Source organism: Thalassophryne amazonica, chromosome 2 (genome assembly GCF_902500255.1).
Source record: "Thalassophryne amazonica chromosome 2, fThaAma1.1, whole genome shotgun sequence".
Taxonomy (NCBI): Eukaryota; Metazoa; Chordata; class Actinopteri; order Batrachoidiformes; family Batrachoididae; genus Thalassophryne; species Thalassophryne amazonica.
This window is the reverse complement of record NC_047104.1, coordinates 81,960,909-82,029,532: the sequence shown is the minus strand read 5'-3', so window position 1 is coordinate 82,029,532 and position 68,624 is coordinate 81,960,909. Positions and strand designations below refer to the sequence as shown.

General features: G+C 40.6%; 1 protein-coding gene and 1 long non-coding RNA gene across 3 annotated transcripts; one reads left to right on the top strand and one right to left on the bottom strand.

Moving 5' to 3' along the window:
• Positions 1 to 13,413: 13,413 nt before the first annotated feature.
• On the top strand, positions 13,414 to 53,130 carry kifbp (kinesin family binding protein). 2 transcript variants are annotated; one of them, XM_034188529.1, is made up of 13 exons: positions 13,414 to 13,830; positions 19,916 to 20,014; positions 21,425 to 21,504; positions 24,322 to 24,380; positions 26,640 to 26,764; positions 27,582 to 27,675; positions 34,007 to 34,119; positions 46,821 to 46,970; positions 48,112 to 48,186; positions 50,074 to 50,236; positions 51,800 to 51,974; positions 52,302 to 52,487; positions 52,725 to 53,130. In XM_034188529.1, exons 1-13 carry the CDS (start codon positions 13,435 to 13,437, stop codon positions 52,861 to 52,863), a joined length of 1,854 nt encoding a protein of 617 aa, XP_034044420.1. In that variant the 5' UTR covers positions 13,414 to 13,434; the 3' UTR covers positions 52,864 to 53,130. The 2 variants fall into 2 exon arrangements, with proteins under 2 accessions (XP_034044420.1, XP_034044412.1); XM_034188521.1 differs by having other exon boundaries at positions 13,419 to 13,830; positions 48,112 to 48,130; positions 50,156 to 50,236.
• Positions 48,371 to 56,508, bottom strand: LOC117526459. Its single transcript, XR_004565294.1, has 2 exons — positions 56,440 to 56,508; positions 48,371 to 48,526 (listed from the first exon to the last, which is right to left on the bottom strand). It is a non-coding gene; the product is annotated as an uncharacterized LOC117526459 (long non-coding RNA).
• Positions 56,509 to 68,624: the final 12,116 nt, after the last annotated feature.

The window sequence follows — 68,624 nt, the reverse complement described above, 5'->3', positions numbered from 1 at the left end:
CAAATGACTCCAGAGCATGCTACTCACGCTTCAGGCTTACAACCTCAAGGTGGTGCTTGATTTGATAACCTCGTGGAATGCAAAGGTACTTAAAACTGTGCATGTTTGCAATTAACTTTATGCTATGCTATACTAATTTTATCATTTCAGGTGCTAAAATGTCCTGTTAAGCACAAAAATATGTGAAAAACTGTAACATTTCAGAATGACCTTGACCTTAATCAATGACCTTGACCTCTAAGCACCAAAATAACCGTATAAATCGATTCTGCGTATTGGAAAACATAGGAAAGGAAAGGACATCTTATTTGCTGAAATAAGCAGAAAATTGACTGACTTATGAGAAATTTCAAATTTCCCGCTCACCCAAATTTTGCCCTGAAAGTGGTCACCTATAAGATTCAAAAAGTGTCAATTACAGAAATATAAGGAAATATGCCACAGAATGAACAGTGGTTTTTGAAGGTCACTGGCACCCTGTATGAGGAACTGCACTCACTTTTTCTATCTACCGGTCTGGAATTGAATTTATTACAGGTGCTATCGAAATAAATATAAAACTAGTTAAGCTATCAAATTTACAATTTATGATGATTTATTTTATTGATTTTAAGCCTGATTTATGGAGCTGCAACTCTGTGTCATGCAATGATGTGCATGACAGTTTTAAAGTTCTCCGTCTCTGGATTATGCTTTATTCTGGACTCATTTGACCCTCAACAAGCTTTTCTTTCTACAATCATCACCTCCAAATCAAAGGTAAACTGTACAATTTCATCTTTTACCGACTTTGTGCTGTAAATGTGATGCGGACTTTTCTGTTCCATTTATCAGCATGCGCACTATAAAAACTGTTATAATATGATGGCAGGTGAAGGATTAAAAGCAGAAAAGTGCGTTTGATTTAACAGGTGCACGTCAGGGCAGCCAACGCTATTTTTGCCCCAAGATGGCAGCATGAGTCACGTGACCACACTCTTAGGGCGCTCCAATGAGAGCGGCACGCTGAGCAGGGTGTCACGTGACCACACTCTTAGAAGGAGAGAGCATATCTCACCCATATTGGCCTCTCTTCATTGGCTTCCTGTTAATTCTAGAATAGAATTTAAAATTCTTCTTCTTACTTATAAGGTTTTGAATAATCAGGTCCCATCTTATCTTAGGGACCTCGTAGTACCATATCACCCCAATAGAGCGCTTCGCTCTCAGACTGCAGGCTTACTTGTAGTTCCTAGGGTTTGTAAGAGTAGAATGGGAGGCAGAGCCTTCAGCTTTCAGGCTCCTCTCCTGTGGAACCAGCTCCCAATTCAGATCAGGGAGACAGACACCCTCTCTACTTTTAAGATTAGGCTTAAAACTTTCCTTTTTGCTAAAGCTTATAGTTAGGGCTGGATCAGGTGACCCTGAACCATCCCTTAGTTATGCTGCTATAGACGTAGACTGCTGGGGGGTTCCCATGATGCACTGTTTCTTTCTCTTTTTGCTCTGTATGCACCACTCTGAATTTAATCATTAGTGATTGATCTCTGCTCCCCTCCACAGCATGTCTTTTTCCTGGTTCTCTCCCTCAGCCCCAACCAGTCCCAGCAGAAGACTGCCCCTCCCTGAGCCTGGTTCTGCTGGAGGTTTCTTCCTGTTAAAAGGGAGTTTTTCCTTCCCACTGTAGCCAAGTGCTTGCTCACAGGGGGTCGTTTTGGCCGTTGGGGTTTTACATAATTATTGTATGGCCTTGCCTTACAATATAAAGTGCCTTGGGGCAACTGTTTGTTGTGATTTGGCGCTATATAAAAAAATTGATTGATTGATTGATTAGGGCACTCCAATGAGAGCGGCACGCTGACTCGCCAAGCTTGAGGAGGTGTTAAGTAAAATGGGTGCTCCTGGTCTTTGGGTTGGTGATTTCAATGCTCGTGACCCTCTGTGGGGAAGTCAGGACAGGGATTTTAACGGTACAGTAATAGAGGAATTTTTAGATCATGGAAACCTGGTAGTGTTGAATGACAACAGCCCTACACATATTGATATAAATACAGGTAAGACTTCTTGCTTAGATTTAACCTTTGCTACTCCAGCTCTAGCTAGGATAGCAGAGTGGAAGGTGTTAGAAGAAGATACACTTGGTAGTGATCACTTTCCGGTTTTAAGTACATTTGATAAGTCTTTAGTAGTGAACCCGTTTGATAGAGCGGCTCGGTTTGATTTTTCTCGAGCTGACTGGGGAAAGTTTAGAGAAGATATAGTTAAAGGGTTGGGTTTTAATAGTAACGGGTCAGTAGAGGAAATGTGCGAGTCTTTAACAACAATGATTGTGAGGGTTGCATCTGAGGCTATTCCTTGTAGGAGAAGTCCTCGTAATCAAGTTATTGTGCCTTGGTGGAACAAAGCTTGTGACAAGGTGGTTAAAAATAGGAAGCAGGCATTTAAGAATTTAAGGAAGAATCCTACTCTGGAAAATGTTGTTGAGTTTAAGAGGTGTAGGGCTCTGGCTTGGAAGACAATAAAAGTGGGAAAAAAAGAAATGCTGGAGGGCATTTTGTAATACAATAAACTCTAATACCCCAGTGAAGCAGGTCTGGGCTAGAATCCATAAGATGTCAGGTAAGGTAAACAATTCTTCAATTCCAGTTTTAAAAGATGGATGTAGAGAAGCTATTTGTTGTAAGGATAAGGCTGGAATGTGTGTTAAAGCATTCCAAGATGTTCATAATTCAGAATTATTAAGTGAAGAAAGCTTGAGACTGAGAGAAGAGTTTTTGTGTGTAGAAGGTTGGAAATTGAAAGGTAGTGTAGATACAAATGACTGTGCTTTTACGTTGTATTTTTCCCTTGAAGAACTAAAAGAGGCAGTACAATCTGGTGCAGACACGTCACCAGGACAGGATAGGATTAGTTACAAACTGTTGCAACACCTTGACGATGAAGTCTTAATGGAGATTCTAGTCCTCTTTAATTATATCTGGGATGCTGGAACTTTGCCAAAAGCTTGGAAACAAGCTATTGTGCTCCCAATTTTGAAGCCAGGAAAGGACCCTTCATTGTCATACAGACCCATAGCACTTACTGCGGTGTTGTGTAAGGTGATGGAGAGAATGGTCACAAACAGACTTGTTTATTATTTAGAAGTTGGTGGTTTCTTTGTTGATTATCAAAATGGCTTTAGAATTGGAAGAAATACTATGGACTCAGTTGCAGTGTTAGACTAAGATATAAGATGAGCTATAATCAATAAGGAAGCAGTAGTTGCAGTGTTTCTTGATATTGTGAAAGCTTCTGATAGTATGTGGAGAGAGGGATTGTTGATTAAATTACATAATGCAGGCATTTGTGGTAGGATGTTCATATGGATCAAAGATTTCTTAAGTGACAGAACTATACAAGTAAGAGTTGAAGGGGAATTTTCTGAAATAGTAAGTATTTTTAATGGTACTCCGCAAGGATCAGTTATTAGTCCAGTTGTATTCAGTGTTATGATTACTGACATTTTTTCTGATAACGATGTAGGATTCGGGAGGTCTTTGTTTGCTGATGATGGCGCCATCTGGAGGAGGGGTAGAAACATTGCGTTTTTAATGAAACAAACTCAAATTGCCTTAAACCAAATAGTGCGGTGGGCAAATAAATGGGGCTTTAAGATTTCTATATCAAAAAGTAGTTATATGATTTTTGGACTTAAAAAGAAAATCCCAGACATAACCCTTATCATGTATGGCTGTCCTTTAGAGAGGGTGAAAGTTTTTAATTTTTTTAGGTATGTGGATGGACGAAAAACTAACGTGGTGTACACATATAGGAAAAACTGTTGTGAAATGTGAAAAGATTAATAATGTACTTCGTAGTCTGTCTGGTAGTGATGGGGGGCAGAAAGGTCAACGTTGCACATGATTTATAGAGCAATGATAAGGTCATTACTAGATGATGGTTGTTTTGTTTTTGGTGCTGCGGTTAAATCCAGTCTTCTCAAGCTTGATAGGATCCAAGCAAAAGCCCTAAGAATCTGTAGCAGTGCCTTTAGAACTACTCCTATCCCAGCACTGTTAGTCGAAATGGGAGAGACCCCTTTGAGTATTAGGAGAGAGAAGTTGGGTCTTCATTACTGGGCCAGGCTGTCAGGACTTGCGCATAACTCATCCGCGAAGTGTTTATTGGAAGAGAGTTATGAATTTACTAAAAAGAAGGATAAATCTAATTTCCTTTTTGATGTCCGGCAGGTCACTAAAAGGGCTGTCCAGGGAAATAAGGTGATAGGGCCAGTGTGGTCTCCTATTCCTTTTTGGGTTTTGCCTGTACCAGATGTTGAGTTGGACCTTCTGGGGCTGAATAAGACTGTAGTCAGCAATCTAGTAAATCGGTTTATATCTCAGAATACAGTTAGTATGTGTCACATTTTTACAGGCTCTTCTGTATGTCCGACGGAACTGTCAGCCATATGGTGGGTGTTAGAGTGGATACAAAGTAAAAGACCTTCTGAGTGTCGTATTTATTCTGATTCTGCAGCTGCATTGCAAGCTTTGATGGGTGGAGCCTTAGGAGGAGCTCATCCTGACCTCGTGCTAGAGATTCTGTCTTGCCTCCATCGCGTTGAATCAGCTGGCTGTTGTGTAACCTTCACTTGGATTCCTGGGCACTCTGGCATTATAGGTAATGAGATCGCAGATTCATTGGCCAAAGAGTCCCTTCTGAAGAATAAAGTTGATGTTAATATCCCTTTGGGAAAGGTTGATTGTTTTAGTATTTTTAAAGAGTTGAGTGATCAGAAGTGGCAAAAGCAGTGGGAGAGTGAGTCGGTAGGGAGGCACTATTTTATGTGTCAGCCTTCGATTAAAAATAAGAGACTCCTCATCCTGTCGTAAGGATCAAGTCAAATTGATTAGATTGAGACTGGGGCATTGTGGGTTGGTAGCATATTTAAAAGTAATTGGAAAACATCCAGATGGGTTGTGTCAGTGTGGTCAGTTGGAAAGTGTTCATCATGTTTTAATGTGCTGTCCTATGTATTCTAGTGATAGGCAGAAATTGTTTAAAGATTTGTCAGACTGTGGATTCACTGTGTTGGGTTTGCACCCTGTTTTTAAAGAAATGAGAGGCACAGACACTGTAAAGAAACCAGTCAGAGAGAGACAAATATATATATTTTATACTCTGCGCAGAGGAGGAGAACAAGAAGCAGCTTGTAAGTGCTCAGCTCCAAAGCTCTCCCAAAATCCCCTCCTCTGGCCCAGCCTTTTATTTAGTTCATCAACATGAGAAAAAACAAACAAGGACAGTCGGGAGAGGTTACACATGAGTCATGTCTGCAAGAGGGAGATATCGGGACAAGGTGACTGCTGGAACCTTCCATTCCTGCGACATGAGCCTTACGGCTCCCACTGCAGGATAAGGCACTTATGTAAAACGAAAAATAGTTTGCTCACTCATGAAGAATGCAGACAACAAGTCTTTCTTTCTAAAACCTCCTCTTCTCACTAAGAGGAAAAATAATATAAGCATAAACTATAAAAAAAATAAATGATAATAATATAAGCATAAACTAAAGAAAATAAATGATAATATGAGCATGAACTATATAAAATCCTTGACATAATCCTTCCTGTTTATCGTTTATTTACATAAGTTTGTCATGTCCAAAACACACTTCAATAGAAAATTTGTCCACTTTAACCACTTGTCTTATTACATTTTCAGCTAAAGCTTCATAGGCTAAGAGTGTGTTAACTCATCACGTCAACAGTTCAAGCTTGAACTGGAGTTGTGAGCTTTTCAATATCATCATAATTCTCAACATAGTCATTATAGTTTTCTCCACTAAGGTCTGACTGTTTCAATGCTTGATATTTTGGCATAATTTGTTGGAAAGCCAGATTACACTGTACAAATGTATTTGACACCATTTTGCCAACCATTGTTTTGATACAAGGGATCACACAACACATGCAAAGTCCAATCAGAATTAGGACTATAATAACTGGTGTCACCATTTTCAATAGTAACTGCCACCATGGTCCTGAAGTCAACCAGGACCAGGGATTCCACCGGCTCACGGCTAGGGTGTCTTTATGCATTGCATCACGGAGTTTATTCAGCTCTTCCAATGCGTCCTGCACATCCACTGAATGAATGGAGTCTGGGATGAAAGTACAGCATGTTGTGTTCAGCAGAACACAAACTCCTCCCTGTGAACCAGTAAGCAAGTCTAAAACCATGCGATTTTGCATCACCATGGTACGTAAAGCATCTATTTCAGTATTTTGAGCTGCTACTATTTTCTCAGTTACATTCATGAACAGACCCAATCGATAATTCAGAGTTTCAATCATTAATGAATTTTTTACCACTCCTATCCAGGGGAACAATGAATGTGCTATTTTATCTCCTACAGACCACAATTTTTGGTGGACCTTTGGTACATCCGAGCCCCACATGTGATCATGTGGTAACACATCTGGGTATATCGATCTCCTCCGTCTGGTGCTGCCATTCTTCTCTGTGGAGGTCCTTGGCACTACCACATATGTATGGTCAGTCACCTGGGTAGGTGCACACACACCACCCCAATTTGGTGGGAGACTCATGTACAGTCTGGAACCACAAAGCCAATAGATGTCATCATACACCGGAGTACCATTTACAGGTGGTAGCAAAAACTTACTAACATAAGCATATGATTCATCCGTTCCCCATGGACAGGAGCCTGTATAATTACATCCTCGTCCAATGTGATGAAGATAAGTACCATCCACATAATATGTTTTGGTTAGGCTTAAATTATTTGATAAAACATACGTTTGGGTACACAGACGTTTCTTAATTTTACCTACAGTTTTATTCCCTGTCCCGTAAAAGCAAATCGGGAATGGCCATTGTGATGACAATTTAACATGTGATGATATTTTTGCATTTCCCTTCAGTCTAGTCAATGGAGCAGCACTTGGGCACGCTTGTACGTCTTCTGTTGAAATCCCTATCATATAAGTGGTTGCACTGAGGCAAGTGGTGTTACGTCTTGTCAGATTTGCTGAGAATTGTTGCCCCTGAAATACAGTTTGATTATGCATCCGTATGATAAGACATTCTGTCACCCTAGCAGGGTACGGTTTAGCCGTCAGAGCTGGGTGTGTTGAGGATATAGGCATTTGCGAACAAACATAACAATCAGTAACATGTAATTCCATAGCCAATAAATTAACATATCTGTACCACATATTAGTATGGTATATATGAGGGTGTCCATCTGTCTCATTCACATTATGAATAAACCTCTTCTGATGTTGCTTCCGTTGTTCTCTGGCTCGGTCCACAGTGAGCTGCAATTCTTGGGTCAACCACCAGGCCAGGAATCAGAGGAGCACAAAACACACTAAGATCACAACGCAACCGGCTGCCCTACCAACAGTCCGGCAGCGGCGGCGCTGAGCACGCCGCTCTGGGGTCTGCTGTAGTTCAGTCATGATTGCTAGGATACAGTGTTGTTAACCAACCTCACCTAATAGTGCAAGGATCTCCCTGCTTCGCTGGCGTTGAGACAATCTATTGCTAATTAAATAGACTCCCTTTGTAGCCAGACTTCCCCTTACACTGTGGAGGCAGCCAACACACGCTGTATCTTACAGTGACTTAGATGTATCCACGTTGATCTCTCCGCTATCTTTACTGCAGTTGGTGTTGTTAACAGCACTTGGTATGGACCTTCCCAACGAGGACTGGACCAGTTCTTCCTCTTAATCACTCTGATGAACACCCAGTCTCCTGGCTGGACTACTGGAAGGCCGTCCTGTGGGAGATCAAAATTATTCGGCTGTAAATGTGTTTGAGTTATCTCTTTCTGTGTTAATGTCTTTTTCATAAAATCTGCTAATGTTTGTTCCTCATCTGCTGTTTTAGTATCCATGTCAAAAATTGGTAGACGATATGGTCGTCCATAAAGTATCTCAAATGGTGTTAAACCTGATGGTGTTGGTGTTACTCTCATATACAATTTTACTAGGTCCAAACATTCAATCCAGGTTTGTTTTGTCTCTTCCATACATTTCCTTAGTCTTATTTTTATTGTGCCATTTGTCCTTTCCACTAATCCTGCACTTTGTGGGTGGTAAGCACAATGATGTTTTAACTTAATTTTCATGTGTTCTGCTACTCTTTGTACAACTTAATTTACAAAATGTGTTCCATTATCACTGTACAATGTCTCTGGTATTCCATAATACGGAATAATTGTTTTACACAATGCTTTTGCTACTGTTAAAGCATCTGCTTTTTGTGATGGAACAATTTCTACCCATTTTGAACAGGCATCAATTAATACTAGACAGTATTGATAAGGTCCACATCGATTTAGTTCAATAAAGTCCATATGAACAATTTGAAAAGGATACTGTGGTTTTGGGAATTGCCCTCTCCGGGGTCTTATATTTCCCTGTGGGTTGTGTTTCAATCAGGTAACACAGGGTTTAAAAATTTTTTGAGTATAAATTAAATCCATAGGTAGTAAAGTATTGGTCTACCATATATACCATCCCCCCTGTCGACACATGCGTTAACCCATGCGTCGCAATTGCAGCTGCTTTGAATAAGCTTTTGGGTAGGATGGGTTTGTTATGTACACAATAAAGTCCTTTGGGGTTTGGGGTTGCCCCATTTTTCAACCACAAATGTCGTTCCTGCGCTGGTGCCTGTTTTTGCATATCCAATAAAAGGTCAGAATCTATTAATGGTTCATTGTCTGTCTGAGCTGTGTAAATAGAAGAAGTACCATATCGACCAGCTGCTGCTTCTTTCGCTATTTTGTCTGCCAGGCAGTTTCCTCTGGAGACAAAATCTGTACCTCTGGTGTGGGCTGCGCATTTACATAATGCCAGGTGTGATGGTAATGTCACTGCTTCTAGCAAATTTGTGAGTAAGCCTGCATGTGTCACTGGTTTCCCTGTAGAGGTTATCATACCTCTTTGTTGCCATTGTTTTGCAAAGAACCAAATTGTTGAAAATGCATATTGACTATCTGTATAGACTGTCAGTTTCTGTCCTTTAGCCAAGATACAAGCTCTGGTTAATGCAATGAGTTCTGCAGCTTGGGCTGATTTAAAATGATCAATCTGTTTTGCTTCATTAACAGTATTTGGTAATTGAACAACAGCATAGCCTGTTAATGTCTGTCCTTTCTGATCTTTGAAACATGAGCCATCCACAAAGTAATGTAGTCCATCTGTAAATGGTTCGTCTGTTAAGTCTGGTCGAGGTAATTGTTGTTTCTGTGTGTCTGCCAAACAATTATGCGGTTCACCGTCTGTCTCAGTAGGTAGGAGCATGGCGGGATTCAAGGTGTTGCATCTTTCAATGGTAATATATGGCTGAGACAATAGCATTGCTGTATATGCTATCTGTCTAGCAGGCGATAAGAATGTATCCAACTGGTTTATTTTTATTACCATGTTGTTGTAGCAAGACTGCACACATGAATCCCTGTTTTGTGTCCACCATGAGAGTGAATGGCTTGGCATAATTGGGCAGAGATAATACTGTGTAACTCACAAGTTCTTGTTTAAGAGCTGTAAACTGTTCTTCAGCTTCTTTATTCCACTGTATTTTGTCACTCATAGCCATTGGTATAGAATGTATTAAATCCTGCAATTTCTGCACCTTCTCTGCATAACATGGAATCCAGGCTCTGCAGTAATTACAGATACCTAAGAAAGTCATCATTTCCTTTTTTGTTGACGGTTTAGGCGCTTTGCGAATAGCGTGCTTTCGATCATCTTGTATTCGTTTCCCCTCAGCTGATAGGACGTGGCCTAAATAAGTCACTTGTGGTTGCACGAACTGCAACTTTTGCTTTTTAATTTTACTTCCTGTTTCTGCCAAATGTTGCAAAAGCATCATAGTACATTTTGTACAGCTGTCTTTTGTCTTTCCTGCCACCAAAATGTCATCTACATACACCAAGATTTGTGAATCTTCTGGTGGAGTAAATGAAGATAAGCAACAATTTATTGCTTGTGTAAAAATGGTCGGACTGTCAGCAAACCCTTGAGGGAGTCTTGTATATGTATATCTTTTCCCTTTGAATGTAAAAGCAAACCAAAATTGAGAGTCTGAATGAACAGGTACTGAGGAAAAAATGCATTACTGATGTCTATGACAGAGAAGTACATGTTTCCAGGACTTAATCTATTTAGCAGCGTATGTGGGTCTGGTACCAGAGGAGTGCTAGTTTCTACTGCAGCATTTACTGCACGTAGGTCTTGTACCATTCGCCAATTCTGATTGTCTGCTTTTTTCACAGGATATATTGGAGTGTTACAGGATGCATCTAAACATTCCCTGATGACTCCTGCTTCCAATAATTCTGCAATAACCGGTTCAATTCCTTTTTCTGCTTCAGGTTTTAATGGATATTGTTTGATCCGTGGTCTCCAATCAGATCGTGGCTTAATTTTGACTGGCGGAATATTTTTCAACAGTCCTACATCTGTGGGTGCATTCACCCAGAGATGAGGAGGCAGTTTGGCCAATAAAGTCTCATCTTCCTGTGTCAACAACACAGATGTTGTTAAATTTCAATCGTCCAGATCTACTTCATGTATCACCGGTGTCGTCCAAGCACTTACAAACATGTATTTCCGATACAAGCCTGTGGATGGACTGAAATCCCACACCGACACTGCATCTGCTTCGTGCCAATCAGTCGCTTCCTCAGCTATTTTAGCAATTCCTCCAAGGTCCTTCCAGGACTGAGTGTCTGCCCTTGTCAGTGAAATATGCGGCACAGCCTCAGGTTTTCCTCTGTACCATTTGTCTGCACTTTGGGTCAGCACTACAATACACACAGAGGTGGTTTTTGTCTGTGTATAGGTGTGCTACTGTCTGTAATTCTGATGGAATTTTCAGAAATCCTGCTCCATACCTTTCATCCTTTCGTGGAGTGAATACCATAGTTATGTGTAGATCTTTTGGTGACATTATTACTACGTGTTCTCTGTTTTCACAGGTCGTCAGACCTTCCTCTAATAATTGTTCAGTTTGTCTCAACTCCAACAGATCCAAAGAGTACTGCCAGGCCTGGGCCAAATTTGTATATACAGTAGTGGGCTGTCTCACAGCTCTCATACCACCTACTGTTGGCGTGACTCCTATAGATAAGGCAGTCATCAAATCTCGTCCCAGTAAATTTACTGGACAATGGGGTGAATAAACCACAGAGACACAAGCAGTTTGGTTCGTTTCAGGATCTTCAAAATTAACAAACTTCAATATTTTCTCTGAATACACCTGTCCATTTTCAGATTTTACCCAAACAACTTCTTTTGCAAATTTAGTTCCGGGAGGTCTGTCTGTTATCACTGTCCTACATGCTCCTGTGTCACAGAGAAAATCCATGTCCTGTCCATTTACCTTTAGAGTCACCACAGGTTTTTCTTCCTCTTTATGGCCTCTACTCTCATCTGTGCTTCACTGAGCCATACTTTTGCACACTATTTCTCCTTCTTTTCTTGCTTTCCTGTTACCCTTTTTATTTGCTGCTGCTGCTGTAAGTTTTAACACCAAACCTTCACAATCTGGCATAACCAATTTACCTGAAAAGCCATATTTCTTTTTCCATTTAGTTATGTACTTCAGATTTTCCGGATTGCGTTTGTGCATGTATTTTTCGTCGCCCTGAAATAGGGGCTTATTTTCTGTGCATGTGTTTCCCATGTTGTTCACCTATTCCCCTTCACTCTGCAAAGTTCAGGTCAAGCTTCTACCCCGTGGGGCGGACCTTCCTTGGAATCCCCCTCTTTGCAGACTCGTCGGGAATATGTGAGTGTGGTGCGTATGGACTTAAAATGACCTACTTTGCAGACAACGGCTCCACTTCTATCCCCTGATAAAATGGGATATCAACCTGTCTGTGTTTCAGTCACTCAGTCTCATTCTTTTATTATTACTAAGGAATACTCAGTCAAACAATACCACACATACAGTCCGACACTGTCTCACACACACACACACTCCCACAACCGCTCCAACTCTCACACATATACAAAATAAATTACAGATTTCATCAATGATTGCAATTACAGACAAGCCCTCATCTTAAAAAAAAAAAAATAATAATAATAATAAATCATTTTATATCAAGACATAAATACCACAACAAAATCCTTACAACAAAACAACAAAAACATAATTTTCTCTCATTCATACCACAAACACACTTAATTTCACTTTTGCAATAATCATTTAATTCGCGTCTCTCTAACTGCTTCTCCTGAAATTTATTCTTACTCCTCCTGTATTTCTCAGCCGGATGGGGACTCGAACCCCTCCGCCACCTGTGCCGGCAGGACCGGAGACTCTAACTCCCTCCCCCACACTTTATTTCGGATGGGGACTCGAATCTCAACATATTTTCCTCACAGGCAGGCAGTAATTACTTACGTTAATTTGTTGCGCCCCTCATTTGGTTCGGAGGCGTCGTCAATCTACTGCGGCGAGCGAAGGTGGACGTCTATAGTCACCGGCCCGACGGAGAATTCACTCCTCAGGACTTTCCTTCGATCCCTCGTGGAATCGGCCGTGCACAGTCTGCGGCGTCTTCCTCCGTTCGCTCGAGAAGATCTGTCGACGCCCCACGTTGGGCGCCAAGAAAAAAACTGTTGGGTTTGCACCCTGTTTTTAAAGAAATGAGAGGCACAAACACTGAAAAGAAACCAGTCAGAGAGAGACAAATATATATATTTTATACTCTGCGCAGAGGAGGAGAACAAGAAACAGCTTGTAAGTGCTCAGCTTCAAAGCTCTCCTAAAATCCCCTCCTCTGGCCCAGCCTTTTATTTAGTTCATCAACATGAGAAAAAACAAACAAGGACAGTCGGGAGAGGTTACACATGAGTCATGTCTGCAAGAGGGAGATATCGGGACAAGGTGACTGCTGGAACCTTCCATTCCTGCGACATGAGCCTTACGGCTCCCACAGCAGGATAAGGCACTTATGTAAAATGAAAAATAGTTTGCTCACTCATGAAGAATGCAGACAACAAGTCTTTCTTTCTAAAACCTCCTCTTCTCACTAAGAGGAAAAATAATATAAGCATAAACTATAAGAAAATAAATGATAATAATATAAGCATAAACTAAAGAAAATAAATGATAATATGAGCACGAACTATGTAAAATCCTTGACAACTGTTTTCTTTTAGGTCATTTTTTCTGAGAGCAGTTACTCGCATTTAGTGGACAAAGCTGTGATTAAGTTCCTCCATTCCACCAACCTCTGAGAGTCTAACATAAGATAAAGTATTTAACTATTACCTGTGGGGGGCAGCATTATGCTACGCCAGCGTATAGCCTGCCGGAATCTATTAGAAGAAGGAGAAGAAGCGGCGGCACGCTGAGCAGGGTGTCACGTGACTGATTTTTATCGACTCGTCGTGTCGCCGCTCTCTTCTCCGCAGGAAAAACATGGCGTCTCTGAGCAGCAGTGAGTTGGGAGCTGTTTGCGAGAAATTCTCCACCGCCCAAAACCTCACTGATGTGGAATCACGAAATGACCCCGAGAACGACCCGTTCCGCTCCAGGTACAAAGCCAGGGAGTTGTTCCGAGAGATTTACTGCTCGCTGAAGAGTTTCGAGCCCGTTGACGGTGAGGAGAGCGTCGAGCAGCTGCGGGACTTGAGCGGAGACTCTCCGGACGGGCTGCGGGCCGTCAGGATGGCCGCCGTGGACTACTACCTGGGCGTTAACCACATCGACACGGAGGAGCTGTCAGCCGGCGAGGAACATTTGATAAATTGCCTGAAACTGCTGGACAAATGCAGAGTTTCGCCTGAGAACGTGTCGCTGTTCATCCATGTCAGGGTAACGTGGGGATAAATACAGAAATTTTCACACATGTAACTTCAATACATGTGTATATAACCATTTCGAAAATTTGACTCAGCGTGATTGCATTTGCACAGAAAATAAAACTCAAATACATAGTGAAAGTCTCCGGAAGGAACTAACATCCTTTCTCTACTCGAACTTATTCTGTACACCTGACGTAGATTTTGTTTTTGTACGCTATCATCATCATTATTATTATTATTGTTATTATTATTATTGTTGTTATTATTTTGTCCTGTTTCATAAGTGTTCATTTCATAGTCATTATACGGTTTGGACATTTCACAGTAAAACACCCAAATGTGGGAACATGAACAAACTCTGAGCATTTTATTAGAAACAGCAAGATCAGATAGATAGTATAAGAGGTAATTTTGGGGGGAAATATTAACACTTGGAAAGTAGAAAAATGCTTCTTACTTCTGGTGTCACAGACCGAACAGTCCGCTCCTAAAAATCAGTCCGCCTTTTGCATCTGTGCATGCGTCATTTTTGGACCACAGCAGCACGTCTGAGACGGAGTCTCTGCACCCAAAGCAATCAAATGGATTAATGTGATTATTAGCCATCCAATGATAAAGGTAAAACCTCTTAAATTATTCTAAAGTCAGTTTTAAGCGGAAATGAGGCAAAATTCTGTGACGCTTTGAAATGTCCAATGTGCACTGAATGCTTCAGCTAGCAGCTCGTTTAGCCACAGCGCTCTGATCGCTTCCACCGCCTTTTATGATGAAATAATGCTAAGATAATGCTAATGATAAGATGGGACCTGATTATTCAAAACCTTATAAGTAAGAAGAAGAATTTTAAATTCTATTCTAGAATTAACAGGAAGCCAATGAAGAGAGGCCAATATGGGTGAGATATGCTCTCTCCTTCTAGTCCCCGTCAGTACTCTAGCTGCAGCATTTTGAATTAACTGAAGGCTTTTTAGGGAACTTTTAGGACAACCTGATAATAATGAATTACAATAGTCCAGCCTAGAGGAAATAAATGCATGAATTAGTTTTTCAGCATCACTCTGAGACAAGACCTTTCTGATTTTAGAGATATTGCGTAAATGCAAAAAAGCAGTCCTACATATTTGTTTAATATGCGCTTTGAATGACATATCCTGATCAAAAATGACTCCAAGATTTCTCACAGTATTACTAGAGGTCAGGGTAATGCCATCCAGAGTAAGGATCTGGTTAGACACCATGTTTCTAAGATTTGTGGGGCCAAGTACAATAACTTCAGTTTTATCTGAGTTTAAAAGCAGGAAATTAGAGGTCATCCATGTCTTTATGTCTGTAAGACAATCCTGCAGTTTAGCTAATTGGTGTGTGTCCTCTGGCTTCATGGATAGATAAAGCTGGGTATCATCTGCGTAACAATGAAAATTTAAGCAATACCGTCTAATAATACTGCCTAAGGGAAGCATGTATAAAGTGAATAAAATTGGTCCTAGCACAGAACCTTGTGGAACTCCATAATTAACTTTAGTCTGTGAAGAAGATTCCCCATTTACATGAACAAATTGTAATCTATTAGACAAATATGATTCAAACCACCGCAGCGCAGTGCCTTTAATACCTATGGCATGCTCTAATCTCTGTAATAAAATTTTATGGTCAACAGTATCAAAAGCAGCACTGAGGTCTAACAGAACAAGCACAGAGATGAGTCCACTGTCCGAGGCCATAAGAAGATCATTTGTAACCTTCACTAATGCTGTTTCTGTACTATGATGAATTCTAAAACCTGACTGAAACTCTTCAAATAGACCATTCCTCTGCAGATGATCAGTTAGCTGTTTTACAACTACCCTTTCAAGAATTTTTGAGAGAAAAGGAAGGTTGGAGATTGGCCTATAATTAAAGATAGCTGGGTCAAGATGCGTTCAGATGTATTATTATAATAGTCTGAGTGCATGTGTATGGCTTTGATCACACAAAAACTGTGGAGAGTTGTCAGTTGCCGTTTGGTATGCTTATGTATTTTGGAAAGCTGAAACAATTAGTCGAGTAACTTGAATAATTTGATTACAAAAAATGTTCAAGGCAAATTCTGTGCCTTGAAGCTTCGTTTAACTTTGTCGTACATATGCTAGGCCTGTGTGTGGCGCTGTAACGTCCCCAGAAAAAAACAGACTAGAGCACGTGCATAATGCCGTGTAAACCACAGATAATACGCTAGATAGGGTCGAGCTGTATGAAAGGCATGCCCTGAGCAGATCACGGCCCTGCCATCTTGGAAGGTTGCGCTGTCAGTGGAATATGCATGCTCTGCGCTTGTAATCACTGTCGATTCTCTGGCCGACTTCTCCGCCGTTATTTACATTTAAGGCGTGAAAACTTGTGCTTAGGTCAATTAAGATACGTAGATTTGATTTCTGAAGTCAGATTTATAACTGTTGATTGTTTCTCCCTATAAGGGTGTGAATAGAACATAACGTGGAGCTCCTGTCAATAGAAAGCTCATGTCAGCAGTCAACTCTGGCTGATTCCTCCTCTTTTTTTTTTTTTTTTTTTCTCTGTGCTTTGGCAGTGAAGGATTAGAATGAAATCGTGTGGAAGAGGCAAGGATTAACGCTGCGAAACAGAAACTTGATGGGACTTGATGGGACAAATAATATTGGAGAAATTGGCAATTTTAGCTAACCAGTAAACAATGGACATTATGCTGCAATGCACCATGGGAGTTTGGGGTTTTGAGGTTTTAAGTGTTGCTATTGTGATTTGTTACTTTAACAGTGTTGTTAGTGTTACTGATTTATTGTTTTTGTAGCTGTTTTGTGGTTGAGTCAATTTAGTTAAGACTCATGTTGCTGGTACCATGAGTGACTTAAGTGTCACGTTGCTACCGTGAGTGAAATGTGTACTGTTTTTAATGTCTCCTGCTACTGCCTTTGTTTGTTAAATTAAAAGCACCTGCTTACAGCAGCTGTGCGTGCAACTTTGATCACAGAAAAACTGTTGACAGCTGACATTTGTCGTTTGGTATGCTTATGTATTTTGGGTCAAAGATGAATGCGGCAAAAATAGAACAATGCATGTTGCTAACTACTTTCTGGATTCGCACGCCATTCCAGCAGGGGGCAGTAAGTCGTCTTTATATTAAAAGCGTGAGTGATTTTCAGTTCAGTGTAAGTACATAATAGTAAATACATTAAAAAATACATGGATGACACAAGAAAGTGAAAATACTTAATTCCATTGTGGTCCAATTAAAAATAAAATGACAAAATAGAAGTAGAAATAATAATAACTGGGGTTAACTATATGACATCAGTACTGTACATTTCCTGTTGCTACCGGCGGATGCTAAGAGTTAGGTGGGAAGTTAATACAACCCCTGGCAAAAATTATGGAATCGCCGGCCTCGGAGGATGTTCATTCAGTTGTTTAATTTTGTAGAAAAAAAGATCACAGACATGACACAAAACTAAAGTCATTTCAAATGGCAACTGTCTGGCTTTAAGAAACACTATAAGAAATCAGGAAAAAAAATTGTGGCAGTCAGTAACGGTTACTTTTTTTTAGACCAAGCAGAGGGAAAAAAATATGGAATCACTCAATTCTGAGGAAAAAATTATGGAATCATGAAAAACAAAAGAACGCTCCAACACATCACTAGTATTTTGTTGCACCACCCCTGGCTTTTATAACAGCTTTTCTTCAACTTACACCAAAGATTTTCAATTGGATTAAGATCCGGACTATTTGTAGGCCATGACATTGACCCTATGTGTCTTTTTGCAAGGAATGTTTTCACAGTTTTTGCTCTATGGCAAGATGCATTGTCATCTTGAAAAATGATTTCATCATCCCCAAACATCCTTTCAATTGATGGGATAAGAAAAGTGTCCAAAATATCAACGTAAACTTGTGCATTTATTGATGATGTAATGACAGCCATCTCCCCAGTGCCTTTACCTGACATGCAGCCCCATATCATCATTGACTGTGGAAATTTACATGTTCTCTTCAGACAGTCATCTTTATAAATCTCATTGGAACGGCACCAAACAAAAGTTCCAGCATCATCACCTTGCCCAATGCAGATTTGAGATTCATCACTGAATATGACTTTCATCCAGTCATCCACAGTCCACGATTGCTTTTCCTTAGCCCATTGTAACCTTGTTTTTTTCTGTTTAGGTGTTAATGATGGCTTTCGTTTAGCTTTTCTGTATGTACATGCCATTTCCTTTAGGCAGTTTCTTACAGTTCGGTCACAGATGTTGACTCCAGTTTCCTCCCATTTGTTCCTCATTTGTTTTGTTATGCATTTTCGATTTTTGAGACATATTGCTTTTTTTCTGTTTTCTGTCTTAACTTTTTAATGTCTTCCTTGGTCTACCAGTATGTTAGACTTTAACAACCTTCCCATGTTGTTTGTATTTGGTCCAGAGTTTAGTCACAGCTGACTGTGAACAGCCAACATCTTTTGCAACATTGCGTGATGATTTACCCTCTTTTAAGAGTTTGATAATCCTCTCCTTTGTTTCACTTGACATCTCTCGTGTTGGAGCCATGATTCATGTCAGTCCACTTGATGCAACAGCTCTCCAAGGTGTGATCACTCCTTTTTAGATGCAGACTAATGAGCAGATCTGATTTGATGCAGGTGTTAGTTTTGGGGATGACAATTTACAGGGTGATTCCATAATTTATACCTCAGAATTGAGTGAGTCCATATTTTTTCCCTCTGCTTGGTCTAACAAAGTAACCGTTACTGACTGCCACAATTTTTTTTTCTTGATTTCTTATAGTGTTTCTTAAAGCCAGAAAGTTGCCATTTGAAATGACTTTAGTTTTGTGTCATGTCTGTGATCTGCTTTTTTTTCTACAAAATTAAACAACTGAATGAACATCCTCCAAGGCCAGTGATTCCATAATTATTGCCAGGGGTTGTATATGCGGATGTTCAGGGCGAGCCCTCATCATGTCCAGCAATTTTGAACAATCTAGGATGAAATATGTGGGCGCGACAGCCGTTCAAAGTGAAACAGCATGCTCCGAAACGCTCGCCAAAGTTTGACGAACCATAGCAGCCACGCCTTTTGACCTACATTGATAACTTTTGGTCAGCATGGGGTCATGATGATGTGTACCAAATTTAAAGATGATTGGATGAAATCCCTAGGATGAGTTAGTTCAAATGTAAGTAGTGGAAATAGCCAAAAATGGCAAAAATGACCTCAAAATCGATACTTAAAATCAAAATAGCTGACTTTCTGTTGACATTTTATCATGTCGTTAAGAGACTGTTTTGTGCATGGTAAATATCTGTACCAAATTTCATGAGGCTATGACAAAAAAAAAACCCAAAGGGGAGGGTTTTTTGAAAATGTGTAGGGGTACCATTTTGCTGCGAGCATGTGTGTGACCCCCAAAATATAGAACATCGCATCCGGCTGAACGACTTTGCAAAGCTTAGTGAGTTTTTGTGCATGGGAAAGGGGCAATTTGGGACTTGCAAAACGTAAAGAATAATAAATAATAATAATAAACAGCACAATTACAATAGGCCCTAATGATAGTGTGTATATGATGACAAGAACCTAAACAATGTATAAATACTTTAAGATAGTAAATTAACATTAAAAAAAAATACATAATTACTAATTAGAAGGAAATAAAAGGGTTGAGTTCTACATCTAAAAATGGTTGAAGTCTAAGGTTCTAAAAACATTCTGGACTCACACGCCACTCCTACAAGCTTTGCTTAATTTATTACCACCCTTATCACAAAAATGTCAGCTACCTATTTCATAAACAGTACCCAATCTAGAGCCTGTGGATCTCCTACAGACAACACACTAGTTTTCATTATTTCTTTTATAATTGGGTATAATAACATTAGCTTGCTGGCTACAACATCTCAAACACCATTCTTTAATTTTGATGATGATTCATCATGAATACAACTGATGGAGGATGTTATATCAGAAGAGCAGATGACTGGTGTTTATTTACATTGTGCTGCTTAATGTAGCTTTATTTTCTGAAACATGCTGTTGCTTGGTACCAGTTAACTTTGCTGTCTGTACTGGCTGTTTATTGATTATTAGAACCAGCTTGGCATCCTGTGGGCAGGCCGGGAGGAGATGGAGAAGGCTCAAGGCTTTCTGGAAATGGCAGAATCCATCTATCAGCAATATATGAAGGAGGTGAGGTTTGCTACATGTATAACCATTTATGTGAGACCACTAGTTTCCTGCTTGATTAATTTGAAGATGGAGAGATTGTAACATTTATGCACTGCACATATAAGCCATGAATAAATACTTGGGGTGGGGGGCAAAGCACCTGATGCTTCATAGGTGCTGGAGGACCTATAAGTTTAGTTGTTAGATTTTAGGCATTGAGGTGAAATGGCATAATTGACATCAGTGTACAAAGAAAGAGCACATTTTACAAATGTAGGAGCCATCAAATGCATCATGTACTGTAACAGTGAGACTGATATTCAGCATATGGGCTGACATTTTGCATTTCTGCAGCTCGTTGTCACCGCTTGTGGCTGCATCATGTTAGATATGATCACTGTTTATTAACTTATTTTAAACGTGCACTTGACATGACAGCAGAGTCTCAAATTTGTAGTTCTTTTAAGTTTGCATGTTCTCCCTGTGTTTGTTTGGGTTTCCTCTGGGTGCTCCTGTTTCCTCCCACATCCAAAGACATGGAGGTTAGGTGAATTGTAAACTTTATAATTGTCCAGGTCTCCCTTGCAAAAGAGGTCTTGATCTCAGTGGGACTAAATAAAGGTTAAATTAAAATAAGTTGCAATGTGCAGGATTTAAAAATGTTTAGTAGCTGGAGTGGAACATATCATTCATACTCATCTTTTGATTTGTGTAGATTACCTCCAGTCAGTGTCTTTTATGAGCTTAGAATGAACCCTTCATGTCAACATAGGAGCTGGCCCCCTCATGGAGGCCTCCATGTTGATACAGGACCCCAGACGCATCATGCGTACTTTCTCATGTTGCTGTGCATCTGGAAGACTGAAGAAAAAAGAAGTTGAATTTGTTTTTTCACTCCTGTACACTGTCTACTCTGGGTTCTAGTGCAGACTAATAAGTTGAGAACCCTCAGTTTTTTGTGAAATGAAGCATCATACAAATTATCACACGAACAAAAAGTGAAAATTTAAGGGGAGGGGGGGGGGTGACTGGTGACGGCACTCTGTAACGTCACCAATAAATGGCCCCAAACCCTACACACTGTTTTATTATATTCATGACTAAAATCAGTTTTTGGTTCTAATCAAATTAATTGACAATCAAAAACAAAAAGAGTCAGGAGGGAAGACATATTTTGTGCTGTTGACATAGAAAGGGAGACAAAGAAAAAGTGAATAAAATACGGTGTGGGTCCTGAAAAAGTCTCTTCACATATATCCCAGATTTTGCCTCGATTTATAGTGGAACTGCAGACTGTATGGCTCCTCCATCCACCTGTCATCTAGCTTACCTTGGTTTCAGCTGCGGTGCAGCATGGTGGAGCCAGCTTCGCTGTGGTTGAAACCTGTGATCTTCAGATCCTCTTCATCAGCAGCTACTGTTGTTTTTCAGGAGGGGAGTCCTCCCCTTGACATCACAGAGTATTTCTGTACTGAGGAAAACCTGCTGACTCACCAGGAAAAGACCAAGAGGTAAACATCAGTCTGATACCCCAGTAACTACAGCAAACTCACCTAAGGTCCCTTCAATGCATGGAGCTGCTTCAGCAGCTGTCACACTGTGCCTGATTGAGGAAATGTATGAGTAACAGAAATTAAATTTTAATATCGGTTTGTGTGAATTTTTGTCCTGTACAAGTTATTTAAAATGTATTCCTCGTCAGCTGATGACCAGCAAGTCCGTCGGAAGGTTTTGTGCATGCTGAGAAATTTGCGGATGGAGCGCTTCCCCGGTGGTTGCATGTTTATTTACATTTTTGTCCTGTACTTGTTGGTAGGATGTCCAGTAGACTTTAGTTTTTGCTGTGTGTTATCTGTTCTTCATTTTGCATTTGGAAGCGCTGTACATCCACATTCGGTGACTGTCCACTCACTCCATCAAAGCCCCAAATCCACCCGAGACCGGCAGATTTGGTGATTGTTGCCATTGGACAAATGATTTTAATCTCTTCTCATCTGTTTACTCAGTCTGTCACAGTGTGACTACACCATTAAATTTGTTTGACAACACTTAACTGGGCAGTAGCAGATAATTGGCGTTCATGCTTAGGGTTTTGGTTCCGTCTGTTCACACACAAGTCTCTGTGCCTTTCCTCAGTACACATGTATCACAGCATGGGCTTATGAATACATTCACATTTTAAGAAGTCTAAACCACTTGCTCTCCTTTGCCGCAAAAGCAATGCACAAATTGCAAAAAAAAGCTATGCCCTGGACAGCACATATTTATGACTAAATCAACATTAATTAAAAAGTTGATGGGATGTGTGTTGTGATTAAGAGGAGGAATCTCAAATCTTGTTCTGTTTTAGCACAGAAGTAGGCTACACAGGAGGAAAAATGTTTAAAAACAAGAGCAATCAGAGATTTTTCTTTATATCCGCCAATCCGGATCACCGTTAAAATTCAGTGGACTCTTCCATGGTCTAATATCTATCTGTGATGAAAATTTGGTGAGATTCCATGAAGTAGTTTTAACGTAATCCTTCAAAGCCTAGATCAACTCCAAAATTTAATGGGTTCTTCTATGGCCTAATGTCTGTCTGTCTGAAAATTTTGTCAAAATGTTTGCAGTAGTTTTGATGTAATCAGACAGATAAATAAACACAGGTGATTTTTATTACATCATTGGCGGACATAATAATGGCACACATTTATGAATTCTTAGTGGTACAGCTTAGGTACAATTTCCATAGCAGTTGTTCAGTTTGTGATAAAAGCATAGAATTTGGCACACACATTCTAAATTAACTCGTTTATTTTCAGATATGGAGACATCCTGGAGCTGACCTCTAATGAGCTACAGGGGTTAATAAAGAATTACACAGGGGTCAGAATTAAAAAATGCTCCAATCATGTTGAAAACTATACCACATTATTTGTCTGATCATAAAGATTCCAAAAAGGTATAGTTTGGACTATCTATGACTGAATGTTCTGGGGGTATGGGGTAAAAACATCAAGAATGGTGACAAAGGTCAGTTTCAGTTTGTACAGTTTGCATCACTTTTTTACCCAAACTGAAGTAACTTTAGCTTTTCACCCCGTACAACCTGAAATTGACCTTTCTCACCATTCTTGCTGTTTTTACCCCATAACTCCAGAACATTCAGTCATTCGAGGTCAGCTCCAGGATGTCTCCATATCTGTAAATAAACATTAGTTAATTTAGAATATGTGTGCCAAACTTCATGCTTTTATCACGAACTGAGCAATTCTTTTGGTTATCTGCTGCGCTATCTGGAGCTGAAATACGTTGAATGCACGCTTGTGTTGTCTGTTAGTCAGTGAATAAATCATGGTCGAGGAGGGGAAAAAATGGGAGTTTGTACAAAGCACTTCACATTATGATCCTCTGAAAACAAACAGAGCAACACTCAGGAGCGGCCTGTGGCATGGCTGATAGAGGCAGATGCTGGGGCCCAAAAGTACAGGGGGTTGTGTTGTTGTTTTACTGTCACATTTGCTTTTTGTTTGTTTGTTTTGTTTTTGGGGGGCTGCGCCCTCTTGCCAGTCCACATAGAGTGAGCCTCAGTGTTTGCGTCTGGCTCGAACATGGCAAAGCCATTGTTACCGACCGAACAGCCCCCATGCCTTCACTGAGCATGCGTCATTTAAGTGTTAGCAATTCACCGATTATTGCCTTGTTTCTTCTTAAAACTGTGCTCTAGTCATCATCTGTACCAGCGATAGATATCTGAAGCTTTTGTACAACAGTCATTTCCACATAAATTCAGCATTATTTCATAATAAAAGATAAGGGAGCTATCAGAGCGAGACACCAGCACATCTGAGTCAGACTCTGAGTCTAACTCTCTACACCCAAAGTGATCAAAGGGAATAATGGGATTATTAACATTCAGATGACAAAGTAAAACCTAAATAATTCTAAAGTCAATGTTATGCAGAAACAAGCATTTTTAAGCAGAAACGAGGCGCGAATCGGTGAATCGCTGCTGACGCGCCGAAATGACACATGCGCAGTGAAGGCAGGGGGGACCAATTTTTAGGGGGGACTGTTCAGTTGGCGACAGGGTACCTTCTTTCAAAGGACTTTGTGACGATGTCAAACATTGTGCACCCTGTTTGAGCCACATGTCATGCCAGAACAGAATATTAAGAGGAAATGTGGCTTTCATCCCAAGTATGAAAGTAAATTTAAAGACTGTCTGCAATTTTGTGATGTCTTTAAAATTGCAGAATATGCAGTAGCAGTTTTTTTTCCTCCTTCTTCCATGTTTTACCTCCTATCAAGTCACGATTTCTGTCATTGCCTCCTGTGTCCAACAGGTTTGAGTTGGCCTACACCTATACCATGTATTATCTTGCTCAAGTCTATCAGAATCTTGGTGAGTCTGAAGTTCAAAAAGGGCCACAGGTTATGAATGAGCCTTTCACTTGAGAATTCAAAAATAAATAAAGCATTTTAAAAAGCTCCTGTTATGTATGTTTAGTGGCATCTTACGATAATGATCACAGAGTATGTATGCATGCATGCATGTATATGGAAACATACCCCTTCCCCCCTTCGCACATACACACACACACACACACACACACACACACACAGATGGACAGGTGGATTTTTGCATGTTAAAATCACTAACCAAAAAGCTCGCTTTAGTAACCACTAACTGAAAGGTTAACATTTATACCGATAACCTGATTTAAAAAAAAAAAAAAAATTAGTGGAAGCTACAGCTAACCGATAACGGCTAACTTATTGGCTCCGGTACACTTGACCCAAAATGCACAGAACACTGCCATCTACTGGATGGGAGTGTAAATAGCAGCCAACTGTCATACGGTCACCAGTCGGTGCACTCCTGTGTCACACTTAAACAGAATTTTCAGTTTTGCAGATGCCTTTTCTTTTTACAAATAAAAAAATTTACCTATTTAAAAATACAGATTTATTCATAAAAACCAACACACATTATTGTAACGTGTGTGTGTGTGTGTGTGTGTGTGTTTTTTTTTTTTTTTTTTTTAACAACCAACCAACCAGTGATCAGGAGGCTCAATTTCCCATAATACCTTTGGGCATCTGTGAGATTTAATGCTCAAACATTCAGAATTAGTGCATGACTTTAAAACTAAAAGATATTTGTGATATTTTCACTTTGTAAAAATGACAGTTAATGTTAATATCAATAAACCATCTGGAATTAGTTTGGTTTTTAAATCAAAACCATAAGTCAAACCTGCTTTCCTCTTCAGCACTTCTGCCTCACGTCTGGACCACTGTATGCTGTGAATGTAAATTACTTTAATTGATTTATTTTTCCTTGTAGCAGCCAGGTCCCTTCTGCTGGTGTAGGGTTGAGCTCAGCTCGTCACAGCATCCTGAGTGCTGCAAAACACAACAGAGAGGAACTATTGTGTGATTTTATGGTTTACAAACGTTTTTGACTGTTGAGCTTTATTTATTATGCCAGCAAAAAAACGTTAGCGAAACAAAAGTTAGTGGAAGCTACTGTGTAGGCTCTCAGTTGTCCAGGTGGTATCCATAGTAGAGAAGCTTGAATCTTCGACTGGACTGGGTTGCTTGACGCGAGGACATTTCGCTTCAGATCGCAGAAGCTTCCTCAGCTAAAATTCTTGCTCTGGAAGTCTGACTTCTGTCTGACTCTTGTAGAGAAGAATAAAACAGAAACCAACAAAAGCTGGAGTTTTAAACCTAACCAGACCCCTCCTACTGAGAGGCAGACTGCTATAGGCTAGTGACTAAACAATAGCTCTAATTAGCGGTTAAGCCCACTTAACCGGGGAGGGGGTCTGAGACACACTTTATCCCCTGTTTACAATGGGGTACTCAGGTCAAAGGAGTTTCAGTCTTTTGTTCATGGTAATGAGTCATTCACGTCATCAAGGGAGCCATCAGAAAGGCATCCATCCCATCATTAGAGGGACAGCTGTCCTGCCATTAGGTGTGCTAACTACAGCACAATAGTTGCTAATTAGAGCTATTGTTTAGTCACTAGCCTATAGCAGTCTGCCTCTCAGTAGGAGGGGTCTGGTTAGGTTTAAAACTCCAGCTTTTGTTGGCTTCTGTTTTATTCTTCTCTACAAGAGTCAGACAGAAGTCCGACTTCCAGAGCAAGAATTTTAGCTGAGGAAGCTTCTGCGATTTGAAGCGAAACGTCCTCGCGTCAAGCAACCCAGTCCAGTCGAAGATTCAAGCTTCTCTACTTAGTGGAAGCTAATTGGTCCGCTGATGTTTTTTTTTTAAGTTAGCTGAAAAGCTAATCTGCTAACAAAATAGGTAGTTTCGCTAATCAGCGGATAGGCAGAACTGTGCCCGCCAATGGTTACAACCCCAGTTCCAATTCTTCAACTTATATTCAATTGAATACACCACAAAGACAAGATATTTAATGTTCGAACTGATAGACGTTATTGTTTTTTGTGCAAATATTTGCTCATTTTGAAATGGATGCCGGCAACACGTTTCAAAAAAGCTGGGACAGTGGTATGTGTACCACTGTGTTACCTACCTTCTAACAACACTCAATAAGCTATGTTTCAAATGCCTCTTCTGTTCAGGCTTCATATTTGTTGCTTTATTTCTGAGAATTATATATAAATATATGCGTGTTCTGTCACAGGTCAAACTGAGCGTGCTGCCACGTACTGCCACAGCACACTGCAGAGGCAGTTACAGTTAAATCAGTACAATCCAATGGAATGGGCTCTGAATGCAGCTACCTTGTCACAGTACTACATCTCAAAGGTACGTACGTTTTAGATTTTGTGTGTGTTACTTTCCACCCAGAATTTAGATGAAATGATTTACCAAAAGCAAGGTTGTTGTTGTTGGCTGCTCCCATTTGTTTGGGGTCACCACAGTGTATCCAGCCAGATCTGCATTGGTATGTGGCAAGTTTTACACCAGATGCCTTTCCTGACTTACCAGGCCTCACACTGCTTACTTTCTGAGATCTGATGGGGTCAGGCTTACACAGAGCAGACTGGCTGCATTTACCAAAAGCAAGGAGTTGAGTAAATATATTGAATTGATTTGAGACCTCAAGATAGCGCATGCTTGTTGTTGCATTGTTATATTTTCCATCTCTTTAGCATTTCTTCTCATCCATTCCTATACTTTTTGCTCTCTTCAAAGAATCAAAGAATTGTTTTATTTCTACATGTGTCTACAAGAAAGCCTTGCAGGATTATCCAGTTTTTGCAAGAATATGACCAGGGAGGCTTGGAGAGAAAGCAACAGCGGGGTAGCAAATTCATCAGAACAGGTGTGGGGTGGACACAGGACTTTGAAATGGTTAGCACTGCTACCTATTAACGATTATGCTTACTGACGTATTGACTGTTTTTGGACGAATGAAAGAATCAAGTAACATAAATGTGATGATGGCTATCTCAGCAAAATCAGGTAATAATAATAGTGCGCCCCCTATGTAGGCTCTGAGGTGACTATACGATAGGGACAATTGTGACTAATAATCTTATGTTGTGTGAGATGTACTTGATGTTGCCTTCAGCACACTCGCAGTCATTTTATTTTCAGAGGTGTGCTGTGTGTTTTCCAGGACTGCTATATGGAAGGCAGACATTGCCTGTCGGCGGCTGTAGTCATATCGAGTTTGGCATGGGAAGTTTCTTCTGAGGCTGCAGCACAGGAGAGTAAGTGTTCACCTGTGGAAAAAAAAAAACAGAATAATTAAGGAAAACTGTTGCCATATAATGAAATGTGGTATAAATTTTTCCTTTCAGTGTGGTCAAATGCTTGAGTTGTTTCTCAGTCAAGATTCTGTCAATAATACAAGAGCTGGTCATGCGGAGAAAAGATTGAAAAATCCATTCATCCATTTTCAATACCCACTTACTCAAATTAAGGGTTAGGGGAGTTGGGGGAGCTGGATGAGGATGAGACTCTGGGGAAAAAGCTCTTCCTCAATCTGCTAGTCCGGGTTTTTATGTTGCAGAATCGCTTCCCTGATGGGAGTGGGGCAAACAGATGGTGTCCGGGATGTGTTTGGTTAGTGGAGATCTTGGTGTCTCTCCTCTGCAGGCGTCTAGCAGACACAGCATCCAGGACAGGAAGCTCAGCTCCAACAATCCTCTGGGGTGTCCTCACAACCTGAGCCAAGTCTTTTCTGTTCTCTGTTGTGCAGTTGGCATACCATAAAGTCATGCCCTGACAGAAGATGCTCTTCACAGTGCTCCTGTAGAAGTTCACAAGGAGTTGAGGGGATAGACCAGCCTGCTTCAGCTTCCTGAAGAAGAAGAGCCTTTGTTGTGCCTTCTTCATCAGGTGGGAGGTGTTGACTGACCAAGAGAGGTCCTTGGTGATGTGGAGTCCTAGGAATTTGATGTTGTCCACCACCTCCACCATCTCACCGTTTATGTGAAGTGGTCAGGGGGTGGTCTTCCTGGTCCTCCTGAAATCCACAATGACCTCCTTGGTTTTGGTGGTGTTCAGAAGCAGGTTATTCTCTGAACACCACTGACTCAAGTGAGTCTCCTCATTGTCACTAACAAATTTCATCACGGTGTTGGAAGAGTGGATGGTGGTGCAGTCCTGAGTAAAGAGGGTGAACAGGGTTGGGCTGAGCACACAGCCCTGTAGCATCCCAGTGTTCAGTATGATGGTGGTGGATATATGTCTTCCTATCCTGACGTTCTGTGGCCTACAGGTAAGAAAGTCCATAAGCCATGTGCAGAGTGAAGTGGTAAGTTCAAGATCCTAGAGTTTGTGAACCAGTTTATAGGGGATTATTGTATTGAAAGCGGAGCTGAAGTCTATGAAGAGCATCTGGGCGTATGTATTTGGTTGTTCCAGGTGGGTCAGGGCTGAGTGGAGTGCAACAGACTGCATGCTCTGCATATCTGTTCATCTGGTAGGAAAACTGGTATCTGTCCAGATCTGCAGAGATGATGTCTCTGATGTGGGACAGGATGATCCTCTCAAAGCACTTCATGATTAGCAAGGTCAGGGCCACAGGGCGGTAGTCATTAGGGCAGGTCACAAATGTCTTCTTTGGTACAGGAATGATAGTGGTGGATTTAAGACAAGTGGGGACAGCAGCTTGTTGCAACGAGAGGTTGAAGATGTTGGTGAACACTCCCGGTAGCTGGTCAGCACATAACTGCAGTGTGCAGCCTGACACCCCGTCAGGTCCTGTCGCTTTATGGCCCAGTCAAACAGCACTTAACGAAGGGCAACGAAGCCCTGATGAAACAAGATATCTTGACTTCCGTTGACATCATTTAACCTTTGCTCAGCTTTGTTCCTGCAGCTGGCCCTTCATCCGGATTTTTAAACTGTTGAAAAATTTGAACGAAGGGCAACGAAAACCTCAATTCGTCTGTTTCGTTTTGCTGTCATTCTTGCGTTTCTTAATCGTTTTAGTTTTTGTAACGTTATTGTTTAATTTGACTTCGTTAGACCGGCTGAATGTTTTCACACAGTGCAGAAGCCGGTTTGTGAGCGCTGAGGCTGCTGCTGCGTTCATGTACTGTCGAAATTACAGGGCAAACTCAGCCTGCTTGCTTGGATTTTTTTTTTTTTTTATCTGGGTGGGGAGTCAGCTTCAATGGGCTCAGGCACCTTATATAGGCCAGAATGAATCTTTTGTGTGGATATAATGAATTATTTTGCCACAAGCAACTGCTGAATTTGAAACAACAAAAAAGTTGTGTACTTTTCGACGGTACTTGAATGCAGCATTAGCAGCAGCAGCTGCTGCTGCGTGCGCTTATTATTTTTTATTAAATATAGCAATATGAGTGTAGGAATGACATTCCAGCCCTTATGTACATGTTGCAACAGGAAGATAATTCAAATGTTTATATAAAGAGCTGTTCTGAAGGCAGAATTCACGTTGTGGATCAGCTGCAGCTGGTTGAAATAACCACACGAGTCAATGTGCGCATTCATACGCACTGATCAGTTTACTGCTCTGATATATTCAATCATCTTTACACTTATATTTATTCCCTCTTTTGACAGTTTTCTGTTATATATATATATATATATATATATATATACACACACACACACGAGGTCTGTTAGAAAAGTATCGGACCTTTTTATTTTTTTCAAAAACCATATGGATTTGAATCATGTGTGATTGCATCAGCCAAGCTTGAACCTTCGTGCGCATGTGTGAGTTTTTTCACGCCCGTCGGTTGCGTCATTCACCTATGAGCAGGGTTTAAGTGAGCACTGGTCCACCCATCTCGTCGTTAAGGAAATGACGGAATGATTTGGAGCTTTGCTGCATCAATTTTTTCTTGAAACTGTGAGAGACCTCCAGGTGGACACCATTCGGAAAATTAATATGGCTTTCAGGGATGATTTTATGGGGATTACACAGATTAAGGAGTGCTCCAGCCGGTTTAAAGACCACTCACAGCGTCTGAGAGCGCGGCACGCTCCGATCGACAGGCTGACACCCCGCTGAAACAACCAGATCATTTCCAACGTGAAGGCTTTGTTGATCCGGGACGTCGTCTGACTTTCACAAAAAGGCAGAAGGCGTGGACATCAGCACTTTTTCGGCACATTCCACTGTTACAGGAGTTTTTTTCATGGAAAAAGAAGTGGATGAATGCACCACCGTGCCGCTCATGGCGCGGGACAAAACCACCTCCGTGTTGGTCTCTCAGGACAGCTTTCAGGTGGCTTTCAGGCGGCTTCCGGTTGCTTTTCAGTCGTGTGAATATCCGAGAAATTGAGCATGAGCTGACATGCCCCAGCATGTCCTGTGAGGCTTCATCACGGCGTTACTTTGCGCCATGCGGCTCCACCGCGACGCGCAGGATTCCTCCGCTCCTCTTTCCATGACAAACTCCTGTAACAGTGGAATGTGCCGTTCATTTCTAAACTGGATGCTGTGTTGATCCGGTATGTCGTCTGACTAGCACAGGAATTGCGGAAGACGTGGACATCAGCACTTTTTCGGCACATTGAGACAGACGTGCGGAGGAATCCCGCGCGTTGCGGCAGAGCCGCATGGCGCAAAGCAACACTGTGATGAAGCCTCACAGGACATGTTGGGGCACGTCCAGCTCATGCTCAATTTCTCGGATGGCTTCGGTTTTGTTAAGTTCCTCTTTCGTCCCTTTTGCACTCTTGCTTCACAGGCTGTTCGGTGATAAAGCTCTTTCGTCCACCTTTTCTCAACGCATTGTGACCTTTTTTACTTTTTCCCTTCATTCAGGAATCGTCGTGTGCCGTGTGACTGGGCCATTAGTGGTCTTGATGCGCCTCAGAGCAGATCTCACCTGGTGTTGCTGCAGGACAAGTGCTGGTTCTTCACTTGATGAGGTGGTTTGAGGATCTGCTCTGATATTCTGCATGTTAAAGCGTGCAAAGAAATGGTTTATTGTGTCAGGCTGTGTGCTGTCAGGCGCTGCTGCCCTTATATTCTGTAATGGGTTTGATGGCAGTCCACATGCTGCGAGGGTTGTTGTGGGCAAAGTGTCCTTTGAGGCGCTGCTTATACCTCTGTTTGGCTGCTCTGAGCCCCCTTTTTTGATCCCTCCAGGCATGGCTGTAGGCTTGCATGTCACCCAACCTGAAAGCAGCGTCCCGAACCTTGAGGAGTATCCGAACATGACTGTCTGTCTATCCACGGTTTGTGGTTCGGGAACACATTGATGGTTTTGGTGGTCAAAACTGCCTCACTGGAGAAGTGGATGTAGCCAGGACAGCTAAGGTGTATTCCTCCAGATCTGCTCCCTCTGCTAACACCTCCCAGTGTGTGTCCTCAGAACAGTCCTGCAGAAGAGAAGTGGCTTCCTCCCCCCCAAACGTGGACAGTTCTGGTGATTGGTCTGGTTCTGCAGTTCAGAGGCTTGTAAGATGGGGTCAGGGTCAGAGAAAGGTGGTCAGAGAGACTCTGGTGTGGAAACGGTGCAGCTTTATAGGCTCCAGAAATGTTGGTGTAGACTTGATCCAATAGGTTATGACTCTGCATTTGAGTATTCAGCTATAACCATGATGATAAACAGGAAGATTGATTAAATAATTTAGTAGTTGCAAGTGGCATGTGATTGTGATAACTCAGATGTTGAGAAAATCGTGTTGTCATATTTCAAATTGCACTTTAAAGGCACATCAAGCTGAACATCAGACGCGGTTTTTGATGCAGGCGAAGCGGGCAGCTGCCCGAGATGCATTTTTGTCATTACACACAAGGATGGCACAAACACTTAAAAAAAAAAAAAAAAAAAAAAAAAAAAAAATAATAATCATCACCTGTGCCGCAAAGCGGTGATCTCATCACTATGCGGGGAATTAGCAAATTGGCGCCCCCTCCCTGCTTGCTGAGCTGCACAGGACAGAACCAGTGTAAAAGATTTGGCGGTTCTTTTCTGCGGTTGTCCCCTGGGACAGGGAGTCTGCTCCGCTTTAACGGACAGAGCAGCCTGCAGTGCTCCAGTTTCTCCGCTGTTCCGCTCAGCAGGATCCTGCTGTCCGGTGGCAAAGTCCACTTAGGACGCAGCACAGAACCAGAACTCTGCACCCAGAACAGGTGTTTGAAAGCGAACAGACAAGTTAAGAACGGGTTCAAATTTCACCAGAGAGGACAAACTTGTGGAAAAAAGAGCCAGTCTATTAAGGGTTTAGAAATTGAGCTGTGTTCACATTATTAGCTGAAGTGTCTTGAATCTGACCTTGTTTTTTGTGTGCCTGTGTGATGCAGTGTACACTTTAACAAATTACAACATATATGTACTTAATCTAATTTTTTGTTAACCCTCACCACATAACCTGGTTGTTTAACAAAATATATAGCCAATTTAACAAAATGTACAATTAATTGGATTGTATTTTGCAGTATATTCTGTTTAATATTTAAACAACTGAGGTATGTTGGGCCAGTTTACCAAACTAGATTAAGTGAATATAGCAGTGTGAATGTGCCAAATCAAATTGTTTGTGAGATTTGAGTTCCTTACTTTTTTATGAGCCATCTGAACAACTCAAGTTTAATTTGTGTTTCTCTTGTTACCTTCCTTTGTGTATGTGCTCAGAGATCAGATTCAGTTCTGATTTCATTCTGCTTTCTGTTTCATCACTGGTGATGTGACCGCTGTGAGATCAGATAATGGTCACTTACAAACAGGAAAAAAACAATACAACAACAACAAAGATTCAGGAACAAATATCACAAAGACTCAGAAATGGAAGGACTGTCCTCAGAAACTGTAATGATGAAACCAGGGCCAGAAGGAAAGTCAGCACTGCAGAATCACTGGCATCTACAACAGGCGTCCGTCTTCATATGTCAGAAATGTCACAGAGGAGTAAATCTTAGATTGGTCCACACAGTCAAACAAGATGATCCTTCTGGTGCTATACCATAGTCAATATGACTGACGGTTGACAACATATATAAATAAGAAAATGGTGAGGCCACTTTTCACCTTTAAAAATGCAGAACTGTTTTAGGTGGTTTTACAAACATCAAGTTAAATATTTAGCTAAATTTTGAGACAAATCTGCACCTTAATAAAATCATTCCTCCCTAAAAGACAGATTAATAGAGCATCTAATGACAGACATTTAGCATGTGAAGGCATGTTTATTCAAATTTGCAATTCATTAATATTTTGTATGAGTTATATTGTAGCCTGCAGTCTTTTTATGTCAATTTCAGGGGCACTTCTAAAATATTTAAAATAATAATAAAATAAGAAAAAAATGTCTGTCTGTGCAAAATTTTGTCTGTTTTTTGCGAGGGAGGGGTCTCGGTTGGGGAGTAATTCAGTGTAGAACTACCACTGCTGAACAAACTGTTTTTTGTCGTTGCCAGAATTGCCTACAACACTGAAAGTGGAAATTAATGCACCTGTTGTAACTGTTGTCCAGCCAATTCTATTCTTCCTCCTCTTTACTTCTAGTACTTTCTGACATCAGCCACAGTTCTCTTGTTCTGTTCTTGTTGGTGTGTTGTTGTTGTTGTTTTGCCTGTTTCAACATTTCCCTCTGTGTCTTACCCAGGTGAGATAGAAAGCGAGCATAGGGATAAGCTGAAACAGAAGCGGGCAGAGATAGCCAGATGTTGGATCAAATACTGTCTCAACCTCTTGGAAGATGCCAAGAAACTCTTACAGGTACTTAAATATCCATAAAATCTCTTTGTTCACCAACCAAGATGAACATTTTTTTTTTTGCTTGATTGACTGATTATGCCACATTTAGTTATTCTGGAATGTGCCAAGCAGGGTTTGCCTTTTAGAATAAATAGTTGTGTGCCTTAAGGGCACCAAAATCTGAAAAGTTTGGTGCCCCTCAGAAAAGTTCGGTACCAAACCTACCGCTACGCAGCATAGCGGCAAAGCAACTAGGGGGGTCTGGGGGCATGCCCCACACAAAATTTTGATATAAAAGGATGCAAATTGTGCATTCTGGTGATATCTGGGTCAGATTTGGGGTGAAATTATGGAAGAACAAAAAACGAAAGAGATCTGCACAGCCAGTTAGCTCCCAAACAAGCCTTTAATAACACACCAAAGGTGACGTTTCGGGCCTCGCCCTTCATCAGACAGGATGAAATTATGGAAGGGAATTTTTGTGTTTTTGGAGTAATATTTTCTGAAATTTTGAAATTTTCTAACCTTGTCAGAAGCTGAGATGACCCCGTGCCAGTATGCACAGGCAGATTGGCATGGGGTCATCTCAGCTACCAATGTTTTATTAAACATCCAGCCCATTAACAATCATGGCTGCCATGAGTGTTGATTACACTTGTTGTGATTACAGAAAATCTATTAGCAGTCATCATGGTCATCTGCCATTATCTGCAGCACTTCAAGGTGTTCTTCCTCAGAATCAGAATTAAGCTCAGAATCTAAGGCAGCTCTTCCCTCAAAAACTGTCATAATCGTTTATAAACCAGTCACCATTTGCTTTTATTATACATCTGTGTAGTTAATAAATAAAATAATCTTCATGGATGATTTGCTCGCGCGCACACGTAGAGAAATTTTAAAAAAACTCTTCGCTGGCTGCTGTTCGCTCTTCCCTCAAAAACGCTCCATTTGATCTGTGTATAATAAAACGCGGCATTACAAACAGAGGAGAAGAACATTTTTTGATGACGTTTTGTGTATGTGTCGGTCTCAGAAAGTCAAATTCTGCGCAAATTTTGTCCAAATTTGATAGATTTCTGTACAGTTATGAAATAAAAAAGGTGGATTCTTTTACTAACTTAAAAAAATAAGCTCTGAATTAAAACATTTATCAAAATAGCTGGTAAATATTTTTTAGTAGCTCAGTTCAACTCATAGCTTTAAGGGTAGTGCTTTTTTTTTTTTTTTTTTTTTTTGCTTTTTTTTTATTACACCAAGATTGGAGCTGCAAGGATTGACTGACTAAATTAATCACCAACTACAATTTCATAATTCATCACTCATCTTCAACCACTTATCCGGGATCGGGTCGCGGAGGCAACAGCTCCAGCAGGGAACCCCAGACTTCCCTTTTCCATGCCACATTAACCACCTCTGACTGAGGGATCCCAAGGCGTTCCCAAGCCAATGTGGAGATATTATCTCTCCACCTAGTCCTGGGTCTTCCCTGGGGTCTCCTCCCAGATGGACATGCCTGGAACACCTCCCTAGGGAGGTGCCCAGGGGGCATCCTTACCAGATGCACCAAACCACCTCAGCTGGCTCCTTTCAACACGAAGGAGCAGCAGCTCTAATTCGAGCTCCCTGTGGATGACCAAACTTCTCACCCTATCTCTTGCTTGCCTCTACTGGTGGTTGGCTTCACTGCAGTATTGTATCACTTCCTGTTCCAGAGCACAGCGGTGTTTTGCTGTATCTGTTAGCTGTTTAATCTGCGCAGTTAGATTGATCTAGATAACTAGATAACGATTTGTTTCACAGTGTAATCTTTACGTGCCTTAACTAAAGCACTCCCTCTGCTGAATCACCTCTAAATTATTTACACATTATTCACTTTGTGTGTTTTTAGGAATCCACTAGCTTAGCGCAGCTACTAGCTCTTAGCCGATTTAGCATGGCGGCTTCTCCTGTCTCTCCCGCACTTTTCTGCTCTGGGTGTGAAATGTTTAGTTATTCCTCGGCCTCCTTTAGCAGTAATGGTACTTGTAATAAGTGTAGCTTATTCGTAGCTTTGGAGGCCAGGCTGGGCGAATTGGAGACTCGGCTCCGCACCGTGGAAAATTCTACAGCTAGCCAGGCCCCTGTAGTCGGTGCGGACCAAGGTAGCTTAGCTGCCGTTAGTTCCCTTCCAGCAGATCCCGAGCAGCCAGGAAAGCAGGCCGACTGGGTGACTGTGAGGAGGAAGCGTAGCCCTAAACAGAAGCCCCGTGTACACCGCCAACCCGTTCACATTTCTAACCGTTTTTCCCCACTCGGCAACACACCCACCGAGGATCAAACTCTAGTTATTGGAGACTCTGTTTTGAGAAATGTGAAGTTAGCGACACCAGCAACCATAGTCAATTGTCTTCCGGGGGCCAGAGCAGATGACATTGAAGGAAATTTGAAACTGCTGGGTAAGGCTAAGCGTAAATTTGGTAAGATTGTAATTCACGTCGGCAGTAATGACACCCGGTTACGCCAATCGGAGGTCACTAAAATTAATATTGAATCGGTGTGTAACTTTGCAGAAACAATGTCGGACTCTGTAGTTTTCTCTGGGCCCCTCCCCAATTGGACCGGGAGTGACATGTTTAGCCGCATGTTCTCCTTGAATTGCTGGCTGTCTGAGTGGTGTCCAAAAAATGAGGTGGGCTTCATAGATAATTGGCAAAGCTTTTGGGGAAAACCTGGTCTTGTTAGGAGAGACGGCATCCATCCCACTTTGGATGGAGCAGCTCTCATTTCTAGAAATCTGGCTAATTTTCTTAAATCCTCCAAACCGTGACTATCCAGGGTTGGGACCAGGAAGCAGAGTTGCAGTCTTACACACCTCTCTGCAGCTTCTCTCCCCCTGCCATCCCCTCATTACCCCATCCCCGTAGAGATGGTGCCTGCTCCCAGACCACCAATAACCAGTAAAAATCTATTTAAGCATAAAAATTCAAAAAGAAAAAATAATATAGCACCTTCAACTGCACCACAGACTAAAACAGTTACATGTGGACTATTAAACATTAGGTCTCTCTCTTCTAAGTCCCTGTTAGTAAATGATATAATAATTGATCAACATATTGATTTATTCTGCCTTACAGAAACCTGGTTACAGCAGGATGAATATGTTAGTTTAAATGAGTCAACACCCCCGAGTCACACTAACTGCCAGAACTCTCGTAGCACGGGCCGGGGCGGAGGATTAGCAGCAATCTTCCATTCCAGCTTATTAATTAATCCAAAACCCAGACAGAGCTTTAATTCATTTGAAAGCTTGACTCTTAGTCTTGTCCATCCAAATTGGAAGTCCCAAAAACCAGTTTTATTTGTTATTATCTATCGTCCACCTGGTCGTTACTGTGAGTTTCTCTGTGAATTTTCAGACCTTTTGTCTGACTTAGTGCTTAGCTCAGATAAGATAATTATAGTGGGCGATTTTAACATCTACAGTTACTGATAATGACAGCATCAACACTGCATTTAATCTATTATTAGACTCAATTGGCTTTGCTCAAAATGTAAATGAGTCCACCCACCACTTTAATCATATCTTAGATCTTGTTCTGACTTATGGTATGGAAATTGAAGACTTAACAGTATTCCCTGAAAACTCCCTTCTGTCTGATCATTTCTTAATAACATTTACTCTGATGGACTACCCAGCAGTGGGGAATAAGTTTCATTACACTAGAAGTCTTTCAGAAAGCGCTGTAACTAGGTTTAAGGATATGATTCCTTCTTTATGTTCTCTTCTAATGCCATATACCAACACAGTGCAGAGTAGCTACCTAGACTCTGTAAGTGAGATAGAGTATCTCATCAATAGTTTTACATCCTCATTGAAGACAACTTTGGATGCTGTAGCTCCTCTGAAAAAGAGAGCTTTAAATCAGAAGTGCCTGACTCCGTGGTATAACTCACAAACTCGCAGCTTAAAGCAGATAACCCGTAAGTTGGAGAGGAAATGGCGTCTCACTAATTTAGAAGATCTTCACTTAGCCTGGAAAAAGAGTCTGTTGCTCTATACAAAAGCCCTCCGTAAAGCTAGGACATCTTACTTCTCATCACTAATTGAAGAAAATAAGAACAACCCCAGGTTTCTTTTCAGCATTGTAGCCAGGCTGACAGTCAGAGCTCTATTGAGCCGAGTATTCCTTTAACTAGTAATGACTTCATGACGTTCTTTGCTAATAAAATTTTAACTATTAGAGAAAAAATTACTCATAACCATCACAAAGACGTATCATTATCTTTGGCTGCTTTAAGTGATGCCGGTATTTGGTTAGACTCTTTCTCTCCGATTGTTCTGTCTGAGTTATTTTCATTAGTTACTCCCTCCAAACCATCAACATGTCTATTAGACCCCATTCCTACCAGGCTGCTCAAGGAAGCCCTACCATTAATTAATGCTTCGATCTTAAATATGATCAATCTATCTTTATTAGTTGGCTATGTACCACAGGCTTTTAAGGTGGCAGTAATTAAACCATTTACTTAAAAAGCCATCACTTGACCCAGCTATCTTAGCTAATTATAGGCCAATCTCCAACCTTCCTTTTCTCTCAAAAATTCTTGAAAGGGTAGTTGTAAAACAGCTAACTGATCATCTGCAGAGGAATGGTCTATTTGAAGAGTTTGTCAGGTTTTAGATTTCATCATAGTACTGAAACAGCATTAGTGAAGTTTACAAATGATCTTCTTATGGCCTCAGATAGTGGACTCATCTCTGTGCTTGTTCTGTTAGACCTCAGTGCTGCTTTTGATACTGTTGACCATAAAATTTTATTACAGAGATTAGAGCATGCCATAGGTATTAAAGGCACTGCGCTGCGGTGGTTTGAATCATATTTATCTAATAGATTACAATTTGTTCATGTAAATGGGGAATCTTCTTCATAGACTAAGGTTAATTATGGAGTTCCACAAGGTTCTGTGCTAGGACCAATTTTATTCACTTTATACATGCTTCCCTTAGGCAGTATTATTAGACGGCATTGCTTAAATTTTCATTGTTACGCAGATGATACCCAGCTTTATCTATCCATGAAGCCAGAGGACACACACCAATTAGCTAAACTGCAGGATTGTCTTACAGAGATAAAGACATGGATGACCTCTAATTTCCTGCTTTTAAACTCAGATAAAACTGAAGTTATTGTACTTGGCCCCACAAATCTTAGAAACATGGTGTCTAACCAGATCCTTACTCTGGATGGCATTACCCTGACCTCTAGTAATACTGTGAGAAATCTTGGAGTCATTTTTGATCAGGATATGTCATTCAATGCGCATATTAAACAAATATGTAGGACTGCTTTTTTGCATTTGCGCAATATCTCTAAAATTAGAAAGGTCTTGTCTCAGAGTGATGCTGAAAAACTAATTCATGCATTTATTTCCTCTAGGCTGGACTATTGTAATTCATTATTATCAGGTTGTCCTAAAAGTTCCCTGAAAAGCCTTCAGTTAATTCAGAATGCTGCAGCTAGAGTACTGACAGGGACTAGAAGAGAGCATATCTCACCCATATTGGCCTCTCTTCATTGGCTTCCTGATAATTCTAGAATAGAATTTAAAATTCTTCTTATTATAAGGTTTTGAATAATCAGGTCCCATTTTATCTTAGGGACCTCATAGTACCATATCACCCCAATAGAGCGCTTCGCTCTCAGACTGCAGGCTTACTTGTAGTTCCTAGGGTTTGTAAGAGTAGAATGGGAGGCAGAGCCTTCAGCTTTCAGGCTCCTCTTCTGTGGAACCAGCTCCCAGTTCAGATCAGGGAGACAGACACCCTCTCTACTTTTAAGATTATGCTTAAAACTTTCCTTTTTGCTAAAGCTTATAGTTAGGGCTGGATCAGGTGACCCTGAACCATCCCTTAGTTATGCTGCTATAGACTTAGACTGCTGGGGGGTTCCCATGATGTACTGAGTGTTTCTTTCTCTTTTTGCTCTGTATGCACCACTCTGCATTTAATCATTAGTGATTGATCTCTGCTCCCCTCCACAGCATGTCTTTTTCCTGGTTCTCTCCCTCAGCCCCAACCAGTCCCAGCAGAAGACTGCCCCTCCCTGAGCCTGGTTCTGCTGGAGGTTTCTTCCTGTTAAAAGGGAGTTTTTCCTTCCCACTGTTGCCAAGTGCTTGCTCACAGGGGGTCGTTTTGATCGTTGTGGTTTTTCCATAATTATTGTATGGCCTTGCCTTACAATATAAAGCGCCTTGGGGCAACTGTTTGTTGTGATTTGGCACTATTTAAATAAAATTGATTTGATTTGATCTCTAAGGGAGACACCATCCACCTCCCTAAGGAAGCTCATTTCGGCCACTTGTACCCATGTCTAGTTCTTTCGGTCATGACCCAACCCTCATGATCATAGGTGAGAGTAGGAACGAAGATTGACCAGTAGATGAAGAGCTTTGCCTTTTGGCTTGGCTCCCTTTTCGTCACAACAGTACGTTAGAGCAAATGCAACACTGCCCCTGCTGCATTGTTTCTCCGGCCAGTCCCACGCTCCATTGTTCCCTCATTCATGAACAAGACCCAGAGGTACTTTAACTCCTTCACCGCAAACTGATCCAGTAAGTGTTGGAGGTCACAGGCTGATGAGGCCAACAGGAACACATCATCTGCAAAATGCAGTGAAGAGACCGAGTCCACCAAACCGGAAACCCTCCTCTCCTGACTATGCCTTGATATCCTGTCCATGAATATCACAAACAGGATTGGTGACAAGGCACAGCCCTGGCGGAGGCCACCCCCCACCGGAAATGAGTCGAACTTACTGCCGAGCACCCGCACACCGCTCTCGCTTTGTGAGTACAGAAATTGGATGGCCCCCACACTCCATACTCCCGCAGCACCTCCCACAGTATCTCCCGGGGTACAGTCTACAAAACGCATGTAGACTGGATGGGCATACTCTCATGCACCCTCCAGGATCTTTGTGAGAGTGAAGAGCTGGTCGTTGTTCCACGACCAGGACAGAACCTGCATTGTTCCTCTTCAATCAGAGGTTCGACTACTGGTTGAACCCTCCTTTCCAGCACCCTGGAGTAGACTTTACCAGGGAGGCTTAGTAGTGTGATGTCCCTGTAATTGGCCCACATTCTCTGGTCCCCCTTTTTAAATATGGGGACCACCACCCCAGTTTGCCACTCCTTAGGTACTGTCCCAGACCTCAGCACAATTTCATAATTGACATATTTAAAAAATTGACATTTTTTAAAATGTCTGAATTCTTTATCCGTTTCTTAAATGTGAATATTTCCTGGTGTCTGTTTTTTTTCTTTCATTCTGACATTAAATGAATAATTTTGGGTTGTGGATAAAGCATGCTATTCAAAGATGTCATCTTGGGCTTTGGAAAACACAGCTACATTTCCCACCACTTTCTGACATTTTATGGACCAAACAACTAATTGATTAATCAAGAAAACTACCCACAGATTAATTAATAATGAAAAGTTAGTTGCAGCTGTAATTATGATTGGTTTACAGCACATGTTGCTGATACAATCATGATTAATTAATAATGAAAAGTTAGTTGCAGCTGTAATTATGATTGGTTTACAGCACATGTTGCTGATACAATCATGATTAATTAATAATGAAAAGTTAGTTGCAGCTGTAATTATGATTGGTTTACAGCACATGTTGCTGATACAATCATGATTAATAATGAAAAGTTAGTTGCAGCTGTAATTATGATTGGTTTACAGCACATGTTGCTGATACAATCATGATTTTAAAATTTGCGTGTTAACTTGAACTTGTTACATCTTACAACAGATATTTCTCTTCGGTAATTAGTTTGTACAGAAACCAAGAATAGTCACACTTTACCCCTTTTTTAAATGCTGTTTTCTTGTGATAACAAGTTCATTATTTCCTTATTTTGAATTGAAGAGAGATCCGCAGAACTTTCTTCAACTTTTTTCAATAAATGTTTTTTAGATTATGGCTCTTGTTATTAGTGTTGGACGAGTGTAGTCTTTATTTCTTTATTGATTTGAGTCGTTGTGCCATACCGCCTTCAACATCTTATCAATTTTGTTTGTTTAATTTTGGGTCAAATTATAGCATGTTTATAAAGCATCGCTCTGTTGTTGTATATATATAAAAAATTGATTATTTTATAAAATATAAAAATATATATATAAAAAAAATTAAATAAAAAAATATATATAAATATATATATAAAAAAATTGATTGATTGATTGACAGGATCAGGCTGACACAGAGCAGGCCGGCATAAAGCATCACTCTGTACCGATTAAAAATCATTGTAGGCTGTCTCCATTCCAAGAACATCCTCTCCACAAAAATCTTACACCAATTCTTATAAAAGGTCAACTTTGTAATAAGTTGGTCATTGTTGTCCATCTAAACATGCATGCAGCACAGACTGATCTGTATATGTCCCTACCAGGTATGTGGAGATTAATCAATACGAATCGGTATCTAGATACAAACGTGCGATACGAGTGCATCGATTCATTCAGTGTGCATTGATTCAGTTGATGGGTTGAATCATGTTGCATCACTCGCTGCCTGCTTGCATCGAAGCCTACTTTTAGTACTCAGAAAATTCACAAGAGGTATTGATAAGGGAATCGATAATCAGATCTATAAGCGGAATCGTTTAATGGCATCGATATCAATAAAATCTTATCAATACACATCATTAATCGTATCGCATTGTGAGGAATCAAATACATATCAGTACATATCACCATACATATCGCCATCAAATCGCATTGAATTGGGAACAGGCTGATTCATATTGCATCGTATCATCATGTAGCTCTATAGGTATCATCGCTGGTAGTGTATCGAGGTGCATATCGAATCGTTGTCGGTGATGAGATTCACATGCCGAGTCTGTACGCTTTGGATTTTATGTTCCTAGTTTGGATGTAAACTGTAAGTAAACAATTCCATTAATTTTTCCAGATGGAGTGATGCAGGCTGCCACTGCTTCAGTCTCTGCGTACACAGTGAAGTCGCTGAGTCCTTCTCCTGCAGACAGCAGGAAAGAGGGACAGAAACTCTTCACTGACCAGCAGTGAGAAGAATTGATTTGTCAATGTTTTGAATCAATTTTTCAATTAAGGATAAGAATCCAGATTCTAACATAAATAGACCCCCCCCCACCCCCAAAACACCCCTAATGTCTTCGCAAGGGATTAATAAAGTCTAATCTCTAATCTGATTTTATTTACCTTTTAGCGGCATCTGCAGGAGGGCATGCATGTGCACATGCATGAGCTTGTTGGAATGTTCCATGACCTACACCCAAATGTCCTCAGACCACTTAATGTTACAAATTGGATTTAAATCTGACACAAACGAGTTTGTCACAAAGTTTTGATGTTACACATGCTGCTTGAACAAACTACGCGATCACGTCACCTGCTTACCAAGCCAATGCACCAGTATTGCAGCCAATCACATAGTCCCATTGGTACACAATGCTAGAGCAAGACGGGCCACCTAGTGACAGGTCAATTGCAGGAATAACAGCAGCTCAGCCTTAATATGGGGGCTCTTCTGTGGCAGCGATAATGCATGTGACGTCTGCTTCTGGAAGACCCCAGCGCTGTCTTAGTCGACTCTGGTCTCAGTGTAGGCATCTCTCTCAATACAACATGTGTTTTTTTGAAGTCCGTCTCCTGTTAGTTATTGAGTTTGTTCACCACATAAAGCTACCGGCTGGGGTTCAGGCAGACAGAAAAACCCCTACAAGCTTTTGAAAAGACCGGAAGTTACCACGTATGATGCGCGTGCATGCTGACGTCGGTAGGTGTCTTGTAAAACACTCCAGAGGTGTTATTAGGTTACAAAAACAGCCTTTTCAGTTTTAGAAGTGTTTTATTTCTCACTAGGTTTTACAAAATATATGAGAAACATGTTGGATTTACACAGAAACACTGTGTTTTTGGAGCGGATTCCACCATGTTGGATTAGCAGCCAGAGAGAGAGAGAGACCAGCCACTGATGTCACAGTGCCTCTCTGCTCTGATTGGCTGTCATAATGTCCCCCCCCCCACACACACAAAAAAGCAGACTTGCATGATTAATGTTGTCACAGCGGATACAGCCAGACCTCCATATGAGCATAACAGTAGGTAATAGAAAGTTACCTTTTGACCGCTTGTCGAGGCCGAAGGATTTTCAGGCTTGTCTGTGGAAGACGAAAGAGTCAAGACATTGACTGTTTGTCAAATAACAGGCTTTAATACAAAGCTTTGGACGCTATTACAACCAGAGAGTGTGCTCTGATTGGAACAGTGTAAAGTGTGGCTTTCTGAGCACAGTTTTTATCCACATCAGGGCAGGAAGAAATTATGCATACAGTGTTAACTCAATACATTTGTTCACACATAAACACAGAGTTAGAGGAAAATTAAGTAGTGGTTGTTCTCCTATCTATGACAGGGCTGTGATGATGAAAAAGATGATCAAAGGGTCCTTTTCATTTACAAGTCCTTGGGGTTCTTGGAGCCACGTCCCACTGTGAGACTGTCTATGTGGATCAGGAGTTCTTGGGGTCCCGAAGCCATGTCCCACTGTGAGACTGTCTACAGTGCTTCTTCTTGCATTGTGATTGATCAGGGTTTTAGCAGGGTAACATGGAGCCATTTGGCTGAGGAGGCAGCCTAAGGAATGGTTTTTATCAAATGTGTCACAAAAGGCTGTTGATCAGTAAGTTTCACACCAAGCGAGTCTTTAGCATTTAAGTGACACAAGGGTTACAGTCGGTCAAACAAACAGAACTTTAAACATTTGGTCAAACATTTAATAGAAGAAGGAACATTTACTTTAATAGAAAAGCAATATTTATCATTTTAGTTTCCACACTCTTAACGTAGGTCAAGGTTAGCCATCTTTGAACTTGGTCAAGGTCTCTGTGCCAAGAATGTTTCCTGTGAATTTGAAGGCCATGGCAATAACAGGACTGGACTTATGATGAGCACAAATGGACAGAGAAAAAGTTTTCACAATACCCGATGACCATATTTTGGCCTCAGAAACAAGCAGAGCTCAAAAAGGCAAACAAACATGCAGGCAGCGGGAAAGCTCTTACGCCTGCACGCCGCTCAAAGTTTTAAACATGCACAAAACTTTGATAAACTTGCTGACATCAGCTAGCAAGAAACTCATTTTCTGTTTGGGGAAAAAGGACTTTTGTCTGACATGAACGTTCACAAACTGATGGTATCAGCTCCTCATAAGTTTCCTTGGTGAGCCAGTGTGACTGAGACTTGTACAAAGCTAACTGTTGTCCCAGAACACTGTTTCTTGCACAAGAGTCTTTCACAATAAGAGCACCGGTCAAGCGGATCATGTCATCACAAGTCTAATGCGGAAAAGATGAGGAAAAAACTTTATGGAAACTTTAATTTCTTGCTTTTTACAGTGTGTTGGGGTCACAGAATTGATTTTTTAGGTGGGTGATTAATAAACTTTAATGAAAAAAATTGTAATTGGGCATCCCAATCTCGTTTGAGGGTGGGCGCTAAAGGGGTAAAATATGACGCTTATGATGTAATTTCTCTACTTCCGGGGGACAAACCACGGTATTTTCAATAGGTTTTTCGGGCAAATTATACACACAAAAGTGAAACTGCAAAGAAAGTGACTATGCGGTGGGAAAGTGGACATGTGTTGTGGTTTGTTTATGACCCGAAGCACAAACATGTTGAGGAGGTTTTGCAGGCTAGATAACAGAGCTATTTTGGTTAGCTGTGTAGGCTAACACTTACCGACACGACGTCTCCCACTCGCTGTGCCTTCCCTTCTCCACTGGGAACCAGAAAAAACACTTTTCACGACTGCTTCAGTGATTGCAGCCAAAAACAAAACAGTACACCATTTATCCGTGTGAAGTTATTCTGTTTATATATTGCACAATGGCAGCGGAGGTCCCATAAGTGGTGAAATCCCACGATATCACGCATTGTTCAAACAAGACTGCGGTGCCCTATTTCATTTTGGTTGGTGTTTAACCAAATGTCTTCAAAAAAGAAGGTGGGCTTATGCACGACCCTGAGCACTCAGACACACGAATACAGTAGTTTATTTTTGTGCCTTTATAACTGTTTTGATTACCATAGCTGTACGCAGAACTGTCTCTGCTTAAAATCCACAGTGACTTAGCCAGGACTTGCTTTTGTTTTGCCCTCAGACAATTTACATACGTCCATCATAGACATTAATGCCATTGCAATGTTGGATTTTAGGTGGTGTGTTTGAATGGTTGTTTTCTGGTGCAGAATGATTGTACTATATATATATTTGAATTAAGCTCCAAGATTTTATTTTACAAATTTAAATTTTATTTGGGTTTTCTGAAATCAGAACAGGTGACTTTATGGCATAGAAGTTCAGATACCAAGATAGAGACCAGATTTTGATCTAGGTAGGTTGGTTCAAGGCCGACTGTCTACACTTCATCTGCATTGTGCCACCCACTTGTAAATGAGTACTGTATGTGGCTCAGCAGAAACTGTGATGTGCTCGTATCGCCATCATCCACTTCACTCTACTATCTCTGGGGTTTAGCAATGGCCTGATGTGCCTCACAGTCAAAATTATACATAAGTATGCTTTAAAAGAGGGTTTAATGCCTCTGAGCAGGTTTTGTTCCTTTAAAAAAAAAAAAAAACTTTCATATATGCACTGGTTTCACTGTAGCATTAATGTTCAGGACGGCATCGGGCAGCTGGATGTTGATCGTCAAGAAGAGTTGAAGAGAGCAAGAAGACATGAAGAGGAGGAGATGGAGAAGGGCAGGAAGGGTGCTCTGCTGTTTGGTTCTGAGGACACGTTTGACTCCATCGCTAGTATGGAAGAGAAAGTATGTTTATAACTATTGGTACTAAAATGTTTTATCGTGACAGTCAGAAATGGCTCATATCATACATCAATAATTACATAGTATGTCTCCTTAGCGGTGGATGCTTCTTGTTACTGATTTAAATAATATTTTCTGTTGTGATAATGAGTGCCAGGAACAGAGTCAAGGCTATACCCCAGATGTAGGTCAGACCAAAACAGTAGAATTTATTTACAACAGGAGTGCAGGGCACAAAAACTGGTGAAGGGTAGGAACAACAAAAATTCAGTCTTCTTCCACTCAGGGAGATGGGAATTCAGGGTGTGAGACATGACGGACCAAACTAAGGCAGTCAATCTTCAGGGAAGTGCAACAAACAAAATAAATTAACTGTGGAGTAGTGGAGAAACTAGGGCTTCCAAAAGATTGACCCAAAAAAAACCATAAGCAGTTAAGAGCAGACATGAACACTGCACCATCACTCAGTAGACACAGACAAACAATGAACCCCCAAGCAACACAAACACAGGTGAGACTAAATACTGAAGGTCTGATGAGTAATTCAATACAGCTGGAACCCAACTGAAGTGATGTAATGATTAACCTAAGACACCAGGGGGCAGCAGAAGAACAGGCCATACATGAATATGGACGACACAGAAAGTGACACAAGGATGTAATAATTAACTTGACACCAGGGGGTCGCAAAGAACCAGAATATACATAAACATGACATGGAGACATACAAAGTCACACCAGACTCAGACACAATTGAGACTAAAGACAATACAGGAAAAAAGCCCAGAAGCAAACACCAGAGGAGAGACAAGACTGGAGGGTGCGTGAAAACGCAAAACCAGGAACTACAACATAAACTCAGGGTGAAGCCGAATCAAGACAATGACAGCAATGCAGAACTAAAGAACAGGAGACAAGACAGGACAGACAGATGAACAGCTTTAAAGACATGGGAACGCCATACTAGACAAGAATCCTAACATTTTCTTAATTGTGTAGGATTTGTGTGGCAATATCAGCTGTTATTTGTCAAGTGAAAAATATTGAACACTGAATAAATTGACATTTCACTAGGGGGTGCTGTTATGCAATTAAATTTTCAGTATGTTGTGTACAAGACATAAAGCTGTTTTCTGTTCTTTAGGTGCCTTGTTTGTTGCCTTTGGATTTCACAGAAGCCAGAGCTGTATTTCTGGTGGGACAGAATTATGTCACACAGGTATGTACTGTATAAAATCCAATAATTGGTTGGGTTAATAGGGTTCTAAAAAGGAATAGTTTGCACCATCTGGCATGCTTAGTTATCATGTTACAGGGTAACACATGTCATAAGTCATATTGTTTGACCTTAACTTTGGAGATCAAACATTCAGCACAGTCCAAACTATTTCTTTTGTTAATCCTTTTATTTCAACCAATAACTTGCCTCATTTGTTGCTGAAATTGGAGCAACTTTAATTTTCAACCCCTGTATAAACTGAAACTGATATTTGTCACCATTTTTGCTGTTTTTACTCCATAGCTCCAGAACATTCAGCCATAGACAGTCCACATTATACCTTTCTGGAATCGTTGTGATCAGACTCAAACATTTTTACATTTTGGCCTCTGTGTTAATTCTTCATTGACCCTTAGATGGCTACAGTTACCCCCCTGGGATGGTTATACGAGTGTGTGTGTGTGTATATATACACACACACACACATCCCAGGGGGGTAACTGTAGCCATCTAAGGGTCAATGAAGAATTACACAGAGGCCAAAATGTAAAAATACTATACTCGTACATTTTTGTGTAGGCCATGGTACACTGAGGCTGGATTGTAAGTGTCGTTTTGTCTCCTTATGTGGTACCGATTAGGTCAAAATTGATGACTGGCTCATAGATTAACTGGGTGGGAAACAAAAGCTCATTCCTGATGAGGTCAACCACAGACATTATCCCTGCACCATCATGCTGGTAGCGCGTTATGAATCACTGTCATTCAACATACGGATAATGTCTTACCTTCCTGTCTGTCTTTCTGCCGTCTTGTCGGTTAATGACACTCTTACACTTCTTAAAAGTACTCCTCCCTGGAGTACTAGGGAAGTGGTCCAGTTGTTAAGCTTTGGGCTTGAGACCAGGGGATCCTCTGTTCAAACTCCAGCCTGACCAGAAAAATCATGTTGCTCACATTGTGTAGTGAGTGCCTTGCATGGCAGCATCCTGACATCAGTGTGTGAGTGCGTTTGTGTGAATAGGTGTATGTGAGGCATAATTGTAAAGCGCTTTGAGCGTCTGATGCAAATGGAAAAGTGCTATATAAATGCAGTCCATTAACAGTTTTTCGCTTTAGGAGCTAGGCAGACTCAGAAGAGGAGTGTCATTTGTATTGTGAGGAAGTGTCAGCTGCAACATTTTGGACATGTGGTGCATTTCTCTGTGCATGATCCAATACACAGGTACCTCAGTGATGAGGACCCCCATTGGCTGGAGAAGGCAAAGACAACTCCCACATTTTAGCTGGTTGTGGCACGTAAGTAGATGTTGGAGAGGTGGGAAATGGACCAGTTGTGTGCCCAAGTGGTGGATATGCAGGACTTGGGGTGGTTCCATGGCTGTTTTGGCCATGGCGATATGCAGTGCCAGTGTCTACTCCTAGACAACATACATTTTCAACTAGTCAGAAAAAGTAAGTCCTATGGAGACTCTGAGGCCTGTTGCTGCCGGCAGTTATTCCCAGAGTGTGTAGTGCAAAGTGGGTGAGTGTCTGACTCCCTTTGGACCGGGTACTAGTCCATCACAGGGTGCTTCACCAGCCAAGGCTGGTACCCATGTACAGCTGGGTGGACTGGGAAGATGCAGATGACGTGTCTTGTGTAAGTGTGACCAGGATTCACAGATAGGTCTACATATTGGTAGCTCAACTCTTGTCCCACTAACCTTTCTGCTATGTCTGCTTTTGTCAGCATAATTAAAATATAAATGTTACATGAAAGGTCTGTAAATATTCAATTTGCCAGGCTGAACTCTTGGGGTTTGGGTGATTTTTCAAAAAAGGTCATGTTACTTTCTATATCTGATTTTATGCTTTTCTTTTGGTCCTTTCCAACTGTTCACACAGGCTAAAGAGTACTTTCAGGTAGACGGTTATGTGACGGACCACATTGAGATCTTGCAAGATCACAGTGCTCTTTTCAGAGCTCTGGCTTTCTTTGAAGATGACTTGGAGCGACGCTGCAAAATGCACAAACGACAGGTTGACATGTTGGAGCCAATCTGCAATGGTACTGCACAGATGTTCTTTACTCTGTTTTTAGATTTACCGTAATTTCTGGACTATAAGCTGTTACTTTTTTCACATGCTTTGAACACTGCGACTTTTACAATGATGCGGCTAATTTATGGATTTTTACAGGCTTTCTCCTAAGTCGAAATACGTCAATTGATGCTGGTAATTGATTTCCTGAATGCTGCACTCCTCATGTGGCCTCAGGGTGTATGGTTTTCTTCAGGGTGTAAAAAGCCATATTCATTGATAAAACAACTTGATAACGATTTTATCATATACAGTGGTCCCTCATTTATCGCAGGAGTTACGTTCTAAAAATAACCCACGATAGGCGAAATCTGCAAAGTAGTCAGCTTTATTTTTACAATTATTATAGAAGTTTTAAGGCTGTAAAACCCCTCACTACACACTTTATACACTTTTTTCAAACAGGCATTAACATTTTCTCAGATTTCTCTCCTGTGTAAACACTCAAAGTTCAAACCTTAGAAAAAAAAAGAACGTTTTCCTATAAATAATTATGATGGCTTTTAGAACTAACAAATTTAATTTTAACGATCAACCTATGAGGTTGGACATGTAAGAAATTATTAATAGTGACTCACCAGTATTTCAGAGGTCCTCTGACCGCACCTCTTCGTCGTGGCGCCGCTCTGCTGTCCGGATTGGCTGATTACTCGGGTGGTATGAAAAATATTACCTGGACGCGAAAAGGGTGTATTACTATTTATTCTTTAGTGTTTTATCCAATCATATTGGCGTATCATTTTTAGGTATATGATAAAAGGTCTTACCTGTTCGTTTTAGTGAAGAAAAGTCCCTCTCCGGCACTTTGTGCCAGAGTTGGGCTGTCAGATCAGTCAGCGGAGCGGAGCCTTCTCCCCCCTCCTTCCCCACCAGTTCTCTTTCTTGGCACAACAAGTCGAAAAAGTCACAGCGCTTCGTTAACATCTCATTTACCACAGACTCCATCCGATCCTGGCTGCGCACATTAAAGTTGCAAGAAAAAGTTAAAATTACTCAGTTCTCCGTGTGGAGCAGAGACACCGTGCACGTCCTGGATAACGTGCGCATCAATATTTACATGTAACACTTGAGGGCAAAAAAGCATTTACGGTACATATTTAATTAAATGTTAAATATGTCTAACATCTTTCTGTGTAAATATCTCATGTTACAAAGTGGAGACCAGTGGCTTATATACAAGTGCGGCCTATTTATGTACAATTTTATTTTTTTTTTCTTTTTAAAATTGGTGGGTGCGGCTAATATTCAGGTGCACTCTATAGTCTGGAAATTACGGTAGTCATTTATACCTAATAAATTTTTAACTTTCACATTCTGGCCTTCTAGGTGCCTAAAAACAACAACAAAAAAAAACACTTTACCATAAATTATTTTATAAAGCTGTAGTACATAAAACTTTTAAATAAAGTTTTATTTCTCTGTCTATTAGTTTTTTTTCTTAAAGAAAATTCTGCCTTCGTATTGAATGTTTACGCAAACATACATGAATATAACTTTAATCTTGTTTATTTGTCCTTGTCTTTCTCTCCAGACTTGAACTCACAATACTACCTGTTAATCCGCAGACAATTGATGTTCGAGTTGGCTGAGATCTACTATGAAATGATGGACCTCAAGCTAACTCTGGCCAACATACAAACAGATGCACAGGCTCTAGATAACCACACCATTAAGAAAGTCAACCATCTCGGTTTTGCTTCTGCCAAGTGAGTATGAAGTGGGATGTAATCCCAGTCCACATCTGTCACATTCTGGCTCCGTGTCAGATTTACAGCTGATGCCGTGTCCACAGGAGAAGTGATACAATAGTAGGCAGACTTAATTTTGTTTGTACATTTTTATTATTATTATATCTCTACTGGTATCATCCTCTCTCCTATTACAGTTATTTTTTAATTTTATTTATTTATTCCATGCCACAAGGAGATGTGCGCTGCAAAGTTTTATTTAATTTTGTGAGTTGTTTGGATTTGTTTTTACACATACGCCAGTTGCGTGAACATATCCTCATAATGACTTCAATTTCTCTCCAGGTATTTCCAAATGTTTCTGGACTCTTTATGTTCTCTGGAAGGGAAGTTTCCAGAGCACCTGGAGGAGGAGGTTCTCAGACCTGCTCTTGTGGCCCGGTTTAGAGTAGCCCGACTCCATAGCAGATTGATCTGTTCTTCACCCTCTGCAAAGCTGGACAACCTCAACAAGTCTCTGGAAAACTACCAGTATGAAAATCGATTTATCTTCAGTTGTACTATGTTGCCATCTGATCTGTTTATGGTTGTCAAAGTGGAGGATTGTCTTTAAAACTTTGGCAATGCATTTTAGAAAGCTACCATAGACGTATAATCATTTGATTGGTTTTTCTTTGTTTAAGTATCAGTCTCTATGTCCTACATTCTAGTCATGGTTCAACTGTGTAAATTGATGACTGCTGCTTTTGTCCTCTAATGCTTGTCTAGATATGTGGTGCACTACTGTGAGGCCCATCCCGAGGCAGCCAAAAGTGTGGAAACAGAGCTGGAACTGAGTAAAGACATGGTGGGCCTCCTCCCTCTCAACATCAACTCCATCAAAGCTAGAATGGCCACAAACAACTGAAGGACAGCTGACAGACCTGTGGGTAAACTGTTTGATTCATCCAAACAAATCCAGTTTTATTCAGCAAATACTCCCAACTAGTAGGACAAATGAGATAGCAGCTTGATTGACTTATGCCAAAAGCTCATTTGACACATAACAGCGTATTTCGGGCTCTTTCTGTGACACTGGTCATTAGTCATATTAATTAGGATTTTTCTTTTTTGTGTGTGTAAAGCACTTTAATATGCTGCCTTGATGCTTAATAAAACCTGTTTGTCTTCATCATGTTGCATCATGTTTGTACCTTCAGTTTCTATATGCATCTGAGGGTAGAACTTACTCAACTTGATGCAGCTGTTCACAGTAATAACAGAGTACTCTAAGTAACTGGCTCATATTGAAACTTCTCTAAAACAAAGATTCTCATCTTGAAGAAGAGAGATACGCGCACTATTGTTAAATCAAGAGGGAGCCATCGCAGAAGCTGTAAAGAACCACACATGGCACCTGAGCCACAGGTTGCCGACCCCCAGTCTAGAGGTTGATGTGGTCCCACTGGATCCTTTGTTCAATTCCCCGTCAAACAGGAAATTATTTATGTCCATTTGGCGAGGTCCTTAATCCCCATGTTGCTCCCAGTGTGCACTTGAACACTTTGTATGGGAGCACCTTGACGTGTGTGTGAGAGAGAGAGAGAGAGAATATGACGGATGCAGTCCATTGGTGATGTGCATTATATTTTTCAACTAAAACTGCTTCAAAGTAGAGCTGCCACAGACAACTATTTTAATAGTTGATTAGTCAACGATTATTTTTGCGATTAGTCGACGAGTCGGATCATACGTAATTTCCTAAATTTAACGCCTGCAGCATTTTCCGAGAAACGTCGGGATGAAAACATGAGCATTTACAAAACAGAAACTATTTCTTAGACTTCATTTACATCAATCATTCAGAAATACAAACAGTGTGATACTTTTAGTAAATGTGTGTGGGGTAGGCAGTTCTCAAAAACTAAATGTCCATGCTGGAAGGAGACAAGTGAGGGAAGCCACCAAGACACAACTCTGGAAGAACTTTTGGCTTCTGTGAGTGGAGAAACTGGGAATAGTGCAACATTTTTATTTTTATCTTCATTTTACATATAGTCCCAACTTTTTCTGCGGTTGTTTCTGTTGCATTTCTGAAATTGCAAAACTGCTATAAAGAAAAGTGTGAAAATGTGTTTTAAAACTTTGTGGAGCAAATGCAAACACCAAACTCTTATAAAGAAGGAAAAAATGCACAGACGTGCAGGAAAACTTTGATATAAACTAAGCAGAACATTGCAGACTGATTTGACTCCCCATATTTTTTTTGTATAAATAAATCAGAATAAAATAAGCGGTAACTCACTTTGAAATGAATAAAACATATAGCTGCAGCTTAATGACTTTGAAAAATAACAAATCAGCAGCTTGTATTTTTATTCTGTCTCCAGTTCATTTTAGGGTGATGGAAGTCATCCTTTTTTTCCTTCATCAGTCACGTTTTGTGCTTAAACACTACATTAAGCTCAAGATTGAACAAATAAATACCTTTGGAAAATAACAGAGGTCTCACCTGCTTTATGTGATCTGTACCTCTGAACATCACTGCACAGCTTCTCCGCAACAGGCTTTTTTTTTTTAACCCATGTATGCATAATTTTTGCTCAGTTCATTTATGTATTCTCATTTTCTTAAGGATATTTGACCATTTATTTCATCTCATGATTTCATAAATTCAGTATATGACACACACATGGTGTGAACAGGACGGTAGCATCAGACCTGTACGGATAGAGAAAGTGCAGAGAGAAGTAAAGTCTCCATGGTTTTGTTTTGTTTATTAACGTTCACTCGGGTTAAAATCCTTTCTCTCTGCTCCACGCTCACTGTCTCACACGCACTGATGGTTCTTAGCAGAATGTAACGTCTCTTGCCTCCATTCAGGAATCTCCCTCCATCCCTCACAGTCTGCAGCCAGTTGACTCTGCGCGCGTGCACACACACACACACACACACACACACACAGACAGCTCCTTCGTTAAACTGCATTTTAGATGGCTTTGAACAAGACGGTCACTGTTTTAATCGGCCATCTTTTGCAAAATTTGAACATCCAGATGACGGCAGCACGGCTCGCTGCCTAAAACTATGAATTGAGAGAAAAACAAAGACTTAAATAAAATAAACGAGTCGTCAACTGCTAAATTAGTTGTCAACGGTTTCAATCAACGTAGTCGTGACTAGTCGACTAGTCGTGGCAGCCCTACTTCTGTCATTTTCAGTCTGTTATTGAAAACAGATTTGGATGACAGCAGACTAACAACTAGAGGTTTAGATCACTGAAACATTTTGTCCACCAATAAAAAAAAAAAATCTCAACATACAAGAAAATTGTTAAATGTGGGAAGTTCTCATAAATCACTCAAACATACCTTTTATGAACTGGTGTTTCTTGGATGAGGCCAAATGTACCTTTTTGTTCTGACAGTGAGAACTTAAAATGATCTCTGCTTTATTGTTGCTTGACACAGTGCAAATACAATCTCAGTGGAGTTTGCAAACTAATAACATTAAGGCAAAGATGTCTCTTTTTCTCTTTCTTGCTCACGTAATAAAATGTTGCATGCAAATTTGTACCTATAGTGTCTGTGTAACAGCAGTACTGTTGGTTTAGTGACTATGAAATCCAGAGTGACTAAAATTTGGATCGATGTTGGTTCTCAGAACTTGTTCTTTCATAGTTGCAGAATATAATGTGTACAGATGTTAAAACTATGCCTGCTAAATTTCTTTAACTGATTTTGAACTGTATAAATAAACAGAGTACTGTAACCATTCCGCTCTCTGTCTGTAGTGCAGCGGATAACTGAAAAAAAAAAATGCTTCAAATGGTGATGCAAGCACAAAATTTGGCACACATACTCCTTAGACATTACTCTTTTAAAAATGCCAGGTACCCACGTGAACTTTCAATAGGCGGCCAAGAAGGGGTCAATTGAAGTATTACACAGGGGTCAAAATTTAAAAATGCTCCAATCATATTGAAAGGTATTCCATATTATTTGTCTGATCATAAAGATTCCAAAAAGGTATAGTTCGGACTATCTGTGAATGAATGGTCTGGAGTTATGGGGTAAAAACAGCAAGAACAGTGAGAAAGGTCAATTTCAGTTTGTACAGGGGTCAAAAGTTAAAGTTGCTCCGATTTTGGTAAAAAGTGATGCAAATTACTGGTTGAGCTAATAGGATTAATAAATGGAATAGTTTTGACTGTGTTGCGTGCTTGGTTTGCAAAGTAAAGGTTAAACAATATCAGCATCCATTGGATTCTATGATATGTGACATATGCTACCTTGTAACATGATAACTAAGCATGATACATGATGCAAACTATTCCTTTTTAAAACCGTATTCACCCAACTAATAATTTGCATCACTTTTTACCAAAATTGGAGCAACTTTAACTTTTGACCCCTGTACAAATTGAAATTGACCTTTGTCACTGTTCTTGCTGTTTTTACCCCATAACTCCGGCACATTCATTCACAGATAGTCCAAACTGTACCTTTTTGGAATCTTTATGATTAGACAAATAATATGGAATACCTTTTAATATGATTGGAGCATTTTTAAATTTTGACTCCTGTGCAATACTTCAATTGACCCCTTCTTGGCCACCTATTGAAAGTTCACGTGGGTACCCAGCATTTTTAAAAGAGTAATGTCTAAGGAGTATGTGTGCCAAATTTGGTGCTTGCATCACCATTTGAAGGATCCCTCAGTAAATATTCACCTATCTGCTGCACTGCTGGACAGTATCCTATAAAATGCATCACTCAAGTTCATCTTAATATTATGCTGTCACCTCTTCTCTGTAGTTATGTCTACTGTAAATCTCTCATACATTATAGTTAATACTTATATAGTGATTTTTCATTTCAAGTCTACAAAATAATGAAATTGCACATGAAGTTGATCTAAGTTTGAGATTACATGTACATTGTAAACTGGTGTTTTTCTTGATAAGGGAAGCAGTTACAAGCGAACGTGTGAATTGGTTCACAGCTAATCATGAGGACATGCGTCAGTTGGCGTGTGACTGTTTCTACTCTGGGCTGCTTCCTTTCCAAGTTGCACATTGCACAGCGTTGTGGTTTCGTGTTGACCGATTTAGTGTTGATATGGTTGCAGGCTTGATCACTATCACAGATGAAACAAAATACCCTGAAATGAAAAACTCTTCACTCTCTGCAGACTTGTGTGTTTAGTCTTGTTGATATAGTTTCTGCATTATGATATAGACGTCAGTTTTCACAACCATGCTTTAAAATCAGGCAGCTCGGGGTTGGATACAGCCACTGAGCTAGTTATTTTATACCTACAGCCTGCCTTGTAGTTTTGTTTATCTTTATGTACGTTAGTACAAAATAAGTGGGTACATTAAATTTTCTTTGATGTCAGTTGCATTTTAAGAACATGTCTATCATGATGCATATTACCTGAGCCTGTGTAGCATTCATTTATATATTGAATTTGGAGTACTTTGGTTTTAGAGCTCATTCTTATACAGTTGTACAAACAAAAAAATGAACATGGTCTACGGTGATCAACAGTTTTATTAAATTACATGCCATAGAATGCAAGTCCAAATATTGTGATGTTAGACCAAATAAACATGGGTCATCATGTATAAGTACAACACACCTTCAATGCATTAAAATCTGTCTTGTTTAAATTTTTTTCACTGTTCACATTATTTGTAGCTTGTTAAAACATGTTGGAAGACACTGAAAACAAAATGTGCTGTGGAACAGTCAGAAAATCTTAAATACATTTATCTCCATAAGGTAATATGTATCATAATATAGTGTCTGTCTAAAACAAAGTTCTCTCCTTTGGGTAGGTACTCCTTGTGATTTGTCGGACAATTATCTTCTATTCTAAAAATAGTACATACAATGGCTTTTAAAATGACAACATTTGCATAAAACACACTTCAGTATGTGATATGGCACTATATAAATAATGACTGTTTACATGCAGCCAATAACCCTTTCATAACCGGAATATTAGCAATAACCCGGTTGCGCACTGCTATGTAAACACCCGCAAAAACCCGAATATTCTCATATTCTGTTTTTTTTTTTTTGTTTTTGTTTTTTGTGATCAATTTTTTATTGATTTATTTTAACATAACAGAAACAAACAAAATTCCAAATTAAATAAAATGAACATACAGGACTGGAACAAGCACATGAACATATTACATCTGCACATTGTTGAAATGAAATTAAAATTTGCCAATAGATTGGCCAACAGGAGGTCTCAAATCAAAAGAGTTCTGAGATCAACCACTGCTTGATTCCAAGCATTAAGTCTTCTCCTTAGCACCATGTATACGAGCAGTGGACAACTCTAAATATGCCACATCTATAAAGGATTGCACCCAATGATGGTAAGAAAGAGAGTGTGGAGGTTTCCATCTTACTCCAACCATCTTCTTGGCGGCAGTTAAACCCGCCAAAAAGATCCTTTTCCGGGCTTTGCACAGTTGAAGTTGTGACATATCATTCAGTAATAAAACCAAAGGTGACAATGGGATATTTACTCTTAACAACAATGATAAGCTGTTACTTATAGTTTCCCAAAAATAACATACACTTGGGCACTCCCAAACCAAATGAAAAAATGTCCCAACAGAGTTAGTCTGGCATAGCGTACAGTATGGATCAACTTTTATCTTCATATTACAAAGCTTGCGAGGTGTCATATATGTCCTGTGAATAAAATTCAGGTGGATTTGTTGATGGTCAGGGTTTTTAGATGAACAAAGTACCGATTCCCAAACTGCCTCCCAGTCAAAATCAGGAGGAAAATTAGGAATGTCAGCTGACCAACATTTATCCAGATATAATGGGACATACGAATTTTCCAAAAATTGCAGATATAACCTAGAAATAAGACCTTTAGTGCCACAAGAGCTATTGAAAAACCTAAGCAGTGGGTGAGCTGTAAGCGGGGTTTGCCAAGGTACCCCGTATGTTTTCATGGCTGTTCTCAATTGGAGGTAAAAAAAAGAAAGAACGCTGCAAATTAAATTGAACACAGAGATCCTCAAATGACCGGAGTCCATTCTCGCCAAACACCCTGCCAAGGGAACGTATATCATTGTCAAACCATTGTCTACATTGACTTATTTTTATAGGGCACTTGTTAATGAGAATCCTCTCATTGTAAAAAATCGGAGAATGTGGATTCCAGCTACACCCAATCCCACATGCTTTCTCAGCATTACGCCAGACAGCTATAGCATGAGATAAAATGGGACCAAACCGAGCCATGCATCTGTTCTGCGGTGAATTAGCAAATAACAGCTCCCTAAGTTTTAAAGGGCCTGCCAGGGATACCTCTAATGGGAGCCATGCCACCTCCATTGAACCATGCAACCAAAGGGCATAGAGTGAAAGCCCAATTATAAAGTCTGAAGTTCGGGAGTGATAAACCACCTGCCGATCTACGCCGCTGTGCTGTGGACAGTTTTAAACGTGGCCGTTTTCCATTCCATATAAATTTAGTGATCGCACTCTGTACTCTATCCCAGTAACGGGAAGGAGGTGGAAGTGGGATCATAAAGCTCAAAAAGTTAGTACGCGGGAGAACATTCATTTTAATAATAGAAACACGTGATCTAAGTGAATTTGGCAAGGAGGCCCATCTTTCAAGATCATCTAAAATCTTGATCAACGCACCTTCATAATTATTTTTAACAATCATTTGTAAAGTAGAAGAGATTTCAATACCAAGATATGTAAAATGTTTAACGACCAGAATACCAGAAGGTAAGGTAGCGTGTCTCATACAATCATTCAATGGCAAAAAGGCAGACTTATCCCAATTAATCTTATAGCCTGATATGTTGCTGAACTCACTAAAAAGAGAAAGAATATTAGGGATGGATTGGATACTTCCCACATATAGAAGAACATCATCAGCATACAATGATATACTATGCTTAGTGCCAGTTATTGTTATTGGGGTAATTGTCTTGGCTAAACGGACCATTTGAGCTAGGGGCTCTAGAGAGAGTGCAAATGGAAGAGGACTCAAAGGACACCCCTGTCTTGAACCCCTGGCTATACTAAAAGTAGAAGAATACGTCCTGCCTGTGAGCACTGAAGCTGTTGTGTGGTTGTAGAGCACTTTAACCATATTTATAAAATCGGAGCCTAGACCAAGTGTATGGAGTACGGACCATAAATACTGCCACTCAAGATGGTCAAAGGCTTTCATGGCGTCTAAAGAGAGCACAGCGGCTGGTGTAGATAAAGAAGGGACACTATTTATTATGTGTAGCAGTCTCCTCATATTATCAGAAGAGGTTCTTGATTTAATAAAGCCTGTTTGGTCACAATGATCCAATTCAGACATAACGGTTTTAAGCCTACGAGCTAATACTTTAGCAAATATTTTTATATCTGCATTCAAGAGGGACAAGGGCCTGTAACTTGAACACTGCTGGGGATCTTTATCTTTCTTGAGTAGAAGAGAGATAATGGCCATATTCATGTGTCTTGAGAAAGAGCCAGTCTTTAATGAAGTCTGAACCATGTCAAACATTAAGGGCCCTAGATATTCCCAGAAAGTGGAGTAAAACTCAGGAGGAACCCCATCAAGGCCGGGAGACTTCCCACGACGCATAGCCAAGGCAGCCTCCTTGAGCTCAGATATGGTAATTTGGCTGTTCAGTTTGGACAAACCTTCTGCTGACAGTCTTGGGAGAAGAGCATTGTTAAGAAATTCATTGCATGTTTGTTGATTATGTGTTACTTCTGAACTATACAAAGTATTATAAAAGTTGCGAAAAACTGAATTAATCCGTGAAGGTTCGGTCTGAATCAGGCCATCTGCGGATTTAATTGAAGGGATATCAGAAAAACATTCATCAGCTCTCAAACGGAGTGCCAGCAAATGACTCGGCTTGGCCCCAGTGAAATAATAGAGTTGCCTTGTTTAGTGTATTAAAAATTCAGCCCTACGTTTGTGAATGTCACCAATTTCTTTCTTAACTAGGTCATGTTGAGAAGCAATATCCTCATCAAAGGACTGCTGTAAAAGATTATCAAATACAGTGAGTTTACTTTGCAAAATATGAAGTTTGGTCTCACGAGACTGTTTAGTATAAGAGGCAAAGCTTATAGCATTGTTACAAATAAAACCCTTAACATCCCATAGGATCCTCGAGTCATCTACAGACCCTTTGTTGATATCAATAAATATACCAAATTCAGAAATAAACTGTTCTCTAAACTCTTTGCTGCTAAGGAGTGTTGTATTAAACCGCCATCTGGTGGCACGAGTGGGGGCAGAAGTTAGTGTTGCGCAGGCAACAACTGCTTTGTGATCAGAAAGTGCAAAGGGCAAATGGACAATCTTGGTAATCTCATAAAAGCAGTGTCTGGAAGAAAGTAAATAATCAATCCTGGAAAAAGACTTGTGTCTGGCTGATTGATGTGTAAAATCTCTGATGTTGGGATTGAGCATACGCCACAAATCCACCACTCCAGTTTCTTCAATCCATGAGCAAAGTGCTCCCGAAGAATGCCTCTGATCTGAAGTTTCAGTTAAACTTGATCTTTCAATTGTGTGGTCAACCACAGAATTAAAATCTGCACCAGTTATGAACTTAAACCCTGAAAGTTCGAGCATTATTTTAGTAATGTGATCATAAAAATTTTTCTCAAAAACATTTGGAGCATATAAAGAGATTAAAGCCAGATTTGTATGTTCAATATGCACTTTAGCAACAGTAATTCTACCCTTATTATCAGACCAATTATCATTTAGCTTGAATTGTAAGTTACAACGACAAACAATTGCAACACCCTTAGTTTTATTCTGGGCTGAAGAGTAAGCTGAAAACTATCTTATCTAAAACTCCCATAGAGAGAAAAAAAGGGCTATACTGTCCCACTAAACTAGTTCTATAGCTAAATAGCTAGCTTTATAAAAAAAAAAAAGGAAAAGAGGTTCTCAAACCATCCAACACACCCCCTCCCTGCCCATCTAACTGAAAGATGCAGATTGTGATAACCAGCTCTCACATTAAATCAGAGCAGCACAAATAAAGTAATTATTAATGACCTCATGAGAAGAGAGTGAGTGAGCAAGACACTAATTAAACCCATATTCCCCAAAAACAGCAAAAATGTCTCTGTAAATAGTCAAAACAATGAAAAAAAAAATCCAAATTAAGACGAGAGTACAGAACGTGAATGGGGAGAGGAGGGCAGTAAATAAATTCACTCACTCAAATATTCAGATCAGTCACTTTAGATTAGTCTTCTTTATCCTCCAAGCTGTCGAAAGAAAGCACAGCGGGAAAAGCCATCCGAAAATGTATGTTCCTCTTAATAAGATCGGTGCAGACCGGGTTGAATGCTCTCCTTGCAAGTCGAACACCAGGTGGGACATCAGCTGCGAAACGCAGTGGACGGCCGTCGTGTTCCAGCTTACCCAAACGCCTGACAGCAGAGAATATTAGAGAAACATCTTTGGAGCGGTGAATCTTGATCATAACAGGATGAGGACCGCCGTCAGTAGGTCTTCCGGGTACGCGGTGTGCACGGTCTATGGTGAAGTTAGTGACCGTCAGCTTTAAAAGCGTGGGGATAAACTTTTCAAAAAAGGAAACTGGGTCGTCACCTTCAGTGGACTCTTTTAAATTAAGCAGTCGAATATTATCCCGTCTCAAACGGCTTTCGATGTCCAGGACCTTATCCAACAGCTGTTCATTCGTTCTAATCAGTTCAGCCACTTTTCTCTTCAGCGGAGCTACATCGTCCTCCAAACCAGAGATACGTGTCTCCGCCTCGGCTTGGGCGCAGGCTAGAGTGTCGCTAGCTGCGGCTACCTCTTCAATGCGCTTAATAGCGTTATCTATTTTCACATTCAGTGAGGACTCAAATCTAGCCAGCGCCTCGCTAATAGCCATTTCAGTCCGCCGAGCCTCTGCTGCTACGGTTTCAGATATATGTTTAAGTAGCGCTTCTGTGGAAAATTCCGGTGTAGCCATGACTGTGCTAGTGTTAGCAGAGCCCAAGCTATCATCGCTCTGTCCTGAAATATCGCCTGCGGGCTCACGAAATTGTTCATTTTGACCTGATTTTGGTGGCTTAGGCATCGTCAAAGTGAAGCGAAGTGCAAATCCAAAAAAAAAAAAAAACAACTTTTGGCACAGGAATCAAAAATGTAACGATGAGCAGGGAGGGAGACAGAAATACGTCCGCTTACACTGACACCATCTTGGAACCCCCCTCATATTCTGGTTTTTAAACCCCGAATATGACCCCTGGGTTACTCCTTTTCTAACCCGAATATCAGGTCATATAAATGCGCATCGGGATATCCCCATAGAAAGGAACATTATTTTGTGTTCTGCACATGTCCTATCCACAAGGAATCTTGGTCTTTTGAGTACAGCAACTAGTATGCGGCGCGCGCAACCCACTGGACACCACAGAAGCAGCGGTAAACAAGTATGGCGAAATCCAAACACGGCAGCACAGCACCACACTTTTGAATTGAGGAGGAAACTGAATACTTCATTAGTATCGTGAAAGACATGAATATAATGTCTTTTATTGATGGTAGAAAAAGAAGAAGAAAGGGAAATGACGCATATTTGCGTCATGACGTTCTCCGTGTGTCTGGACATTGTCCATGCGTCGCTGCTTAGATGGGGATATTCCAAATGATACCAGTGACCATGTATACAGGAGTAACTCTGTCTGCTTAAGCATGTAAACGGGTTATTCCTAATGATTCAGAAACCGGAATATTGACCTTATCCCGAATATTAATGGCGTGTAAATGTAGTCAATGTTGCACCCAAAGTGCTTCACAGAGGTAAAGTCTACATCCCCTATGAGCAAGCATATAGGCAACATTCATGAGGACAAAACTCCTTTGAATGTCTTTTGATTAAGAAACCTCATGCAGACCAATCCCACAGGGGCAACCAACTGCTTTGGCCATACTAACAATAACGGCAATCAAGTAAAAGGTAACAAAGAATTGTCAAACTCTACTGGCTCTGCCTAGCTGGTGGCATAGTGAGCACTTGTTTCTTGTCACTGAAAAACAGCCACTTTGAAAATTAATGGCAGCTTCCTTCTGTTTCTTGTAGCTAATGTGACCAAGGAATGATGGGGGTCCTAGCTATGCTTGACAGCATTGTAAACAATTCAACTGGAGCACCCTCCAATTTCCAGCAGCCAAAGTGTTTTTCTGCATTGCTTGCCTGGTAAAATAAAAATTTTATAATAGCAAAAATAAGGCGGGTGCCGATATGTTTGTGAAAGGCTCATATCAGCTGACCGATGTATATGGGTTGGGCTGTAAAGGCAATTCTGGGCCTTCAACCTTCATCCACATACCAAGTCTGATGGAAATCAGGCCAAGGACCTGGGAAGAGTTGGGAAAGAAACTAATGTTTGCCAGTTTTTTTTTGTTGTTTTTTAAGTCAAGTAGAGTTTTGTTTTATCTTCAAAATTAGTGTTGTTTGTACTCGTTTTATATGAATTACACTAATGTGCAAAAACATACTTTAGGAAAGTGACATTGACATTACATTCCTGAGTACAACAAAAAAAGTCAAACTGTTAATATAACATCGCAGTGACAACTGTGAAAGAGAGGTTCCACATTTCTGTATTTGTGATTGGAGAAACTGGTTAAAGGGCAACTTCTGTCTGTTCAAGGTAAAGTGGAAAAAAGACAGGCTTTGTTAAAAAAAAAAAAAAAATGAAACCTCAGCGGAAGCTTTCCAGAAGTCACAGGGGAATTATGATGTTAGATGTCGTGTTGGTCTTTCCCTGGAAATCTATATATGTCATCATGTTTTATGTGTCATGTAAATATTTGCTGACCTCCAGGCGTTTTTTTTTTTTTGAGTGAGCAAAGCTTACAGCAGGAAACAGATGTTACTCTGAGTGGTTTCTCTGAAAAATCAGCATAAATTAGTTATGTAAATAAAACAAAATAAAAATGCTAGTAATATAATTATTCATCTGTTATGTCTTTTCTCCCTACTGTGAACTTGTCATCTTCAAAGTTTCTTTTTCATAACTTTCCATTTAAATGTTTTTGACAACTATCAGATTCTTTAACGCTGCAGCTTGCTGCATATTGGTCACACTTCATGTGCCACAGTACCAGATTTACTGCAGTTACCTGGACGAAAGTGGTGAAAACAGATTGAAGTTAATGCGGTTATGAGTCAAAGTTCCACTTCTCCCTGACGTGCATGTAGGCTTTGAGATTTCAGTGTTTTTTGCTCAGTAACTTCCTCAAATGAATATTGTGATGCACATGAACAGCTGACCATGGGAGTTTTATTTGTTGCAAATTTATTCAAAGTAAAAAAAAACAACTAAGAAATCCAACTAAGTATTCACACCCTTAGCTCAATACTTTGTTGATGTGCCTTTTGCAGTAATTACAGCCTCAAGTCTACTTGAATATGATGCCACAAGCTTGGTGCACCTATCTTTGGGACGTTTTGCGCATTCCTTTTTGCAACACCTCTCAAGGTCCATCAGGTTGGTTGGGGAGCATCGGTGCACAGCCATTTTTAAATCTTTCCAGAGAGGTTCAATCAGATTCAGGTCTGTGCTCTGGCTGGGCCACTCAAGGACATTCACAGAGTTGTCCTGAAGCTACTCCTTTAATATCTTGTCTGTGTGTTTAGGGTCATTATCCTGCTGAAAGATAAACAGTCACCTCAGTCTGAGGTCAAGAGTGCTCTGGAGCAGGTTTTCATCCTGGATGTCTCTGTACATTGCTGCATTCATCTTTCCCTCAATCCTGACTAGTCTCCCAGTTCTTGTTGCTGAAAAACATCCCCACAGCATGATGCTTCCTTACCTGTGTGAAGCCCCTTGAGGCATCTCTGTTGGCACTATATAAAGGAAAATAAATTGAAAAAAAATTGCTGCCATCACCATACTTCACTGTAGGGATGGTGCCTGGTTTCCTCCACACATGACGCCTGGCATTCACACCAAAGAGTTCAATCTTCATCTCATCAGACAAGAGAATCCTGTTTCTCATGGTCTGAGAGTCCTTCAGGTGCCTTTTGGTAAACACCAGGTGGACTGCCATGAGCCTTTTAGTAAGGAGTGACTTCTGTCTGGTCACTTTACCATTCAGGTCTGATTTGTGGATTTCTGCAGAGATGGTTGTCCTTCTGGAAGATTCTTTCTCCACAGAGGAATGCTGGAGCACTGATAAAGTGACCATCGGGTTCTTGGTCACCTCCCTGATTAAGGCCCTTCTCCCCCGATCGCTCAGTTTAGATGAACGGCCAGCTCTAGGAAGAGTCCTGGTGGAACTGAACTTCTTCCATTTATGGATGATGGAGGTCACTGTGCTCATTGGGACCTCAAAGCAGCAGAAATGTTTTTGTACTCTTCCCCAGATTTGTGCCTTGACAGAGTCCTGTGTCAGAGGTCTACAGACGATTCCTTTGACTTCATGCTTGGTTTGTGCTCGGACATGCATTATCAACTGTGGGACCTTATATGTAGACAGAGTCTGAGTTTATTTACATTTGCATTACAGTTAAAAACTGAATCAGAGCAAAATTTACAAAAGAGTCTAATAAAAAGCTAAGCTAAAAGAGCACAAAAATTTGAGAAACAAGATATAACAAGACAACACAAAACAAAACACCTAACATTTAAAAAAAATCCGATCCGGGAAGACAAGGACATGGGAGGAAGTGTGTGTTCATCTTTATGCCATTTTTGTCATCATTGATAAATTATATAAAATAATAGCTGTGGGTAATGTTGCCATCATTCTGCCTTTATTGTAGGTGATGGTCATGAGATTTTTTTCCTACTGCACAACTGTCTTCCTCCCTGGTTTGTGGGAGGAGGTCATGGGGTAGATGTTGGTTATCTGACATGTTTCTAACCAATTGGACAGCTACCTGTTCCCTCCTGCTTTGGAGGGATGGAACCTGCGGACGGGATGTGCTGCGTGGGGAGTAAAACTTGAGAGCCCTGTTTTGCAGCCTCTCCAGCTGTGCAGCTCAACCCTTGTTGCAGCCCACTAAAAAGAGACTGTCATACGCCAGACACGGCCTGATCACAGTGGTGTACATGGTGACCAGGTCCTCACAGAGGAGGCCATGTCTGGCTTAAGACAGTGAAAAAGTGAAGCCGTGAGGATGCCTTCTTTATACCACCTCTTTGATGTGGGTGTCTCCACTGAGGTCAGAGTCCAAGTGAAAACCAAGGAATTTTGTAGTGGTCACAACTGGGACGTCCTGACCCCTGAGAAACAGAGGGGCAGGTTTGGGTGGGTTTCGGGCAAAAAAGATCCTCAACTCCACTGACTTCTCCATTCAGTAGCATGTTGTTAGATGTTGCCCACTTATCCAACTGTTGGGCCTCTTTTGCCATTGATGTATCAGTGGGTATGTCTGTTAGAGGGATGGTCTGTGACAGTCCAATGTCATCTGCATAACCGATGTCAAGCGTGTCTTCAAACACTGTCTTCCATGTTGACATATGGAGGAGGAAGAGGTATGGTGAAACCACACCTCCTTGGTGAACCCCAGATACCACCTCTGTCCAGGCACTGAAGGTACCATTCACCATCACCATCTGCCTTCTTCCAGTCATATAACCATAAAAGTACGCAAAGAAACAAGGGCACAGCTCCAAGTTGGCAAGATGATGTTAGCAGCAGGGTGTGGTCGACCCTGTGAAAGGCCTTGGACATGTCAGCCAGCCAGTAACACCCTCACCATGGACTGTTCTTTTACATTTTTTGCATCTGTTGCCATAAACCAGGAGTGTGTAGATTAAACTAGGGCAGTAGTGGTGCTGGTAGATAAGGCATCAGTTTTTTTCATAATAAACCTCTCATATCTTTCCCAGGCACGATGTTGTAGAGATAGGCCTCCAGTCCTTGGGAGTGACTGGATTTGTTGATTTAGGTATGGGACACACATTTGAACTCTTCCATGCAGTTGGAACTATTCCCAGCGCATAGCAGTTGTTGAAAATGTAAGTAAGGATCGGTGCCAGGTCTTCTGCATGATCCTTTAGTAGCCATGTTGGTACACCATCAGGCCCATAGGCCTTTTGTGGGTTTAGCCGTGTGAGCGCCTGCTTCATGAGGCCTATGCTGCACAGGTATCTCTTCCATAGGCTGTAGTAATGGGAAGGAAGAGTGGAAAAGGTGCTGCTGATCCAGCCCTACGTTAAAGGCGTGTGCTTTTCCAAATCATGTCCAATCAACTGAATTTACCCCAGGTGGACTCCAATTAAGCTGTAGAAACATCTCAAGGATGATCAGTGGGAACAGGATGCACCTCAACTCAATTTTCAGCTTTGTGACAAAGGCTGTGAATACTTATGTAGCTACTTGTGTTTTGTGTGTGTGTGTAAATAAATTTGCAAAAATCTCAGATTCTTTCACATTATCATTGGAATAAGGCTGTAACATAAAAAGTGAAGCACTGAATATTTTCTGGATGTACTGTGTAAGTATGCTGCAGACAAGTGTACATACACCTTTGCTTAAAACTTTAAAATACGTTTCATCAGTTTCACACATTTCATTTTATCAAACAATATGTGTTCAGTCAGAAAGGACTTTATTTCTATATACAGTTAGAGAAAATAACGGTTTAATTTATATTTTTCACTCAGATTTTTTTTTTTTTGGGGGGGGGGG

Bases quoted from the DNA above. Each gene is read 5' to 3' on its own strand.
- kifbp (XM_034188529.1), top strand. From the start codon at position 13,435: ATGGCGTCTCTGAGCAGCAGTGAGTTGGGAGCTGTTTGCGAGAAATTC. The intron at 50,237-51,799 runs GTACTGCACAGA...CTTTCTCTCCAG, and splicing joins GTTGGAGCCAATCTGCAATG to ACTTGAACTCACAATACTAC. The intron at 52,488-52,724 runs GTATGAAAATCG...ATGCTTGTCTAG, and splicing joins AAGTCTCTGGAAAACTACCA to ATATGTGGTGCACTACTGTG.